Source organism: Eublepharis macularius, chromosome 18 (genome assembly GCF_028583425.1).
Source record: "Eublepharis macularius isolate TG4126 chromosome 18, MPM_Emac_v1.0, whole genome shotgun sequence".
In the NCBI taxonomy this organism is placed as follows: Eukaryota; Metazoa; Chordata; class Lepidosauria; order Squamata; family Eublepharidae; genus Eublepharis; species Eublepharis macularius.
Window position 1 is genome coordinate 29,832,730 of NC_072807.1, and position 72,089 is coordinate 29,904,818.

A 72,089-nucleotide genomic window follows, 5' to 3' on the forward strand; every position below is an offset into this window, starting at 1 on the left:
AGATTTCTCAGATCAAACTGAAAACCCAAGGGAGGTGTGCTGCTTTAGAATTTCTGTCCCAATATCCATTCCCACAGTTGGTATCCAAATATTACCTTTAACATCAAAGCTCTCTTTCATTGGCAGTAGCCAAGTCAGTAAGTGTGGACATCCGGCATTTCCTCCTGAGGAACTGGTATGTCCCATTTTTAAAAAAAAAGTTTGCAGGAAGTTTTATGGTGCGTCACCAACTTTTATGCAGTCACCCTATGCCTGTGATTCAGCTTTGGGATGCCTCGGTAACATTACTTTCTTTAGCAAAATAAGAAGCTGTACCAACGCAGAGCTAGCGTTGGGGGGTAGTGTTTATGTAGCACCTAGCCTGACAAAATTATACCATCGTGAGAGCTGCCCAACATGGCCAGGTTTGCTTTCTTCATCAAACACGCTTACCTATGTTTATCTTCTTCCTGTCAACATTGTTTATTCCCTTTGGCTCAATGCTGATTTTTCCATTCCTTAGTAATGCTGGGCACCGAGGCCCAGAATGAGGAAACATTTTCATAAAGGGGGTCACAGAAAGTTTGATCTCATTGCGCACCCAGCTTTGGCCTAATCAGTGGTCGTTAATATTCTTGAGCAGCGATACCCAACACAGCACCCACAAATGTGTTGCTTGCTTCCTGCCTCTTGGGAATAACATCCAAAAGGTCTTGAATAAAATAGGGGGGGCGGTTTGCAGGGAACTTCAGGTCATTCCCTGCCAATTGGTAGGCTAGCTCAGCTCTGACTCCATCCCCAGCAGGTGCATTATGAAACAAAAGCCCATCAGCACCTTAGAGACTAACAACGTTGGTCCAACACCAGCTTTTGTGAGTCATCATAGCCCTTTTCCTCAGATGTGCCATTAGAATAGCCATGCGCCCTCGGCTTTTGGCCACAGACTGGCAGAATTTCTTACATCTCTGCACCTGGGAACCTTTTCTTGTGGCCATGCAGAGAGCAAACCTTTGGTAGAAACTGAAACCCGCTTCTTGCATAAGCACAGCTCTGCTGGCAGAAGACAGCAATCTCTCTCCTTCCCTGCTCCCCATTACAGCCTCCTGACCCACATGGCTTAGGGGTTCCAACCTCCTGGAATGACAACTGATTTCCAGACTAGAGGGATCAGTTCCCCTGGAGAAATGGCCAGCTTCAAAGGGTGGCCTCTTATGGCATCACATTGCTGTTGAGCTCCCTTCCCAGGCTCCACCCCCCTAATCTCCGAGAATTTCCCAACACGGAGCTAGCAACCCTATGGCTGTTACTCTACGCAGGTAACATGACCCCAGGAATAAACTTTGCTGGGGCCAGAAAGGGTTTCTGGGCGGGAGGAGAATGCAGGGAATATCTGTGACCCGTGCATCCTCAGACCACCGGCTCCAACCCAGTTTGAGTTATTTTTATAAAAACAAGCTTCATTCTTGCTTGTTTGTAAAAAGAAAAATCCTTGTCTGTTCTGTCAGTGGTTCACCATTTGGTTGAGTGAGTTGTATATCCAAACTCTGATTATATCCCAGAAATTTTATTCCCAGTGGAATTCCTCAGTGCAGTGCAGCAGGCAGGAAAGTGACAGAAAATCAGGGGGGTGTCTAGCCCCCAGGAAATGGTGCAGCTACTGCCTCCCCCAACTCCACCTATCACCGGGTAAAACAAATAGGAGTCATCATGAGGCTAATAGATTTATTCCATCCTTGCATTGCATGACAGTAGATCCAGAGGAGTGAGCCGTGTTAGTCTGTAGTAGCAAAATCGAAAAGAGTCCAGTAGCACCTTTAAGCCAACTTCTGCGCAAAAGAACAAATGGACACAAATCTGACATTAAAAATGGCAACATCCAGAAACCAGTGGGAGAACACTTCAGACTACCAGGACACTCCATCAAGGACTTAAAGGACACTGTAGTTCAACAGAAGCCTTTCAAAAACAGAATCCAACGGGAAGCTGCTGAATTGGAATTCATATGTAAATTTGACTCAGTCAGGCTTGGATTGAATAGAGACTATGAATGGTTATCTCATTATCAGAAGTAACTGATTTCATTATCAAAAGCTACTGTTTGCATCTGCTCCCCCCTCCCCTCTCCACCTATATATCTGACCAGTTTCTTTTCCACGCATCTGACGAAGAGAACTGTGATTCTCAAAAGCTTATGCTACAGTAAAGTTGGTTAGCCTTAAAGGTGCTACGGGACTCTCTTCGATTTTGCATGACACTGTTTCTTACTCCCATGTTCTCTTCTCACGCCCTTTCAGAGAGTGGCAGCCCACTCCATGCCATTTGTAGTTGTTGCTTTGATATTCTGAAATGCTGCCAGCCGAAGTAAATTCTGTCCTCTCCTTATTTAATTTCAGAAGAACCTGCCATTTTCTCAGTCTAAATGACACATGTCCCAATGCTCCTGTTTCTTATGTCTGAGTCCAGTAGCACCTTAGAGACCAACAAGATATTCATGGTATTCTTGTTGGTCTCTAAGGATCACTCTAAGCCTTAGTTCCTTTATGAGTTCACCTCGGAGCCAATCCAGGTTCGCACAGAGAGCCCAAATGGGCTTGGAAAGCTGCTTCTGGGAGAGGGGGAGCTTCTGCCTTTCTCCCCAAGATTTTTGTCCATGCAAAAACAGCGTGTGGAGTGTTCCTGTTTCGTCTGCTCCACGTGGAGGTATTTTGTGCACGTGCAGCAGCAAAAATGAGAAAACTGTCCATCCCACCCACCCCTGGATGACACTGTTTTTGCACAGGGAAAATAATCCTGGGAGAAAGGCAGAGCTCTCCCTTCTTCAGCGGCAGCTTTCCAAGCCCCTTTCAGCTCTCCTTTTTTTAGGCAAGCCATTCTCCAGAGCAGCTGTGGGTCTGCACAAGCCTGGGTTGGCTCCTTGGCAAACTCATGAAGGAAGTAACATTTAGAGTGACCCTGAGGTGCCACTGGACTCAAATCATGCTGTTCTACTGCAGACCAACACGGCTACCTATCTGAAACTGGTTTTTGTGTTGTTTCCCGCAGCACATGTAGTAACAGGTTGGGGCGATACTTTAGATCAGGGAAATGGCATCAGGGCCTTTCCACAGCACTGCTTCTCTGATCTATAACTCATTCGTGTGTGTTCTGATTGGAAGCACCTTTCCAGAAACTCGTGCAGAGAAAGGTCTTTTCCAACAACTGTTATCAGAGATCTTTGACCTAGAAATGGCAAGCGTTGAACCTGGGACCTTTTGCACACAAAGCTTGTGTTCTGCCACGGAGCCATGCCTTGCACAATTACTAAAGCAGCAGACCTCTATCTACTATTTAGGGAGTAAGTCCCATAAAACGTATTGGAACTAACTTCCAAGTAAACATGTTTAAGATCACTGTGCATAGGTCCAAAAGCTCTCACTTGCCCCCGCCCCAAACATCCAATCTGATTATCAAATTAAAGCAGCAGCCCTGTGCCTGCTTACTTGGGAATGAGTCCCACACGGAGGACCTGTTTCTGAGATGCCTTGAGCAGAGTTGGGCTGCACAGTTACTAACTGACCAAAAAATATAGGATCAAATTTATTCTTGGCGGTAATATCCTTTAGGCAAAAAAAAAAAAAGTTTTAGCTACAGAGATTTTCTGTTGTAGATCCAACTTCAGTTCATACACAATCATTTCCATTCACTTCCGGGGTTGGTTGAGTTTGCTGTGGCTGAGAGCGGGGAGGGGTCCTAAGCAATCAGGCCCACCTCCTCCTTTAAATATTATCATTGACACTGGAATAGCAGCTGTAGGCAGTGCTCATGTCTCATAGCCCGTATAACTTTCCTCCCCTCTTCACATTGCTTCTATTTTTTGACCACCAAACTTCTGGTCGGGTTGACCTTTTCATTCGTTGGAGGGAGATTATTATTTTAAAATTCAGGTAATGGAGTTCTGTTAATGACAATCAAGAAAATGGAAGGCAATGGCAACAGCGGTAAGTTTAAAATGCTTGTTCTTTCTCTTAAAAAGCCAGTTAGGTTGAAAAGGGGAAATTATTATCATTACGACTTTGAAAGCTAGAGTTTTTAAAAAATCGAGAAGATTCTGAACTTGTTTCAAACTGTGTATGGAAAAGGACATGATACGAAGCCATAGTATTTTGGTTTGTTCAGGATAAACGCTGGGAATAAGAGATTTGGAAATATTATATTAATTTATAGAGTTATAAAAGTCAATGCATTTTAAGCATACAAGATTAACGACTCAAACTCCTATTCTGTTAACTGAGTTACCCTTCCTTGCATGCTTTCATTAATTTTTGCCTGAGTTTATTACATTCTGCCCCCAAGCCTCCACTGCTTTCCCGTTAAAAAACACTTCCATGATCAGTGTAAGGAGTTAGTACTTAACACCAGAACTAATGCAGTATTATGTGTAGGTAATGCAAAGGATTCTAGAACGTGTCCTAGGGTAGTTGAAACTGGACATGAGCTCAGAGACCAATGGTTAGGCTTGCCTGTGGGGTGTGTTTATTTACTTATTTGCAGCCCTGCTGCACAGATGTTTTGAAGCTCATACAAGTGGTGCTTAGAGGAAAGAGGGTATTTTAAACCCTTTTCTCCCATGCTCTTCCCCTGATCTAAATCACCTCCTCTCGGGGCTTTTTTTCAGCGGGAACGCAGTGGAACGGAGTTCTGGAACCTCTTGAAAATGGTCACATGGCTGGTGGCCCCGCCCCCTGATCTCCAGACAGAGGGGAGATTAGATTGCCCTCCGCAGCGGCGCGGAGGGCAATCTCAACTCCCCTCTGTCTGGAGATCAGGGGGCAGGGCCACCAGCCATGTGACCATTTTCTCCGAGGGCAACCCACTGAGTTCCACCACCTCTTTTCCCAGAAAAAAAGCCCTGCCTCCTCTGAGCCACAGCCAGCTCCATGGGGTACAGTTGAGCCAACTGCAGATATAATAGAGCTAATTGCAGGTTGGAAGCGGGGGTATTTAAACTGCTGCTTCTCTGACCTTCAAAGTGGCTGTGTCCCATGTCACCTCTAGCTCTCCCTTACCATTATTTAGGGTCACCAGATGCAAGAGGGAGGCTTCTAGAGGTGGTTAAAAAGGGGAATGTTGGCTGATGAAGCTTTTCTTAACTGTGCACAGAACTGGTGGCACTTGTCAGCGTTCCCTCTTTCCGCCCCACTGCTTTCTTGCTGTACTGAGAGGGGATGTGTCATGGCCCCATCGGTGGCAGAGCATAGGCTTTGCATGCAGAAGGTATCAGGTCCAGTCGCCGGCATATCCAGGAAAAGGCTCTCTGCCTGCAGACTCTGGAGATCTATTTACCTGTCAGAGGTGATGCCACCGAGCTAAGTGGGTCAGTGGTTCATCTGCTTTCTGTAATAATTTTTGCTCAGGGATACATTTTGTCATAAGAGTAACAGGCTGAGCATAATCAGCTGCGCACCCGTAATCCCCACTGCTACAAGCACAAATTGCCTGTGTACTGCGCTAGCATCCAATGTCACAATTGCAAGGAATACAGACAAACATTTGTAGCTCTTTGGTCCTCCAAAAAGGACCTTGGACCATTGTCTGAAATGGCTGTTCCTCTCTCCTGTCAAAAGATAACGTTTAATTACTGCAATGCGGCTTCTGTGAACCAAGGTACCTTGCGTTAAAAAAAAACCACCACCACCACCACCCTGCTTTAAAATGGACTTCAACGCTTAGAGTCTGTATCCTTGAGGACTAGGCTCCCAAATCAGGTCAGGTGATTATCTTCAGAACTTGCAAACAAAGCTTGTCACAACATCTGCCCTTGTGAGCAAAAGAGAAGTTTGCTCTTAGAACTACAAATAAATGTACGTAACCCTGTTTAAAGCTCTCACAAAATGTTCTGCCGCTAAGAGGATTGCTCTACTTAATGTGTGAGATGAAAATACTTATTTTTGAAGGTCAGGAGGAACACTTCACAGAGAGACCTGTAGAAAAGACAAAAATTAGTTTTTTAAGAGAAAGAGTCTGCCTCCCCCAATTTTTTTTTGTTCTGTGCCTCGGTTTTAACTTGGCATTCTTTACAAGGTTGCATAAGCAAAGCTTTATTTCTACCTTGGCTCCATAAAACAGAGAGAGAGAGAGACATGGTGGTGGTTGGGGAACAATAACAAAAATCCCATCAAGCAAATGAGGTTTCATTTTGCTAGAACGAAGCCATGCCACCGATACATTGTGAGATCTTGGCAGTCCCCACTCTGGGAAGTGTCACACTGGAAGACTCCAGGTGTATCTCGAGGTGTTTGAAGGCCAGTGGAGGCATGATGCTGGAAGGGCTACCAACAGAATCCTATGTTTTGTGTAAGATAAAAGCAGCGCAGTGTCCTGCTCAACAAAAGGTACAAGCAAGATCCACAAAAATCAGTGGGACCCTGAATAACTGGAGTCAATGAGGTTTAGTTACTGATAGGCACCACACCTGTGCTTTTAACAGCAGCTTTGATATGCAGTAACACAAAGCAAACAATTTTAGCCTATTTTTATCCCTCCCTTCTTTCAAGAAACTCAGGACAGCATTTATTGTTTCCCCTTCTGTTTTATGTTCACAATAGCCCCTTTAAAAAGGTTAGGCTGGGAAAGAGAGACTGGCCCAAGTTCAACCACCAATTGGGATGTCTTTAAAACCCTTAGTTCACCACTCTAACCACAGTGAAGCGCTGGCTCCTTTGAATCTCTTCCTTTCACTTCTGATCTACACTAGGGATATTTCACATGCTAAATCCCTGTGCTTTTGCACCTGTAAATTTATGGCCAGAGCATTCTATTTCTCCTTTATTTCTTTACTTCATTTATGCCCCGCTTTCTCCCCAATGGGGGCTCAAAATGACTTACAATATTCTCTCCTTCTCTGTTTTTTAAAAGAAATTTTATTTTAAAAGAAAAGATGAAGGAAGTGCATAATAAAAGGTAGAATGAACAGTACGCTAGAGATTAAGTTGAGACTTATTCAATCTTATATAAACAATACTTTTGAAATTAGTTTAAAAGTTGTACAGCACTGCATTTGAAATTACGTTGAACTAATAAAGAATACATTCAAAATTTGCCATAACTAAACAGAGTTATGTAACAGCTCTCCTTCCCTCTTCTTGGTTCATTTTACTTATACAAACTATGAAATCTACTTCTCCCCCCCCCTTTATTCCATGTATTTTATCTTCTTATGTTTATACTAAAATACCTTAATTAATATTAATTTCTACCTAAGTAGTCAAAGAAATCTTTCCATTTTTCTCAAAATTCGGCTATTGGTCTATTATGTAGGTAAGTAGTTACTTTAGCCATTGATACATATTCATAAAGGTAAAGGTAGTCCCCTGAGCAAGCACCGTGGGGGGACGTCGCATCATAACGTTTTCTTGGCAGACTTTTGTTACAGGGTGGTTTGCCATTGCCTTCCCCAGTCATCTACACTTTACCCCCATGAACCTGGGTACTCATTTTACCGACCTCGGAAGGATGGAAGGCTGAGTAACCTTGAGTGGGCTACCTGAACCTGGATTCCGCCAGGATCAAACTCAGGTCGTGTGAGCAGAGCTTGGGCTGCAGTACTGCAACTTACCGCTCTGCACCATGGGGCTCTTATTCATAAATCTTATCTCTCCACTCGAACACATCAAGACAAATATCTGTTTTCCATTTTGCTGCATATAATACTCTTGCTGCTGTCACCATGTAACAAAAAATTATTCTCTCTTTCTCCATTTCATTCTCACAACCATCACTTCTCTTTTTTTAAAGGTACTAGTACTTATATATAAGGTTGCTCCAATTTCCAGCATTACCACCCCATAGATCCCCAGAAGGCTGTTTCTGAGGGTCCAATTTCTCTTTCTCTGGCTGAGTGAGGTGGGCCAGCACATGGGGATCAGGACTTGGGAGAGCCCCAGAAAAAGATGCCAGAGTACCAGTGAGTGCTGTCACACACACACACCCACCCAAAAAAGGCCTACTCAAAGCACTCCTGTGGGGTTGCTTAGGCTGAGAGTGTGTGGTTCAAGGTTATCCATGGCAGAGTGGGATCTGAACCTTTCCACCTGGGAAGGCAGTTTACAGGCTGGCCTTATTTGTTCCAAAGCGGCGTTAGTCCAGCCTCCCCAAATTCTAGAAACTTGCTTCGGCCAACCAACATAAAACTTAAAACTTCTCCACAAACGTTTTAGCTGCTCTCTCTGGCAAAGTCAAGATGGTTAAAAAAGAAAGGAGACTGGATCCTGCAAGTCCTACCCTGAGGGGCGGGTGTGACACAAACACCAGTAGCTTGGAATAGCCATCAGCCTTTAACATCCACCATAAAGCACCAGACTGTGTGAAAGCCTAGAGAGACACTGAGGGCAACAGTGAATTTGCAAGAAAGCTGTCACTTGCCTTTCCAGCATTCAGTGTGGTTAGGTGAAAAAAAGAGCAAAACACGATGAATCATTATATGGGAAACTGCAGTGCGCAATCATGACAGTTCCTGCAGCTGAGCATCAGTTTCGGAAAAGGCTGGCAGGGAACATTTGTTTCCCTGAATGATCAGCCCTGAAGGGGTCCAGCATCCTGCTGCATATCCAAAACCTCAAATCTGCCCCACCATGAGCTTTGGGGCAGAGGTCCTGTAACCAGACCCTCTCAGGGCATCTGAAACACCATCACTGCTCTCTCCACTTTCTCATCTCGTTTGCAGCATTCACGGCCTATCCTGCTCCCTGACAGGCTGCTGTTTCAACACAGCCCCCCCCCCCCATTTAACTTGGTCTTCTTTATCATTCTGGCAACAGCACGACATCACACCTCGCTAATTATATCTGGCTATATAATGATGTCACTGAGGGGAAAGGAAGCCAATTCAGAACGAGGGCAGTGTAATGCTTGAGGCATTACCCTAACTCCAAACACGCCAACACTTTTTTGTTCTGAAGAGCAGAGCTTTGACTCTCAAAAGCTTATACCCTGGAAATCTAATTGATCTTTATGGTGCTACCTCTTCTACAGCAGACCAACACAGCTACCCACCTGAAACTATGCTCTTTTGAGTTTACTCAGAACTGCTGAAAAGCCGGTTTCCTTGGGGTGGGTAAATATCCCGTCCCCACTCTATTTTGGCTCAGGCCCTGTTCTCCCATGCAGAATGAGATAGCTGGACTGACCCAAATAAACTTTTTTTTAACAGTCTCTGTTGCTTTTAACAGCAGCATAGCCTGGTACAAGGAACAAGAATACATACAGAAAGAAACTGGCAGAGGAAAAGCTTGTTTCTGCATGCCGTATTGCTGTTTCTTGACTTCATCATTCAACTGTTCTCAATACTCTGCATAACAAACAAACAAAAAGGAAACTAGTAAATCCCTCTTTGCACAACAAGATCATACTGTGGGGAAGGTTAGCCTAGAACCTTTCTCCCTGGCACGTGGGCAAAGAATTTATGTTAGTGGGCAGGGGAAGTGGTTGGGGGAGAGTGGCATTTAGTGGCTTGAGCACCTATCTACAGCCTGGACTGATACCCACAAAGACGCTCTCATGTTGAATAAGCTGTTTGAGCTTATATGAATTCATCCATCTATATGAATTATATGAATTCATCCTTGGTGCATGTCTTATAGGGAGTCATGCTGCTTTGAAAGCTATCAGCATCTTTCAAAAGCAATATACAGTATTATAAAGAAAAGGAAATGAATGAGAATTCCCTTGTCATAAGAGTAACCTTTGCTTTATAGATACCATCTGATGTATCTGCAATCCCAGGTTTTGGGCTTCATCTCATTCTGTGCTGTTAAAAGCTGTCAGTAAAATGATATTTTCTTCCTTTGCCTGCCTACCTTGAGAAAGAGAATGAAAAATTTCCATTCCCTGCACACTGTCATATCTCATTACAGGTTCTTAATTTAAATCACCCTGCATGATGAGGGATTTCTCAGACACTATCACTGATATACAACTTGGTCTTTGTTTATATGGCAGAGATAAAACTGTTTGAGAGCCCAGTGTAGACTTTGACCTGAAATGATTCCTAGAATTATTTTACACTCAACGAAGTCATAACTAGAGGCTAGTATTTAGATTTAAATGGACCAGGGCGAGGAAGGAGGGGGAATTATCATTTCAATATTGCTAAGGAAAATTACCTTTACTTTTGAGGAAACCAAAGCTCTTTTTATTCATTAAGGAAAGTTTCATTCCACTTCTCCAGGGAACCTTCCTGAGGCAGCTTACAACACAAAATTAATCACGGCCTGTGTGCTAGCAGTGGGCCGTGACCCAACCAAATTTAAGTACTTTTAAGGATTGATCTGTTAATTCAGAAAACCAACTGATAAGCTTTGTTAGGAATGTACCACTTCAGACTGCTAACCTGTATACTAAAAAGTTTCCCACAGAACATTTACAGATAAAGCAGAAAGATTCCAGCCCGGCCTTCTCCCTGATGGAATAATTCTGTGTGTGGTGATGGTGATTTAAATCGTAAATGAGTTCGACGATTGTAAATGTTCGACAGGCTGACAATAAATTCCCTACTTTCCACAGTTGTTGGCAAGCCATCATATTTATCTGTCAAGATAAGGATTTCTTCAGGGCCACTGGCCACCCAGGGAATTGAGCCAAACTGGATCTGACATGAGAGAGTTCCATTGTTTGGATCTCCCTTTCTTGCTCCTTCCCTCGTTCCTCAGCTTCAAAGCAGCTGCATGAGGCTAATTTGTTTTTTAAAGAATCCCACAAAAGATCCTCAATATGGAACTCCTATCCAGTTTGGAAATGTGGACACGGGTTAGGGTTGCCCGCTTCTGGCAGGGGGTTCCCCACCAGCACTTGCCACCCACCTGCCGCTGCTCAATGGAAGGTGGGAATTGGAGGGGAATGGCATTGCATAATGCCCTTGTTGGCTGAAAAATTGAAATGACATCATCATGTCACATGATGCTCTGGGAATTCTCCTGATTTCTGTGGTAAAAACCATAGCGATCAGAGGAATTCCTAAAGCATTATGCAATGCAGTGATGTTACTTCCAGTTTCTTGGCCGGAAATGACATTGCAGCACAACACTATTCCGTCATGCCTCTGTCCCCCTCAATTCCTCCACCAGCTGCCCGCCACAGTCTGATATTCTCAGCATGGCCTCCTTTTCCTCCTGTCCAACAACCCTCTAGTTACAGACTGGATCTCCTTCAAGATAACATAATGACTAAAACCACCATAGCTACAGCAGCAGTGTTTGGCTGCAGTATTTGTTCCTAGTTGTGCATGTGTATGTCCTATTGAATGAGCAACATTTGGGCAGAATCTTTAGTGTGAGAAGAAGTACTTCCTTCTAAAGAAATTTGAGTAGGATGTGGTTACAAGCCTTCAAGATCTTAAGTGTTTCTGATCTGGGCAGAAGATAAAGTCCTCATTAAGTTTTTGGTTTGTGTTGTGTGAGCTCATGGTGCTGAGACCCAATGGGACAACCCCATAAAAACCTGGGAAGTAGCTTCCTGGGTCAGACCAAAGAACTCTCTTCAATGTCATGTTTGTGTCATGTTTGTAGTTAACTGAATTTTTGGTGCTGACTTTTAGATGCAGAACTAGATCTGATTGATGCAGAGATCAACAGTTTGCCAGAGTATGTGGGGGAGGAGGGGATATGGCATGTTTGAATGCCTTCCTGGGTGCACAAAAAAGCCTTCCTGTACACAGACATGCAGCAAATGTATTTATATGTTTACCTCCCACCTTATTTCCTCAGACTAAAAGCAGCTAACAAAGCAAAAAAGCTAAATGGATACAGAAATGTCATAAGCTAGAAACAAATACATCAGACTAGTATGTTAGAACTGCCTGCTAGTTTTCCAGCAGCAGGGAGATTTTGGCGTGAGGAATTGTCCAAGCATGTGATCCTCCTCATGCAACCGGAAGTGGCACATGAATTATGGACTGTGTGATTCATCTGAATGTACAGACAAGGGACCCACAAGGAATTGCAGGGATTATTTAATTTTCCCCTATACCCCCTTCTTCACAGCGTTTCCTCTTTCTCTCCTCCTGGCAGCCTCCATAGGCTCTCCCCTTTCCCTGCTTCCTTCTCTCCTTTGACTCACCAACTAACTTTTCTTTATATCTGCACTACCCCATTCTTCAGTTTTATCTATTATTTACTTACTTAATTTATACCCTGCCTTTCTCACTGATGGAGACCCAAAGCAGCTTACGTTATTCTGCTGTCCTCCATGTTATTCTTACAACAACCCTGTGAGGTAGGTTAGGCTGTGAGAGAGCGTAACTGCCCAATATCAGCCAGCAAACTTCCATGGCAGAATATGCATTTGAACGTGGGTCTCTCAGATCCTAGTCTGACTATACCACATTGGCTCTCAGCTTTTTCTCCAACCCTCCCCATGACAGCCTCTCTCTGGGAAAAGTCTGGCCAAGTTGCAAAAGTTGTATGGTACTAGCAAGTCACTCAGTTGAGTTGTTTGGTAGCCACTGCTGGTCCTGGCCAAGTCATGCAAGTTGTATATAGGCTGCCACTGAGCCCAGACAAGTTGTGTGGCATCAAGTAGTAGCCACCACGGCATCTGAATGAGTTGTGCAAATTGCATGGTAGCAAGTTGCCTGATGCCACAGGGCCTGGCCTGATGAGTTCTCCTTCCAAGGCAGGAGGGAGGGGAGCAGAGGTGCACTTGGAGGCTAAAATAGACTTGGAAAAGGCTCTTCCTTTCCCCTTTACTGACAGAAACCATGTTTTAAAGACTGACAATATTGTTGTGGTTGCCTAGCAACCCCACAGTGGCCTCCAAGATCACAGAGAGCACACATTTCTTAAAGGTATAGGCACTGGTATTAATTTGGGTGCTTTCCACTCATCCATCCATCTACCTATTTGATTTTTCCGCAAACTTGGCGCTTTTCTCGGGCCTGTAGTAAGATCTGTCTTGTTTGCTCATGGCTCTAGTCTTTGGATTTAAGCATCCACAGATGGGGCCATGTGGAGAATTAATATATTGACAGACCCACCATGACAAAAGTTGAAGGGAAAACTGATGCCAGGGTAACTTCAGGGTTGGACTTGGCTGGGATCCTGTGGTTCTAAAAGTCTGCACTTTCTTTTGTAATGGAAAAGCTCAGCAAAGCTGCATTAGTTCTTCTCTGCTTCCTTGGGACAGAATGTTTGCTTTACCTGCTGCAGCGCAAAGCACTGCAGCTTATTGTGGCTCCTGGGCACCAGATCAGGGCTTTACTATTCGGCAAAGTGAAGCATGTTGCTTAAGGCAATGAAACTTGCTACCCGAAGCACAAGCGCCTGGTCTGAGATCTTGACCATTTGGCACCAGCAACTCAATTTCATGTTTTGTTTGGGTAACTAGTAGAGAGTTTATTTCTGTTAACCAGATGCAAAGCCAGAATTTCCTCCTGGGCTTATGCTGGCTTACGTATCTTGTAACTTCAGTGAGAATGTTTGAAAGCGTAATTGATGCTGAAGTTCTTCTGTAATTAGATCCTCTGCTCCCTCCAAGAGAATATAATTCTACAGATACCAACAAGCAAATATGCTTACATAATAAAGAGATAGCACCTGGCTTCAGAAGCAGTCTATTTGGTGGTATGTTTGCATTTGGGATCTTTTTTATTATAGAGACTGAAAGCCCATTTCAGTAGGATTTCAGAGATGCTATCCCCCCCTCCCTTGCCTGCACACAGCAGGGTTTTCACCCAGGTTCTTCAATAATTGCTTCCTGGCTGAGGTTTTAGCTGTGTAACTCCATATAACAGTCATGAAACTGTGCTCGAATTTGCAACCGTTGCGTAGAACAATTGTGTTGTGTTTTGTCAACTATATTGACAAACCTCCAAGCAAGTTGGTAAACAAGTACAATTCAATATGCTTACTGCTAGGAGTAATAGCTTTCTCAGTATCTCTCTCCAGTCGAATATTGAGGTCAGGCATGGCAGGATAAACTTCTATATACTTGTAAGAATAGCTGAGTGATGGTCCACTCAGCTCTATCATTAGCTCAAGGCTTCTGTACTTCTTATGAATGAAACACTACAGAATTGTTGTGAGGTAAGATTTGGGAGGGGTGACCACATACGTCAACGTTGATCTTTCTGGAATTAGGGCGAGATAAAAAGATAACAAAATTCTGCTTGAATGTGACAATACTTCTGACAATTGAGCGAGCGGAGTTTTAACAGTGAGTTCAGTTCAGTTGAAGAATGCACCAGCTTTTGTTTTTCTGGCAAACTTCGTAACTTAAATATTTTCATTTGCTTTCTAAGCAGAACTCCATGTTTCATTCTGTGGTCTTTAAGAAAAGGGATGGGTTTTGTTTTTACAAAACACAGCCTCTGGGACTGCAGTTTGACTCTTTCTTCGAAGTCATTTTCCTACCCTTTTATGCCTTTGGGAGGAGTGGACAGTAGGTACCCATACGTTTCCCCAGCAAACATTAAACAGTTTGGAGGGGTGACAGTTTTGATAAGAAAATAGCCTGGGGGGGAAGTTTGATGAATACTTCTTCCTCTCTCGACCACCTATCAAATTTGCAGTTTTAGAAGCTGTTCTGTAAACAAAAACAAAGTGTTAAGGAACCGCACAATGGTATGTTCAGCCTTTGGTTACTGAATTGTGAGAGATTTGTCTCAAGGGGATAGGATTTAATTGCAGGTATCATACATTGTTTATGATGGATGTTTGAGTCTCACATACAGAGAGAGAATGCACTTCAATGAGCCAGTTTCTCCGTCATAGGTTACAAAGCTATACATCATTTTATAGGCCCGGCAACTTGTATCTGTTACTCTTTTGTACAGTGGCCCTGTAAATATCCATTGGTGTCCTGGTGCATGGAATAGCTTTTGCCAAAATTTGTACTGCCACATATGTGCCAAGTCTCTGCTGCCATGCTTGCCTGTGTTATCACATGGGGCCAAAGCAGGCAAGATGCAGGAGACACAAGTCCAGCTCAGCTATTTTTATTGGTTTTAGCTATAGGCCCTTGCAAGAGAACACGGGGGTTTCACCCATCTAAATTGCCCTCTCGGAACCTGCTAATAATCCCACCATGATTTCCCTTCCCCCCCCCATGGGGCTACTATCTGCCAGTGACAGTAATTGTCTTACCCTTTCTCCAAGAAGCTCAGGGTGGCATGCATAATTCTTCCTTCACCAGTTTATCCTCATGACAATCCTGCAAGGTAGGTAAGGCTAGATAAGCAAAGGAACAGAATTATACCACCCCTGCACCCAAAGAGAATCATGGCCAAGGGCTGCTTCCAATTTTTACTTCTAGATGTGTACAATTCTACTTTTTCCATAGAGTTGCAGGATGGGGCAGTCAGAGTGAATTCAAGTACAGCAGGAATCTGAAAGATCCCATGGGATAACTCAGGGATCTTCGTTCAGAGTCAGCCTGTGATGCAGCATGAGGAACCAGAACTGAAAAAATAAATAAATAGGGAAGCATGCACAGTTTTTGCACAAGGCTCTTTGAACTGTAGCTGCATTGCTCAGATGGGTTCCTATTTTCTAATCTAAAGATGGAGCCCTCACACTGCCTTTATTACTACCCAGCCCTCTCTGAACAAAAATAAAGCACCCAGTTTTCACAATGCATGTCCCTTCAGAAATGCACCACAGTTTACTTTACAATTTACCACCACTTTCTATCAACCCAATCAGCCATTGGTTTTTTTTTATCACCCCCCAGAGCAGTGCCCTGAACATTTGTCCAGGCTGCCCCACAGGTAAGATAGCCCCGCCTATTGTATCTCTGCACAGATTTCTCTTCTCCTCTGCCCTCCTCCCAGCTCTAAGGCCCTGCACATAATGCACAATGACATTTGAAAGATCCTGGGGGGAATAACTATGAAAGCCAAAAGCACCCAAGCAAGTAATAATGGCAATTAAAAGCAAACTATCATCCAGGTCTGATGACATTCCTGTGGGCAGTCTTAAAGAAAGGAAAGAAAAATCCCTAACTATCTAGTGTCACTGATTTAATTCAACCCAACAAGGACAAAGGATAAACAGTATTATAGCCCTGGATTTCAAGAGACAAGGAGACGCTCGGTGCTGTGGAAATTGCCCAAGTATCAAAGTAATGGGCAGTATAATGTTGGGGAAGGATCATAGCCAGGGTTACCAAATCTGGGTTGGCAAATTCCTGGCGATTTGGGGGCAGAGTCTGGAGAGGATAGAGTTTTGGGAAGGGAGTGAGTTCAGCAGGGATGTGATATAGCGTCCATATGCCGAAGCTTTCATTTTCTCCAAGGGAACTGATCTCAGTATTCTTGAGATTAGTTGTAATACCTGGAGGCTGGTAACCCTTAGCATCAACCAAAAGTGGAAATTGTAGTTAATTCTAACGAAGTTGGCTTTTGTCCACACCAGATTAGTGCAACTGAGACTGTCTTTACACTCTCACCCTATTTAAAATGACCCTGGGAACTCAAACCAAACTCTCTTGGTAGTGTCGCAGTGCTAGTGTATGACTCGAGTTGGATTCAACCATACCAAAGGCCACTGTCCCCCCAAAAGGGGTTTACCTCTGAACAAATGGGCTTTGAGTCTCCATAAGCTGATAACCCAAATAGGTGCCCACATAGGTCCGATTCATGAAAACAATGGTGGTGGTGAAAAGTATTGTGTCTGAGACTGTTAGCTCAGTGATTTGGGGAGGTCTCTGGTTCAGACTGTACCTCTGGCTTTTTCCTCTAGCAAGCTTCCACGCCGAGATCAAAAGTAAAGGACATGGTGCCAGTACCGTCAATATTTGCATAGAAGGAGGAATCTTCTCATCTCTGGTGGGTCTTACTGCATTGTTTTCAGGAACATGCTTTATAGCAGTTTTACTGCCCTGTGCATCAGCAGTATGCATGCTGCTTTCAGGGCTAGCCCAAGGCTGCTTTTAAAGGATATAGGAAGAGCCAGGCCTAAAAGACAACCAGGAACAAGATGGGTTTGCTGTTGTTGTTATTTGATGCCACGGGTCGTGTTTTGATCATCGATCTTCCAGATTATTTTTGGTAAATAATTATCCCCTTGTTATGCACAGAGGGGTCTCACGTTGTGTCTGCAGTCTCCATAGCACAACAGTCTTGCTGTGAGGATCCTTATTGTATTGATACTTCCTCCTCTATGCAACAATTAAAGACTGTTTAAATAATATTATTAAATAATTACAGAAGTCCTGTCCCACCCTTTACATCTGATCAATCTCCGATGTCTTTAAAGCGGCTGTTTAGAAAATCCAATTCTGAATGTATTGTCGAAGGCTTTCACGGCCGGAGAACGATGGTTGTTGGGGGTTTTCCGGGCTGTCTTGCCGTGGTCTTGGCATTGTAGTTCCTGACGTTTCGCCAGCAGCTGTGGCTGGCATCTTCAGAGGTGTAGCACCAAAAGACAGAGATCTCTCAGTGTCACAGTGTGGAAAAGATGTAGGTCATTTGTATCTACTCAGGAGGGGTGGGGTTGAGCTGAGTCATTCTGTAAGAGTTTCCCAGGGTGTGGAATGCTAATGGCGGGAGGCTTCACTGTATCCTGAGGCGGTTCTTTTGCATATGGATTGGTGCTTGATGTGCTAATCTTCTCTGCAGGGCTATTGTCGGGTGTGGAGTGTTTTGTTGGCCTGGTGTTTTTCAGAACTGGAGCCCATGCTCTGTTCATTCTTAAGGTTTCTTCTTTCCTGTTGAAGTTTTGCTTATGCTTGTGAATTTCAATGGCTTCCCTGTGCAGTCTGACAAAGTAGTTGGAAGTGTTGTCCAGTATTTTGGTGTCCTGGAATAAGATACTGTGCCCTGTTTGAGTTAGGCTATGTTCAGCCACTGCTGATTTTTCAGGCTGTCCAAGTCTGCAGTGTCTTTCATGTTCTTTTATTCTTGTCTGGATGCTACGCTTTGTGGTCCCGATGTAAACTTGTCCACAGCTGCAGGGTATACGGTATACTCCTGCAGAGGTGAGGGGATCTCTGCTGTCTTTTGCTGATCGTAGCATCTGTTGTATTTTTCGGGTGGGTCTGAATACTGCTTGAAGGTTGTGCTTTTTCATAAGCTTTCCCATCTGATCAGTAATTCCTTTGATATATGGCAAAAACACTTTTTCTGTGGGAGACTGTTTTTCTTTGGTTGTTTGATTCATCCTGGGTTTGATTGCTCTTCGGATTTCATTTCTGGAGTAGCCATTTGCCTGAAGTGCGTGGTTTAGATGATTAATTTCCTCATTGAGAAAGCGCGGCTCACATATCCGTCTTGCACGATCCACTAATGTTTTCATTATGCCTCTTTTCTGTCGGGGGTGGTGATTGGAGTTTTTGTGTAAGTACCGATCAGTGTGAGTTGGTTTCCTGTAGACCTTGTGACCTAACTGAAAGTTTGCTTTGCGGATGACCAAGGTATCCAGGAATGAGAGTTTTCCCTCACTTTCTTTCTCCATTGTGAATTGTATGTTCAGGTGGATGTTGTTGAGATGATTCAAAAACTCCATCAATTCTTCCTCCCCATGGCTCCAAATGATGAATGTATCATCCACAAACCGGAACCATACACTGGGTTTGTGGGGTGCTGATTCTAGAGCTGTTTTTTCAAAATGTTCCATGTAGAAGTTTGCTATAACTGGGCTGAGTGGGCTCCCCATGGCCACCCCATCCATCTGTTCATAGAATTCGTTGTCCCATTGGAAGTAACTGGTTGTCAGACAATGATGGAATAAGGCTGTTACATCCTCTGGGAAAATCTGATTAATCAGTGCAATAGTGTCTTTTACTGGAACCTTGGTAAACAGGGATACAATTCTGAATGCTACCCAGAGGTCAAGAGAACTGAAAGCTCACACCCTGGAAATCTAGTTGGTCTTTATGGTGCTACTGGACCCAAAGCTTGTTGCTTCCTATATTATTCTGCTAATATTTGTAAGGTTCATCCAACCAATGTAGCTACTTCCTAAAAAAGCCTCATAGGCTGGTAAATCTTTGCCTACTTCTGCAACTCCATGGCAAGGGGTGGGGGGAACCATTTATTGAATTTCTGCCTGTCACAAAATTGTTAAAAGCACAGCAACCTTTAATAAGGAAAGATGGAAAATTCAAATTATTGGCTTGAGAAAGGGATGAAACCTACATGCAAATCTCTTCTCTATTTCACAGAGAAAGCATTGCTCGGCATGGAAGAGATGAGGAAAGCTTAATATGAAACATTTATTTATGACAAGCAGCTGTTAAAGGCATTGCTAGCCTTGTCAGAAAAACATTTGGTACCCTAAAACGAGAGCCATCGGTGAAAGATTCCAGCAGGAGAGAAGGCAAACATCGCCATCCCTTGCCAAACTTAAGGTGGCTGACAGGCCAATCACGCGACGTGCAATTACTGTAAAGATAGTCACCGTCAAACTCCACCATTCTCTTATCACAAGCTGGGAGTGTGCAAGGAATTGTGGGCAGAACAGCAATCTAGAAATCCCACTAACCAATATATTCCCCCGCAAGGATTTGCTAAACTTTCAGACAGTTGAACTAATTCCCCTCCCCCTTTCCTTTCTCCTTTAGATCAGCTACTCTACTCCTTCTGGAGCATTTACAGCCAATTCGAAATATTTGAGGATGTTCGTGTTAAGTTATAAAGTCCTATTTCTGCATACCTGAGGTGACCAGGAGAGTCAGTGCCATTCCATGCAGAGTTACACACTTCTAAACCCATTTACTTCAATAGACTTAGAACAGTGTAACTCCGGAGGATGCTGAGAGAGACTCTGGCACTGCCTGCAGTTTGTCACCCCCAGTATGGCTGCTATGCAGAGGAAAGCAACAGCAAACTGTCTCTGCTCATCACTAGCCTTGAAAACCCCGTGACGTGGAACTTCCTGGGATCCCCATAATTCACTTGAAACTTGATGGCGCACTTTACTTTTCAGTTTAAAAGGCCAAGGTCATTTGGGAGGAAATCCAGACAAGTTATGATGATGTACTGTTGATAGCAACAGATAAACTCCTTCTACCAAAGGAAAAGTCTAGTATGCCAGCTTGTCAGCTTCTAAAGAGAGAAAAAAAATAAAGGGGGGGAGAGTAATCCATCAGGTTTTGTTGGGGGATCACACTATAATGTTACTGGGTAGATTGCACTGAAAATATTCCCTTGTTATATTTATAGAACAATATTCTAGTGCTGATTTTAATTGCAAAAGCCCCCTTGGCCCACGGGGTGGTGGTGGCCACTTTAATAATAATGATGATGATGATAACGCCAACAACATTCAATTTATATATCACCCTTCAGGACAACTTAACACCCGCTGAGAGCAGTTTATAAAACCTGTTGTTATTATCCCCACAACAATAATCACCCAGTGAAGTAGGTGGGGCTGAGAGAGGTCCGGGATGCTGTGACTGACCCATGGTCACCCAGTGGCTTCAAGTGAAGGAGTGGGGAATCAAACCTCGTTCTCCATATTAGAGTCCTGCCACTCTTAACCACTACACCAAACTGGCTTTCAGGGGAAGTGAGGAAACTTACCATGTGGAAGCCCTGTTGCTGTTGCATTTTATGTGCAGTCCACCAGCAATGGGAAAACCTCAAAATCCCATCCATATGTGGAAGACACCCACGTGGGATGAATGTGTGTGTGTGAGGGTCACTTCACAGATGTGACTGGTTGCACATAGGTTTGGGGGGGTGCATCCTTGAAAATATGAATTGTCCTAAACAAATGGATCAGTTCCTTGTAGGAAGGGCCACCGAGTGTCAACAGGTACTTTGTGGGGAGAGACGGAAAATGTGAGCTACCTGGAAAAATGGATTCTGAAGAAGTTACTTGTTGTACAAGAAAAGCCTGTGCCAGAACCTGTCGGTTTCCATTCTGATGTCGTTTAATTGCTCGGGTCGCTGCCAGCCATCACAAAACCTCGCTGAACTCTGGACTAGCATAAGAAGGGTTGTATCTCTGTGCAGCTGTGGCTGAACATAGGTTGGAGAGCGACGGGGACCTTTATAGCTGTTTTCTGCCAGTAACATAAAATTTCCATTCCATATAATTTAAATAGGCCTTCGTCACGTATTGGGGAGTGTTGGGAAAAAATACAAGAACTGTTCATATTTTTGCTCCTTGTCAACATGGATTTTGAGAGTCAGCGTGTGATTCATGTCTCGTCTTCTCAGCTTATTGGCACTTACTAGAAACGGTAGCAGGCTTGAGTCTGACATCATTGCCCCCTGCAATCACTATTGATTTTCTACTTCAGTTTTGGATTGATCCTGGTGTTCTTTACATAGGGACGGACTTGTGTGTCTTTTCCATTGCTCCTGCAGCTGCTGATATAGCACAGTGGCAACAGGGTTTCCACGTGGCAGATTCCTCTCATTTCCCTTGTCTTCCCCCCTTACACCACTGAGGGCTTTCCCAAGTTTTTTTTTTAAATCAGCCATTGATATATTGTTATAGTGTTAGAGCAATATAACAATATATCAATATAACATTGATATATTGTTATAGTGTTAGAGCAATATAACAATCTATCGAGTTGTCAGTTTTCATTTTTTTAAGTTAGACTCTAGACCTTTCATTGTAGAGACAAGATGTTATAATGCCATAACAATATGTCGTGTTGCTATTTTAAAAGAAGGTCTCTAGTGGCAGGGGGCAGGTAGGGTTGTTAACCTCCAGGTGGGGCCAGGAGATCTCCCAGAATTCCAACTGAGCTCCAGACTACAGAGACCGGTTCCCCTGGAGAAAATGGCTGCTCTGGAGGGTGGGCTCTGTGGCATTATGCCCCACTGAGGTCCCTCCCCTCCTCAAACCCTCCCCTTCCTAGGTTCTACCACCCAGTCTTCAGGAATTTCCTAATCCAGAGCTGGCAACCCTAGCTGCAGGGGATGTTGTCAAGGGAAATGGTGTCAATGGTGGGACCGGGAAGATCTGCATTTTCCCATCTGCATGGGTACCAGCCTGGCTTTGCTGAAGTCTTTCTTAGGGTTGCTAGGTTCCCTTACTCTCCTGGTGTGTGTGTGCGGGGGGGGGGACACCTGACACCTTTTTGTTTTTCTCTTGCACGCACAGGCGTGGCAACACTTCGAAGGCCAGTGCAATGGTGTCACTCCTAGGAGTGATGTTGCACCACGGGGTGGGGTGGGGGGACATCTGGGAGGCCTGTTCCCTTGCCTTCTCCCCCTGCTGGTCAGGTCAGTGGTAATGGGGGGGGCAGAGGGTGGAAGCTGGGGATCCCCCACCACCGCCAGGGGATCTGGCAGCCCTAGTTTTTCCCCAAACGTGGCAGCAATGCAAGAGAAAAGATTGCAGAAAAGATGCAGAAAATCCAGGAAATGCATGAAAACACCATGATGCCCTGAGGAAGCAGGAAAAAATCCGCTTCCCCAGAGCATCCAAGCAGGGCAAGCAACCCAGGCGTACGTGGCCATCTGCGACCCACATAATATGTCATACATGAATTTAAAATGGCTCCCCATCCTTTTCAATTAAATAGGACTTAACATTTCAAAAGCCCCACCTTGCTGTGAATCCTGAGTTATGTTCCTAGAAGCTGTTTCAACGTCTTTCTCTAGGCAAAGATCCTCTTCCTCATACCTCTTGGAATTTGGAGAATAGGAAGAAGAGGATTGCCCAGCATTTTCAGGAAGCTTGCCATTAGAAACCTCAGAGTTTTATTCCTGCTGCTCTGCTGGTTGCCAGCTCCATTGCAACAGAAGGAATTCCATGTGGGCACATGAAAAAAAAAACCACCCATAAGCTTCAAGCTTATGGTACTCGCACTTCCCTTGCCAGAACCTGGGCCGTCCCAAGAATCAGGGTTAGGGAAAGCTATCAGATTGAATACCCCAGACCTCAAATAAATTTATAGCCAGATCTAGAGTTTGCCAAAAGTAGTTGATCTCATACCATTTTGGAATTATTTTCCTAGTCCACTATCACTATCTCCTCAAACAAAATAGCATTTTCTCTATAATTCAGAACAGGAGAAAATAACTACACATTATAGGTTAAGAAAATAAAAAGCTCCTTCTACCATGATAAAGTTCAGGCAAAATGAATAGGGAAAAGGGATCCATGGCACAAAAACCTTGTAAATACTGCACAACTGAGCCTAGCCACTGCATAGCCTGGCACCAGTCAGCACATATCCTGGCTAGACTTTTCCTAGGGAAAGGCTGCCAAGGGGACAGAAGGAGGGAAAGCTGAAGATATGGGTAGGGGCAGATGAAGGTAGGTTGCCTGGTGGGTGGGAAACAGAGAACAAAGCAGGCCTAGCAGTGGCAAGCATTCACCTAGGGAAACCATATCTCCTACTTCAGCAAAAAACTTCCTGCTCTCTACTTCTATCCTGCCTACCACTGCTCAGCTGGAAGATCGTGGGGGAAATGGGGGTGGTGGTGGTGGTGTTGTGCCAGGACTGTCATCATGGCATTGCCCTGATGCCAAAAAGGTAAGCCCCCCACCAATCTCCTGGTTGTGTTAACCTCTAGGACTACTAGCTTAAACAGGAACAGCTAGAGGGCAGCCCTCAGTGTAAGGTGCAGCTTCTCTGTCTGGCATTTGCATGGGGGAATGGTTTTGTAATGTTTGCAAAAGACACTGAAGTTCAATGTTGAGCAAGGCTTTATGGGAAGGGAGTTCCCCAGAAAACCACTGCAACACATGATTTACTGTCTGGTCATGGCCCAACAATACTGACTGCAAGAGAGCTTTTGATTGATGTAGGGCTGTTTCCATGTGGCAAAGATTCTCTGCTTCGCTTTCATTGTTGCTATGAATGCAGATGCTTGTGTGTTGGAAATTAATCTTCCATGCATGGGAGCTTTCTGTGCACTTTCTCTAGCTTCCCCTTCCCAACCTTTCCTTTTCATACATACTCTGAAACAACACTGCATTGGGCTGCTGTAGCAACTTGCCACCATTTTTGTGTTTTTCTTTCATGCATGTACCATAGTGCTAGAATGATTCTGCTAAACATATGAAATGGAAACAGATTAAGTGAGAATAGATCATTATAGCATACCAATTTAAAATAAGAAGTCCTCAAAAAGCAACTGATTACAACTGATTTCTAGACTATAGAGATAGTCTTGGAGAAAATTACAGCTTCAGAGGGTCACCTCAATGGCAGACAACAGAGTATAGGAGTGATGGAAGCAGGGATGCCTCCTAGCATCCAACCTCATTGGAGGAAATAGGGGTAAGATTGGCAACTCTGGGCTGTGAAATTCCTGGAGATTTTGAGGGTGGAGCCTGGGAAGGATTCAGGGAGAAGAGGGACCTCAGCAGGGTCCCCCTGCCAAAGCAGCCATTTTCTTCAGGGGGACTGATCTCCGTAACCTCGCAATAAGTTATGATTCTGGGAGATCTCCAGCTACCATCTGGAGATTGGTTTAGTTTTAGTTAGTTTATTTGATTTTTAACCCGCCCTCCCCGCAAGCGGGCTCAGGGCGGGGTACAACAGTGATAAAAATACATAGGATAAACAATAAAAACAACAATCTCAAGAAGCGTAACTTGCAGAATTAAAATAAAAAAATAGATTCAAACATCCCAAGATGGGGCCCTCTCACACTTCCCTGCCCGCCAACATAGAGAATAGAGGAGGGAGGTGCAAATTGATATTACTCTGCAACATCGCATGCATGGGGGGCCAATCACTATACAGAGCCCCCCTGCTGGCAGGAGACCAGTAGGAAGGCTCATTGATGGACCTAATGCAGGCCTCAACCAGCATTATGCCTGGTGGAACATCTCTGACTTGCAGACCCACCAAAAGGATGCAAGATCTTGGTGGATCCGAGTATTCGCCGATAGAGAGTTCCACCAGGTTTGGGCCAGGACCAAAAACACCCTGCCCCTGGTTGAGGCCAGATGAGCCTCCCTGGGGCCAGGAACCACCAGCAGATGTTTGCCTGCTGATAGTGCTCTCAGGGGTACATACGGGGAGAGGCGGTCCCTCGGTATGCTAGTCCCACTCCGTTTAGGGTCTCCTGCATGTGCCAGGCTACACATGGGTGAAATCAACAGCAACCCGTACATGGGCTTTCTCTGTGGTGGCCCTGACCCTGTGGAATGACCTGCCTGAGGAGGTTAGGAGAGCCCCCACTCTCCTGGCTTTCTACAAGCGATGCAAAACTGAATTATTCAAAAAGGCTTTTTACTCAAATGGGAGGGCTGTATTGTAGGGATGGGGTCTCAGATGCTTCGCTAATGAGTTAGGGACCATAGACTTCACCATTATGTTGCCTTACATATTATCTGTTGCTTTAAATACGTACTCCTATGTACTACCTGTGCTTTAAGTGGTCTAATGTCAATCCTAGAAGTGATTATGTTCTGTTTTGGTATTTTCTTCTACTTTGTATTGGATTCTTGCTAACACTATGTCTTTTTAAACTTGTATCTATTTATCCTATGGCATTGTTTATAGAAATGTCCTTGGTACTGAATGGAAATGTACTTGATACGGATTGTATTAATCTCATACTGTGTAATCTGCCTTGAGTCTCAGTGAGAAAGGTGGACTATAAATGACATAAATAAATAATGGGTTAAAACCAAAACCTTGAAGCTGATCTGGAATTCCATGGGGAGCCAGTGTAGCTGCTGCAGAATTGGAGTGACATGTGCCCTGTACGGAGTGCCCATTAGGACACGTGCAGCGCCCTAAATTGGGGAAAGGAACATGGCACATTTGCATCTCTTCTAGTAAAAAGCAGAAGTTGACATAGGGATACTCTACCAAGTGTCAAAAATTCTGTCTTAAACCATAGATATTTTGTAAATCCTAGTGTCTAATGACAACACTTTCAGTATTTACTGAAAGCCAAGTCAGCGCACCACACACCGGTTCCCCCACCCCACCCCCCCGTCCCTCCATGGAGATTGCCTGGTGTGGTCTGACAACCCTGAACAGAAGCCCTAGAGTGTAGAATGATATCCCAACTGAGCATCCTCCCCTTGCCAAACTTCGGCCTCCCCGGGTACTGCCCCAAAAGTTCCAGGAATTTTCCAAGCCAGAGTTTGCAACCATGCGGACACACATTGGATGAAGCCAGCTCTTTTTCTCATTGTGGAATAACATTTTATTCTATAAGTTTCCACTGGATATTAGTAGGGTTGCCAACTCTAGCATGGGCAATTTGTGGAGATTTGGGGGCACTACCTGAGGAAAAGGAGTTCTGTTTCTCCTAGGCTTTATGGTATATCACAGAGTCCACCCTCCAAAGCTGCCATTTTCCTCTAGGGTAACTGATCCCTATTGTCTGGAGATCAGTGGCACTTCAGGGAGAACTCCAGCTCCCCATCTGAAGCTTGGCAATCTTTAGGGTTGCCAACTCTGGCTTGGGCAATTTCTGGACATATGGGAGCACTACCTGGGGAGAGAGACTTTTGTTTCTCCTAGACTCTATGGTGTACCATCTAGTATGCTCTCCAAAGCTGCCAGGGGCCCTGTTGTCTGAAGAGCAGTGGTCCTTCAGGGAGAACTCCAGTTCCTTACCTAGGTTATCAACTCTGGCTTGGGCAATTCCTGGAGTTTTGGGGGCGCTACCTGGGGTGAGCAATTTCTCCTAGACTTTATGGTATAGCTGCCATTTTCCTCCAGGGGAATTGATTCCTGTTGTCCAGAGATCAGTGGTAATTCAGGGAGAACTCCAGTCCCGCAACTGGAGACCAACAATCCTTAGGGTTGCAAAATTCCTGGAGATTTGGGAACACTACCTGGGAAGAGGGACTTCTGTTTCTTCTAGACTCTATGGTATACCATTGAGTCTGCAATCCAAAGCTACCAAATGACTCGATCCCTGTTGTCTGGAGATCAGCGGTCCTTCAGGGAGAACTCTAGCCTCTCCCCTTGGAGCTAGACTTCCAATGGCCTGCCCTATGTCCAGTCGGTGGCACCTCATAGACCCACAACAATTTTTTTCTGATGTGTAATTTTTCCCGAGGCAAATCTCACTCCATCACCCTAACATCATTGAATGCAAGAGAGCTTTTGATTTTGGATTTCACGGACAGAACTTCACCTCAGAAAAGCTTGCGCATCAGGGAAAAAAACCGTTGTGGCTTTGTGAGGTGCCACTGACGGTGTAATCCGCCTTGAGTCAGAGTGGGAAAGGCGGGCTACAAATAACGTAGATAAAAATTAATCCATTTAAAACAAGGGGCTGGCCCTCAATCGGGGCTGTAAGTTTAAAAATACACATCGAAACACACACATTTTTGCTTCCCTTGCCTACATTTACGTTTTTAAAAAATCCCCTCAGGCAGAGGGAGGCGAGTCTGAGGCGGGCCGCGCGCCACCGGCTTTTCCCGCCTTCGCTCTCCCAACCGCCACGTCCTCGAGGCGGGGCCGGGCCCAGGCCTGGTCCGCTCCGCCCCAAAGGCGGGCCGGCCTCTCCCCGCCGCCGCCCCCTTCCCCTTGTCCTCGCCGCCGGGTTACATGGCAGTAGCCGCGGCGCCGCTCCTCCTATTGAGGCGAGAGGCGGTCGTCGCCGCCGACACCAGCGCCAGGGCCCGGTCGCGCCGTCCGCCCCGGAGGCTTTTCTCCCCGCTTTGTCGACCCTCATGAGCCTGGGCAGCCCCGTGAGTGGCGGGCGGGAGGGAAGGAAGGAAGGAGGGAGGGAAAGACCGCGGTGCTGGCGGCGGCGGCGGCAGGCGGGCGAGGAGGGCCGCAGTGCTGGTCCGCCTCCCGCGCCTGCTGCACAAAGGCGCTTTGTTCTTCGCCGGCCCGCCGCGACCGGCTCGGCCCGGCCGGGCAGGCCTTCCGCACTGCGGCGGGCGGGCGGAGGAGCGCTCCGGCTGGGGCTGAGCGGTCGGTCAGTTGGAGGGACGGAGGGAGGCTTTCTTTCCCCTCAGGATCCCCGTGCCATGCCACTCCGCTTCAGACAATGGCGGCCTCGGGCAGGGGCGGGTGGTCGCCGCCACCCAGGCCGCCCCCTTCGCTTCTGTGGGGTCTCGACGGGGAAACCTCGGCCAGGCTTGGAGCAGGTCTCTCGGGCTGGGCTGAGGGGGAGAAGGCGTCATTTCGCATCCCCAAACCATCAGCTTCCCAGGTGTCAAAACAATGCATGGACTTGAACAGAAAAGGCAACGAGGATCTCTTAAAAATCCGCTTTTTGGAGGCGAAATCAGATAGTCAGGCGGATTTGAAAAGCGAGGTTAAAAAGATGGTGGGGGGAGGGGAATGTTTTATTCGTTTATTGTGAAGGGCCTGGCCAGGGAGAGTTCAGGAGTAGGAAAAATTAACACACATACACCGTCCAAAACTAAGAAATCCGTATCAGTAGGGAACATTTTTATTCATTTATTGCTAAGTGCTTGGCAGGGAGAATTCAGGAGCCAGTGATTGAAAGGTGGGGTAGAAAAATTAATCCTCCTTTCTACAATTAAGAGATCTGTGTCAGAAGGGGAAATTTTTATTCATTTCTTGTAAAGTGTCTAGCAGGAAGAGTTTAGGAGCCAGTGACTGAAAGGTGAGGTAGAAAATTTTTTTAAAAAACCTCTTCAAAATTGAGAAAACCCCTGTCAGAAGGGGAAATTTTTATTCATTTCTTGCCATGTGCCCAGCAGGGGGAATTCAGAAGCAGTGTCTTCCTGGTTGAAAAGTGGAGTGATTTTGTTTTGTTTTTAATAAAACATGCATATGTAGGAGAAGGGAAGATGTTTGTTTGGTTACTGTAAAGTGCCTGGCAGTTGGAAGTTTCAGTTGCCAGGAAAGGACAAATCTTTTAAACGATGAATTTTTAAAAGAAACCAGATTCTTTAATTTGGAGTTAAAGGATATCATGTGAGGTCTGATGCAGTCTCTTGCAAAATAATGTTCCTGTTCTCCCCCCCCCCCCCCATGAGTGGTCACCAGGCACTGCGGCATTGGCGGCTTCCCTCTTTCCTTGAGGAGACTCTTCATTCATTTCCTGGCCTACATTCTCTTGCATTGCACCCTTAAAAACAGCTGCTGCAGTGCTTCGTGTCGAATTACAGAGGACTCAGAGAGGGAGAGGAGAAAACTTGTGATTCTTTTTCCGCCTCCCTCTTTGGTTTTTCCCCCTTCTCTCCTCCGCTCCTCTCCACCACCATTCAGGAACTGCCTCAGGAAGCTGCTACTTGTGACATGGAAAACAACTGCATTAAAAGGACAGAAGTTTAGGGGCCCTTATGGTTAAAAGACCTGCTGTGCCATTTAAGGTCCTTTATTCCTGGCTCTTCTCCCTTCCTCCGTTTTTTTTAGTATGCTGGCTGAAAGATAGAAAGTAGGTGAATGCTCAGTCTTTTTAAGTAGCATTTGATAACTTGTTAAAGTATCAGGCCTTGTTGGGTATAGAGAATGTTGTTACAGTGTTTAACAATTAACTCCTGCCCTTCCAGTCCATCGTGGCAGAATAGTTGTTGGGAATTGTTTCATGTTGAGGTTGATAAATAATGGTCTGTTTTTTGTTTTGAGTTTTTTAAATGTGTTATGAGCTGTGGGTGAAGAGGACATTAAAATGACATCCTTAGTACGGGGTTATAAAAACTGCAGCTCCCTTAAGGGATTGACTAGTTCTTTGTGTGCCTCTAGGAAGGAAGAAAGGAATACTGACATAACTATGATGCACCAGGATTGTAACATTGCAGTAACAGTAGTAGGCAGAAGTTGACTCTTCAAGCATTGCTGTGGGGGGAGGCAAATTGTGGTTCTTGCTTTGATCCATGCTTATTACGGAAATCAGGATCTAGTCATTGCTAATGTGGTTCAGTCTAAAGGATTCTTGGTCGAGAAAGAGTGCACGGTTTGTGGTTGTCACGATGTTTTCAGGGAGTGATAGAATCTTCATTGGACAGAGCTGCTTTCTCCTTTAAAACCTCTTTTTTGCAGAATGATCTTGGGTATTTTCACTTAGAAGTATACCCTGGAGATCAATGGTACTTTGCAAGCATGCATTGAATTGTAGTCTTAATGTGAGAAAATTAGTTTAAATTGGCTGTTCTAAGCAGCCATTAATCTGTTTGGGAAGATGGATATATAGCTTAGCAGAACTGCAGGCAGTTTGTGGTGCTTAAAATCTTTTTATTTTTGCTCTCAGTCAAAGTTCATCACATCAAAAGGTATTACTGGTGAAAACTGGCATATATATTGTAGTTTTTAATGAGGATACAAGCAAACAAATTCAGAGTACTTTCCATGATCTATTGCTTCTTACTGTCTTTTGTGATCAGTCTTGTTTTGTGGAGTGGGTCTGTTTTTCCTGCCATGAACTCATTCTGGTAAGGAAAGCCATAACTTTGGAACATAACTCTAGACAACATGCATTTGTTCAGACAGTACAGAAAATATTAATGATATTAACAGAAAATCTAATCTTTTGTTTGTGGTGGGGGAAGTGTGCAGTGTTCTTAATCCTAATGAGCTTGTCTGTTGCCAGTACCTTTGCCTCCAGAATGTGTGGGCACTAGGTGGGAGGTTTGAGAAAAAGCTGAGTTTCAGGAGTTCTTCTGATGACTCACTGCCTGCTGCTTGCAACGTGGCTTATATTTCTTTTAAACAATTCACATAAGCACTATTATAGTCACACAGATGGGACTTCAAGTTTATCAGGCTGTATAACAGCTTTCTTTTAGCTCATATACCCTTTTTTAATACTATAAATAAGAATAGCTGTTACCTAATTATCCAGTGATGTGATTATAACTGGCATTACAAAATCTTAATTTTACTGGAAACCCTTGTCCTGAAATTGCCATAAGAGTGTAATATACAGTGCTGACATTTCTTTTCCTGTAAAAAGTAGGCTAGAATTATCTATTACAAAAAGCATAGATGTGTGAAAGAGCTATGTTGCAAAACGTTATTGTGCTAGAAGACTTTTACCAGTAAAAGGAAAATATTCTGTATTCAGAACCTAAGTTATTGTGCAACTATCTTTTTTTGTGATTGGTAGTTCTCGCACAAAATAGGGGCAGTATTGTAGGGCTGAAAGTTGGGGTTCTATGGTGTTTTCACTACTGTTTGTGTAAAATTCATAGATAGCCAGACTGAAAAATAAGGGATGTCAATAAGATACTGCCTGGTGTGTATAATACCAATTTTAAACAAACCCTCCCCAAAACCTGTTACCTTTTGTGCTGTGATATTTCACAGCATGTTAGACTAATAGCCTTGAATACTTATTGCCATTTCAGTGGATCTATCCCCCAAGGAGCAACTATAGATATTTTATTCAGGGGTGGCCTAAAAGAGAAAATATTGGGGCTGGAAGACATACGGTCCAGTGCCTAGGACGACAAGATTTCTGGATGGTGCCCAGGGCAAGTAACAGTCCTTCAACATAAATTCAGGCCTTATTCTAGGCCTGAATTAAGCTAGAAAGTAGAGAACTACAGTGAGGGATGGGAGACCTCCAAGAAAGACCAGGGTTGCAGAGGCAGGCAATGGCAAACCACCTCTGTTAGTCTTGCCATGAAAAACCCCACCAGGGGTTGCCATAAGTCAGCTATGACATGAGGGCACTCTCCACTACCACAGCAGTCATCAATAATGCTCTGAACTGTTTGTAGATTGGCAGTTTTGACAGGCTTTTCAACTTGGAGTTTGTGCTGAAGTCTAGTGACTGGCATAATCCCTTGACAAAATCCAAGTAACTACTTGTGTGGCTGTGCTAGAAGCCATTTTATTAGGCTTTTGGGGAGTGGGAAGTAATATGAACAGGAAAGTGCTTAATGAACAAATTTTGAATAGTGCCTTTTTCTGCTTTTCATAGCATGCAGCTGTGACTGAGGTTTTAATTTTACGCCTATAGTCTTCCTGTCAGAACGCAATCCTGCTTTAAAATGGGAAAGTCAACTAGTTTTGCATCTGGGGTTAATTGCTTAACCAGCACCATAGGGGAAAGATGGGTAGGAAGAGCCTGGTGCCAGTTTGAGGGATAGCTTAGAACTGAAGATAGCACTTGTTGACAATCTATGCAGAATGGAAGGGTGGAAAGTGCCGTTTTCAGCACTGCTATCCAGTGACTTTAGCTAGCTTTTTTAAAAAAGGAGTTGATCAACTTAGCAAAAAGAAAGGAAATCAAGGTACTTTTAATCAGTTATGTGTGAGGCTGGGAGCTTTCTTTTACCATGAAATAAATTAAATATGGTCTTTCCTTCCAACAATGAATAATGGCTTTACTTTTGGTTGAAATAATTAACTGCAATCTGTATGAAACTGCTTGGGGAAATGTTGCTCTTCTGTTGCCAGCAAATTCACCCTCAGTCTTGGAACAACTGAATAACAGAATTAAGATTACATTTTTTCCACTTCTTGTTTTTAACACTACTACACTCAAGTGTGTTTACTCAAAAGTACTCATGCAGTGATGCTGTAAACCTCAAAGAGATTTCAGTGTGACTCTCAGAATGTGCAGTTTAAAGACTATAGCTTGTGTTACTAACAGGAAATTTTTGAAGGAGTAGCCACTAGCTAGTCAGTACTGTGATGAAACTTAAGACTTTCCAAAATTAAAATCATCTTCATAGGATGTGACTTCATCAGCTGAAGTCATAATCTGTTAAGCTACAGGTGGAGGCTGTGTTGAAGAAAGAAGCATCTGAAAACTATGCTGTGTTTTTAATTGGTATGTGGAGGCCCTTCAAAGTGTAATAGCCATAATGAATGGAGTGTTCACTATAACCCTGTCATAAACATTTAGCCTAGAATCCTAAGAGATAAATAATCGGGTCAATGTACCTCCAGGCAGTCTCTCCCCTCCACATACACATCTTTCACAACACTTAGCTATAAAAGTATTGGGTTTATCTGAGTAGTTAAACACTCCTATACTAGTTTAACCTATAATTAGCCACTTGAGCATTTATCCTGATACAGACTCATGCCCCGTACTAAGCTGAGAATATATGGATGAATAGTATCGTGGATAACTGACAGATTGAATAGTTTATGCTTACAGTAGGAATGACTTTGAATTTCTTACTGTCATTGTTTCAAGCTGAAAGTTGCTGTTTTGACTTCTCTAACACAAAACAAATTCTTTGTTGCATCTTTTCTATTCATACCTAGTTTCCCCAGTAATCTTGTATTTTTTAAAGTTTTTTGCGTATAAAGTTCATATCAATTATGTAAAAGAAAATAAATGCCAACCCCAGCAACAAAATGAAGGGGAAAGGAAAGGCTCTTAGATGAAAACTTTATGGCATATTCATACATCCCTAGAGATAGCAAATGTCCTCAAACCTCATATGAAACACTTCTCAGTGAGAAAGCAGTGCTTTGCTTCTGTAGCTGAATATAGTTTCGTTAAATTCACTGTAAATGAAATCCTTGATAATAAACTCACCTTGAGTTTGACCTGTTACCCAGGGTATCATATTTAAATTACATATCAAGATCAAAATTTAAGAGTTTTTTTCAAACTTGCTGCCTTTCTCAAGTAAGAGCATCTCTTTTCTGTGTAGGTAGAATGGGAAAAACAGGGTCAAGCAGGATTTACTTGTTCTGAAGGAGGCCAGTGTCATATTGGAGAGGGCTAGTGTGGTGTAGTGGTTCGAGTGTCAGACTATGATTTGGGACACTCAGGGGTCAAATCTCCACTCTGCCACAGAAGCTCTCTGGGTGCCCTGGGGTCAATCACTTAGGCTCACAGGGTTATTGTGAGGATAAAATGGAGGAGAGGAGAATGATGTAAGCGGCTTTGAAACACAGAGCTGGAAGTATACCAAAGGTCATCTAGTCCACCCCCTCCCAGCCTTCCCCAGTGACCCCTGCTCTATGTGCAGAGGAAGGCAAAAAACCTCCAGGTATATTAAGAACACCCAAATAAAAATCAAGAGTTTGTTTAAGCAGCATATGTGACACGAGTACTAACACATGTCTTTCCCCCACACAGGTTTTTACAGAATAAGATGGATGGCAGCTTTGATTGTGATTGTGGTGAGCTGGAGCCACCTGATCATTAACTAACAGCATCTTTTGTAAATCAAGAGCTGCCACTTCCTTGACAAACTAGGCTGTAGACGAAAAGAAGACATCGGAAAAGTGCTTGCAACACCCTAGAATGAAGCTGCTCAGGACCAGTCCAACACTGAATGTATCTGCACTGTGAGGAGGAGGATGTTAACAGAAGCCTATTACATGCATATTTATTCACATTTTTGTTAAATGTTAGCCAGTTTAGCACAGTAGAGCTGAGTACAAAGTATGTCATTTCATTCCGTTCGTTTTACTTGGGTTTCCTTTTAACGTCTGCGGATATGCTGCATTTTTCTTGAACTATGAATGCTACACCCTTGCTATCTTGGCTCAGTTTGATTTATAGAGTGTGTAGGTGCCAAGTCTAAAGGGGACCCAACAGGCCTGGTTGGCTAGCAATGCGATGAGAGTGTCAAGAAATTATACAGTCAACCTGAAGCTTTTCTTCTCCTTTTCCATAAGATCCTTCCCATACCAGTGGAAGCATCTTTACACTTTCACAAAAAGCCTAATAGCTTAAAGAGGGAAAACAGAACGCAAAGAATTTTCGAAATGGCAGAGAAGTTTGAAAGCCTAATGAACATTCATGGTTTTGATCTGGGTTCTCGGTATATGGACTTAAAACCACTGGGCTGCGGTGGCAATGGCTTAGTTTTTTCTGCTGTCGATAATGACTGTGACAAAAGAGTGGCTGTCAAGAAAATTGTCCTTACAGATCCTCAGAGTGTGAAGCATGCTCTGCGTGAGATCAAAATTATTAGAAGGCTTGACCACGACAACATTGTCAAAGTATTTGAAATCCTTGGTCCCAGCGGGAGTCACTTGACGGATGACGTCGGCTCTCTGACAGAACTGAACTGCGTTTACATTGTTCAAGAGTACATGGAGACAGACCTGGCTAATCTGTTGGAGCAAGGGCCCTTACTGGAAGAACACGCTAGGCTCTTCATGTACCAGCTGCTACGTGGCCTCAAGTATATCCACTCTGCAAATGTTCTGCACAGAGATCTCAAACCAGCTAACCTGTTCATTAATACTGAAGACTTGGTGCTGAAAATTGGTGACTTTGGTCTTGCACGGATCATGGATCCTCACTATTCCCATAAGGTATGTTAAGATGTGTATCCCCCCCCCTTCCGCATTTTTAAGCATATGTAGAGGCAAACTCAGGTCTGCTACAGCAGATTTGCTCTGCAGGGAGCTGTGACCTGTGCACATCCTTGACAAAGTGCTCATCTGATGTTTGTCACACTCACACTTAACATTTTTTTAGATATACTCAAGAGTATGTGAAGTGACCCCAGTGTCCCCAGTTCTTGGTTAACAAAAGGCCATTTCTGTAAAAGGGAAAGCTTCAGACTTTGCAGAGCAGCGTGGTCAAATACAAGCCAGATAGTTAAAATTGTGCTTCAGTAAACTTAAGGTAGCGTCACCATCTTTTAAATGAATGATGAGTGCTTTGAGCATGTCTGTTCTTATGTCTAACTGTTTAGTGTGTCCAGTTGGTATTTAAGCTTCATTAAATATGTCTGAATTAAGAATTAAGCAGCGTAAGAGTCAGCGGGTACAGTGAAGAGAGTGTTGTGCCAAGGTTCAGATTCCTTCTCACACCTAGACCTCATTGGATGACTTTGAGGCAAGTCACTCTCTCAGCCTGGCCCACCTCACAAGATTGTTGGTGATGACCAAGTAGAATAACTCCATACGTGCTGGCTGCCCTGAGCTGGTTGGAGCTTTAAGGCAAGAACCATTGTGATAAATCAAATGCAAGTAAAATTTCTTTCTCTGTAGGGTCATCTTTCTGAAGGATTGGTAACTAAATGGTACAGATCACCTCGCCTTTTGCTGTCTCCCAACAACTATACTAAAGCCATTGATATGTGGGCTGCAGGTTGCATCTTTGCTGAAATGCTGACAGGGAAAACTCTCTTTGCAGGTTGGTGGAGACTGATTGGCGCAAACCTGTCAGTGTCAGTATAAAACCTCTGTGCAGTGTGTGTTAGCATTTACCAGGAAAGCGTTGGTTTGCCTCTTTATCAAGCAGCTTGTCAACAGCGTATTTAGATGCAAGCAGCAAAGACTCTTCCTGAGCAAGACATTTCATATTGATGACTCTGTTTTTGGTAAATTAGGTTATGCAGTGCTAATTTTAAGTACTATTCAAATGTGAAGCAGTGTCTTCGAGCATTTAAGCATGAACTGTTTGGTATCCAGATGTACAGGTAGGTCAGTTGGTATTTTATTCATGAGTAATTGAGAAAGTAGCTATTCAGATGCAGATTCGGTCACACTGCCGCATGCTCATTGAACCAGTGAGCCAGCAGCGTCATACTGGAGAAAGACTGAGATAATACACAGTTTTCTTTCTGTGTGGTGTTCCTTGATAGCTCTTTACTTTCAGCACCCTTCAGTCTGGATGTGAGAACTCGCCACTTAGTGTACCCTAAGGCAGGAGTTAATCTTGATTACTCCTAGGAACTGTAACTAACAAATGGCAGGGTAGTGTATCCTTGATGTTATTGCAGCTGCTTTCCTTGAACCAGTTGCACACACTCAGCCTAACCTACCTTACAGGATGGTTGTGAGGGTAAAACAGAGAACCGCATAAGTTGCTATGGGTCCCCACTGGGGAGAAAGGTGGGGTATAAATGAAGTAAATAAATAAAACGAAAATGGATTTTGCATACAAAAATTCTATTAACTCCTTCTAAGGATAGGAAATGGAACTTTGTGATATCATCTGAACTATGTTTTAAGAATCAGTAGGTTTCTAGAACCGAACTGACTTGGGTGTTTTGCATTTATATTTAGGTGCACATGAACTTGAACAGATGCAGCTGATTTTAGAATCGATTCCGGTTGTTCATGAGGAAGATCGTCAGGAACTTCTGAACGTCATTCCAGTTTACATTAAAAATGACATGACTGAGCCACACAAACCTTTAACTCAGCTCCTCCCAGGCATTAGCCCTGAAGGTAAATTGGCTGTGTCATCCCCTTCCTTGTTACCTGTCTGTGGACTGGTGAAGCTGTGGGCAGGATTTGTCTCTTTTTAAAATTTGTGGGTAATGCTTAGTTTTTAATTCAGAAGCTGAAACTAGCCCTGTGGAGAACTGAACATAACAAAAATCAGCAGTAAGCAAGTTGCTCACATACAAAATGTGTGTGTGAGCAACATGGCTGTGCACATTGAGATTTAGAAACTTAGAGCTGGAGGGGATCCCAAGGGCCATCTAGTCCAGCCTCCTGCATAATGCAGGAAATTCACAGCTATCCCCCCCCTTAATGACCCCTGTTCTATGCCCAGAGGAAGGCAAAAAACCTCCAGGATCCCTAACCAATTTGACCTAAAAGAACATTTCTTCCTGACCCCAAAGTGGTGATCGGCATTACCCTGGGCGTGTAAGAAAAGGCCATGACAACAAGTACCAGCTCTTCACGCATTCCCTCTCTTGATCTATGTACATTCATATTAAGTCCGAGAATCATCATAGTTGTCAGATGATCATTTAGCCTCTTCTTAAATACTTCGAAGGAAGGAGAGCTTATCACCTCTCCTGAGGAAGCCCACTGAAGAACTACTCTGTCAGGAAGTTCTTCCTACTGTTTAGATGAAAACTCTTTTGCTTTAATTTTAACCTGTTGTTTCTGGTTCAACCCACTGGGGCAACACAAAGCAACACTGCTCTATCCTCTATGTGACAGCCCTTCAAATACTTGAAAGGGGCTATCATATCACCTCTCAGTCGCCCCCTCTCCAGGCTAAATATCCCCAGCTCCTTCAACCTTTCCTCAGAGGACTTGGTCTCCAGACCTCTCACCATCTTTGTTGCCCTCCTTTGGACATGTTCCATCTTGTCAACATCCTTCTTAAACTGTGGTGCCCAAAACTGTACATAGTACTCCAAATGAGGTCGAACTAGATCAGATAATAGCATTTGTATGTGCAGGAGGGTCAATGGGGGGCTTTTCCCCTCCTCACTCATTGCGCATCAGTGGAACCAGATTCGAATTCTTCCCAATCCAGGCCCAGTTCATTAAATGTTGCAAGAGTATCCCTTCTTTGCAGAAGCACCACGTGCATGCAATAAATATTCCAGAACAGGGCACCTTCTGTGTACCCACAAAACGCAATGTGCTAGTTGATGTTTCAGAGTTTTGATAATACTTGTTTTGTGGTTTCTCTAGAACGATTGTTTTTTGGAGGAAAAAAACAGGAGTATTGTAGAAAGATTGTTTTTCTTGATAGAACCGAGTTACATGGAATGGTTTTACCTTTGGTGATAGGACCTGCTGATTGTGTATGTTACATCCTTGTAAACAAGTCAACAAAAGTTGCTAGACCCTAAAAGTTACATTCCATATATATCTCACGGCCTAAAACTGTCTTTTAAAAATGTTTTGTAAAACTGACCTGTGTGGAAGCAAGCAGCTGTTAACAGGCCTGGCTAATTTATGAGCTTGATGTACCCTACGCAAGATGTTGTCTTCTGGGTATCTCCCTGAAACACTAAGTGGTAACCTGCCTACTTGGTGGTGAGGATGAAGAGGGACTGTTTTCTGTGAGCTCAGGGCTGCTAACAACATCATGTTCAAACAAATACAGAAATAGCCCAGATCCTGCAGTGTGCCTACAAATATAGAAGAGCAACAGACATACTAGGATGAAGAAAGGTCCCCACTGGGTTATAAATATCTAAATATTTTTGCTCTTAAATATTTGGAACCTGAAACATTTTTCAAGCCCAGTCAAGTAAGCACTGGAGCTACGCTGCATGCTGACGTTAAAATGTAGCTTGCTTTGAAAGTCACTATAAGCTGTCTTGGCCATTTTTGTTCTTTTAGCACTGGACTTCCTGGAACAAATACTGACCTTCAGTCCTATGGATCGATTGACAGCGGAAGAAGCTTTGTCCCATCCTTATATGAGCATTTACTCCTTCCCAACTGATGAGCCCATTTCAAGCCACCCTTTTCATATCGAGGATGAGGTGGATGACATTTTGCTCATGGATGAAAGTCACAGTCAAACCTATAATTGGGAAAGGTAAGCTGCTCTGAAAACCTTTTTATGTTTGAGATGCCAACTGGAACGTGCATTAAACCATAGAGAAATAACGCAAGATGGGAAGATAGATTTCTAAAATGAAGAGAAATGGGATCTCTGTGCTTTGAGGTTAATGGTCTTCCTCATTTAAATTGAGTTAGATTTTTAAACATTCTGTAATTACTCTCTTGGTGCGATGCACTTTCTGATCTCGCTTCTTGATTAGTTATCGGCGCAGTTGCATATTCTGTCCCAACCTCAGAACAGTGTTATCTTTAGCTTCAGTGAAATTATTCTTGCTAAAGGGAAAAAAATGTGTGTATCAGATGTTCTGTAGTCAAGTGGGATGATTAGCATTTTCATGTACTGCCCCAGTTAACAGGTATTCATAGGACAGCATCCCCATTTTGCCAGAATGGAGGGTCATTATGTCAGAAGCTGACCTACTGAGAGTGCTTTGTGGTAAACAAGAAGAAAACGCCACACTAGGGAGTGCTTGCAATGAGTCCTCATAGGAATTAATAGAGCAGTCCATAAACCTGCACAGACTTGGCATTGTTGAAATGTGCACTTCATAACTCAAGTATGACAGCAGCAGCAGTTTGTGAAAAGGGACTGTGTGAGCACTAATTTGAAAACTTAAGTTCTGTAGTTCAAAACTAAATTCATCAATTAAAAAAAATACATACTTAGTTGTGGCTATAGTTGCACATCTGTGCAACTGTGAAATCCTTTCTCCTCTCTTGGGGAGTACGTAACATGTAAGCAAATGGGATGGCTGCAGTTCACTGATACCAATTTAATTAATCATTGCAGATACCACGAAAGTCAGTTTTCAGACCACGACTGGCCTATCCATAACAACTTTGAAGCTGATGAAGTTCAGCGTGATCCAAGAGCTCTTTCTGATGGGACTGATGAGGAGGAAGTGCAAGTAGATCCTCGCAAATATTTGGATGGCGACCGTGAAAAGTATCTGGAGGATCCAGCTTTTGACACCCACTTCTCTACTGAGCCTTGCTGGCCATATCCAGATCACCATGAAAACAAGTATTGTGATCTGGAATGTAGCCACACCTGTAATTACAAAATGAGGTCTACTTCCTACCTAGATAATTTAGTTTGGAGAGAGAGTGAAGTGAATCATTACTATGAGCCTAAGCTTATAATAGATCTTTCAAACTGGAAGGAGCAGAGTAAAGAGAAGTCAGACAAGAAAGGCAAGTCAAAGTGTGAAAGGAATGGCTTAGTGAAAGCTCAGATAGCGCTTGAGGAAGCCTCACAGCAGCTGGCCGAAAAGGAGAGGGAGAAGCATCAGGGGTTTGACTTTGATTCGTTCATAGCAGGAACCATCCAGCTTAGCTTGCAGCATGAGTCGACTGAAGTGGATAAATTAAACGACTTGAATAGTTCAGTGTCCAACCTAGAATCGAGAGGAATATCCAAGTCAGTAAGTAGAGAGAAGCAAGAAAAAGGAATGGCCAACTTGGCCCAGTTGGAAGCTCTGTACCAAAACTCGTGGGATAGTCAGCTTGTGAGCGGGGGGGAGGAGTGTTTTCTTATAGACCAGTTTTGTTGTGAAGTAAGGAAAGATGAGCAGATGGAGAAGGAAAACACTTACACCAGTTACCTGGACAGGTTTTTTAGCAAGAAGGAGGATGCTGAAGTGCTGGAAACTGAGCCAGTTGAAGATGGGAAGCTCGGGGAGAAGGACAGAGAAGGAAGTTTTATTAGTAATAGCGGGGAATTTCTTTTTAACAAGCACCTCGAAGCGATAGGTATTCCCCAGTTTCACAGTCCTGTTGGCTCCCCACTTAAATCAATACAGGCCACATTAACACCTTCTGCTATGAAATCATCTCCTCAGATTCCCCATAAAACATACAGCAGCATTCTGAAACACCTAAATTAAAAAACAGCAGACATTTCTTTTTGTACTCATGAAATGCGTGTTTTTTTTATTGTAATTTTTTTTTACTTGAAATCAGATGATGTAACTTTGGTATGGATTTCTTTAGTTTTCTGTTTACCATTGTTTTTACAAACCAGAATTGCTTTCTTTACATAACAATTTTTTTTAAACTGGCATGTCGTTTGCACACAAAGGTAAAGAACAGAGCAAAACAATGCAAGTTGCAGGAAGAAAAAACATGAAAATGCACTAAACCAAGTAGAAACACTCAGTTTAAAACAGTTGTCCGTGTTTTGCAGAGGAAGAAGAATAAGAATCTTGCCTTGAAAATTATACAGTGAGACTATACATATTTGCATGAAAATATCTATTTTTTCCCTGAAACATTTTTCATTCATATGTATTTTAGAATTTTTCATACTGTACACATTTCTTAGACACATGATACCAGCAGCAACTGAAAACGAATGCAGAATTTGGTACGCATGTGTTATCTACCTCAAGGTAACAGCAGTATGTGGCAAACCATTAACCACCCCTAGTGCTTTTCATAATGCACTTCTATTTAGCCAGCATTATTGTAGTAGGTGGTATTATGGGCAAAAAACATTCAATATTTATAAATATTCTGGTATGCATTCTTTATAGTGGAAATGTTAATATTCAGCGTTTTTAATTTATTTTAGCAAATTATATTTTCTGTAACGATAGAAAGTCAACTTAAATTTTTTTTGAAACTTGCTTTACAGATTTTTTAAAAAGTTCTTGTTAGCACTATGGTTTATTGCCTACATAGCTGAAATAGAGATGAAATAACATCCCCTTATTCTGAGGTGATCCATGTGAGGGTTTTTCTTTAAAAAAAAAAAAAAGATTTCACTTCAAGTAAGGCACTCACTGTGTATAGGAATTTGCAATTTGGAGGTGCTTGATCTCTACGAAGAAATTAGGAATTGTTTTACTATAAAATGCTCCTAGAAGTCTTAATTGTGTTTAATTTTTTTAAAACAATTTTTGTAATGTTAGTTGTGTGCATGGAAAAAAATTAAGGTACAACATTACTGTAGGTTAAAAATTCTGTATGGTCAGGCATTTTGTTTTTACTGTCTGTTTATAACTGAATGATGCCCACGCCCCCATTTCCAATGCACGCATGAGTATGATTAGTTTTAAATGTAGCATGTAGCATCTCGGTCTTCTGACAGTTTGTTTTTACCTTTTGGTTTTCTGTTTTTGTTTTGTTTTTTGTTTTTCATTTTGGGAAATATCATTGGCTCCCCTGTTTAAAGAAAGAAACAAATAAAACATGGCCAGCAACAATGACTCTTGTGTGTGCCTTCTCTAGCCTTGAACATCCCAGCATATGCTTCCTGCCTCTTCCCAAATTTCTTCAAGAACAACTCTGGTGACTAGCAGGGAGAAAAACGGAAAAAGTGCCTTTTGTGTTTGCTGGTTTGGTGACCACATCAGGGGTGGTGATAATTCAAGGTTTACTATCACTGAATGCACACTACCTAGACATGAATATTGGTTTAGATCTGAAATCAGTGGGATGGATTTCCAAGCAGTATGTTCAGGATTAAAGTTTTTGAAGTATAACAGCCCCAAACCAACGTTTTCACTAAGAAGGCCAGATCAGTCCACGTTTTGTTATTTTCAGTGCTCCTATTTAGACAAAAATGCTGCAAATCTAATGTTTAAGAGCTTCAGTGCTAGGGGAGAGAGAGCCTTATTCTAATACAGAGGATTGCTGACCCAAGTACAGTAGTCTATAAATTCTTTGAATGGTCATGTAAGGTATTTATGCAATGCTTCATTTCTAATTTGTCTTGGCTATGGACAGGTTTCTTTATGTTTGTACAATGCCATGTGTTACACAGTTTTCTCTCCATTTACTACTAAAATACTTTGCCCGCTCAAGGAGTGACTGATGTTTCCCTGCGTTTGATCATGAATAGTTATACAGAAAAGAGTAATCAGAAACCACTGAAAGCTGTATTTAGTTGTTAGGGATTTAGCCAGTGGCTTAATTCAATTGAAAATAGTATGAAAGTGTTCTTGATCAAGGTTAGGTAGATGGATTTTTGTCTGTCTTAGAATATGATGGCTTAATATTTTTTGGGGAGGAGGTCCATTTTTTATATAGCTTTGTACACTTGGACCTTGGTCATGCTCTTTTGAGATATGGCTTGCTACAACTAGTTAGAAATGCAACAGAAAATACCAGAGGTTGCTGTGGAGCTAACCAGAATGCATGTTTTGTCCAGTTGCACTTGACAAATGAGCTGTATCCTGTGTGTGCCTCTTTCTTGCCACCCACCACAAATTCTTTGGTAATCTGTAAGGTACGCATTGCATATATCCTTGCCTCACTTTTTAATGGTTGATGACGGCTTCTAAGCTTTTCCTCGATGGGGTGCAAAATGCAACTGCTGAAGTTTAGTTAATGTGTTGGCAAGTCCTGTGTTCTGCTTAATGCCAGCCATCAAGTAGTAATAGTCCTTATATTCTTGAAAAGAAAGTATATAAACTTGTGATCGTGTGAAGCAGGACTGCTTATGTAACAGCATGTCTACTGTGACCCAAATGAGCAAACTTTCTTCCGTCTCTTGCAGTTTGGAAGGATGAGTTTTTTTAAAAAAGTGACTAGGAACAGAAGGGAAAACATCACAGAACACTCTTTCAAAAAGGGAGTAAAAAGCAGTTAAATGTTAATTTCATACAACAGATGTGACTGTGAAATAGTTTTGAGCTATTCTCTGCATGTTCCTCCTCCAAACTATTAATTTTGGGCTGTTTCAAAGCACCAGGCTGCTGAGCATCACTGCACAAGGCAGCACAGGCCCCTGTTGTAATATATTCTTAGATGATGCTCGACTCTTGCTGTAGTTTCTCAATGAGTATTGATTATAGCTGGATTTCAGAAAGCCCCATACAACTGTAACATTTCTTTGCTGCATTCAAGGGAGGTGTGACTTCACATGACCTACGGGATCTAGTAGCTAGACTTGAAATGTATGACATTCCTGGTAATAGTTCCTACTAAAAAATCTTAAGCTGGGCAAATGTGACTTAGGAAAAAAATACCGAATGCACAACCCTTCCTCGTTTCAGAGCACTTCCAACACACTGTGATAATTTGTTTTTAAGCCATGAAAGTGAAAAATTGCTGCTGTAGTAATGGACTCATGTTGTCAAAGATTTATGAGTGCTGTACCTTCTTTCAAAGCAAAAACAAGCCTAGCTGAGACAAAGGAAATGATTGAACATGGTTTCAACTACATAAAGGTTATGGCTGGCTGAAACAAGCAAATGAATCCTAATTGAGTAATTCTTGGACAGGAGGAAATACTTTCCCAAACTTTCTGATGAAACAGGCTTTAGCAATGTGTTGAAGGTAGGGACACGCATTTGCAATCTTACGTGGGTGAAGAGAAATTCAAAATTTAACACTGAATTCTTTCTAACATCAAAGCCAGTACTCAAATATTGTCAACCTCTTATTGCTGAAAAATCAACATACAGTGTTGTCTTAGCTTGTTTCAGTTGTTAGATTTGACCATATGTATGAGTAGAATGTGCTACATGCAACCCGCCCAAAATGCAAAGTTGCCATTTTGTCTAAAAATGGGTGTATATTCCAGCTTCAAAATGTGTAGCAGAACCCTAATTGTTTTAGAGCTTGGGTACACATGAACAGAGGTTGAATATACAAGTGTTGGCCCTGCAGTATTCTCCCCACTAAGTGTGGTCAAATGTAATGACTGGAAAGGACTCCTGTCTGGTCTGCACTGTATCCCTTATTCTGGGGATGCACATTTCAAACAGGTGGGCCATCTCGACTGGACTTAAAGTGTGCTGAACTGAGACGCAGTGTTCTGACCCCTGGCACTACCTGGGGAAACCACACCCAAGGGCTTGTGATTAGAAGCTTCTGGGATACAATGGAGATGTTCCTTGTGTTTGTGTGAGTGCTTTTGCATACAAGAAATTCGTCCAAATGCCTGGAATACTTTGGGGAAGCCTTCCAGGAGGGGAGGGAACAATCTTCCTCAATGTTCTTGCGTCTCTTATGCAGGAAGAAGTTGGGGAGATTAAAGTCTCTTAGTGAGGTAGTACATGGATCTTTTCAGGAGACTTCGGGGAAGTTTTCTGGGGGCAGCTCAGCCTTAGTTAAGTTGCGCAATATGGCTCAGCATGCAGCCCTCAGGCTGTATGGTGTGTACACCAACTATAAAGTACAGTAATAATACACAATGGAGTAGTAATGGCTGTTTAGCTCCACATGTTTCTAACTGATGCTACACAGCAACATATGAATGACTCCCATCTGACCCCATTAATAACTTAGAAAACATATGCTATATCTTGCTGACCTTGGCTGACCTTTATTATTTAGAAATGTTATGGGCTCTATTCAACAATCTGGACTAACCATACCAATCTAGAACCATTTCTGAACTAACAAGAAATTTTGAAGAATGGCTTCAAGTAACCTCAATGACCTAGCATAACCCCAAATCTAATTTGGAAATTGTGGAGAATGACCTCAAGTAACCCCAAATTACCTATAGTACCCCCTGGCCTAATTGGAAATGTCAGAGAATGACCTCAAGTAACCCCAGTGGCCTATAGTACCCCCTGGTCTAATTGGAAATGTCAGAGAATGACCTCAAGTGACCCCAATGACCTCAAGTACCTCTGGCCTAATTGAAAATTTCAGAGAATGACCTCAAGTAACCCCAAATATTTGGAAATTTGGGAGAATGACCTCAAGTAACCCCAGTGACCTACAGTAACCCCTGGCCTAATTGGAAATGTCAGAGAATGACCTCAAGTAACCCCAGTGACCTATAGTAACCCCTGGCTTAATTGGAAATATCAGAAAATGACCTCACGTAACCCTAGTGACCTATAGTAACCCCTGGCCTAATTGGAAATTTCAGAGAATGACCTCAAGTAACCCCAGTGACCTATAGTAACCCCAAATCTCATTTGGAAATTTGGGAGAATGACCTCAAGTAACCTCAGTGACCTACAGTAACCCCTGACCTAATTGGAAATTTCAGAGAATGACCTCAAGTAACCCCAGTGACCTATAGTAACCCCTGATCTAATTGGAAATGTCAGAGAATGGCCTCAAGTAACCCCAGTAACCTATAGTAACCCTTGGCCTAATTGGAAATTTCAGAGAATGACCTCAAGTAACCCCAATGACCTCAAGTAACCTCCGGCCTAATTGAAAATTTCAGAGAATGACCTCAAGTAACCCCAGTGACCTATAGTAACCCCTGGCTTAATTGGAAATTTCAGAGAATGACCTCAAGTCACCCCAGTGACCTATAGTAATCTCAAAGCTAATTAGAAATGTCAGATAATGCCCTCAGATTATCCTTTCTAATCAGAGACTTCCGTTTGACCCTGTCATAAATAGTAAATTGATATGCTTCTTCTCCAGTAACCCTATTTGATCAATATTACTTTAAAAATGTATATGCTGCATCTTTAGGGCTCTTTTTTGATCTGTTATTTAGAGAATCTTTATGTTCCCTTCCCAGTGACACTGTTTGCCCCCTACTTACTATAATGGTAGTTACAGTTAGGTAGCCATATCAGACTGCAGTAGAACAGCGGGAGCTAAGTCCAGTGGCACCTTAAAGACCAACAAGATTTTTAGGGTATAAGCTTTCAAGAGTCAAAACTCCCTTTTTTTGAATAGAGATTTCCATAAAATTGGCAACTTCAGATTAGAGACTACTCCAGGGGTCCTCAACCCTTTCGAGCCTGCAGGTACATTTGGAACTCAGGCACAGTGTGGAGGGCACAGCAACAAAATGGCTGCCGCAGGAGGCAGTGCCAGACATAAAATGGCTGCTACAGTTTATCTTCAGTCACACAGTGAAGATCCTTGTGCTGTGGAAAGAGCTTCTGTCAAAGCAATGTTTTTAAAAATCTGCACAGCCAATCTGCTTGGCAAAAATCCCATCTGACCATGCCCACTTTATAAAAACACTTGGCAGGCAACAGGAACGATAATAATAATAACAACAACATTCGATTTATATATCACCCTTCAGGACAACTTAACACCCACTCAGAGCGGTTTACAAAGTATGTCATTATCCCCACAACAAAACACCCTGTGAGGTGGGTGGGGCTGAGAGAGCTCCTAGAAGCTGTGACTGACCCAAGGTCACCCAGCTGGCTTCAAGTGGAGGAATGGGGAATCAAACCTGGCTCTCCAGATTAGAGTCCTGTGCTCTTAACCACTACACCAAACTGGCTCTCAGCAGGAGCAATGGTGTCTATGGGCACCATGTTGGTAAATGCTGCTATACTCTAATCCTACTTGCTATAATGTACTTTAGAGCAAGTCATGTCTGTTTATCTCAGGTTTTTTGGCATCCCTCCTCCAAGGTCTCTTCCTTATACCTATACCTATGCCCCCCAAACTTCACCTTTCCTCTTTCCCTTCTCCAGCAGGCTCTCTCAGTTGCATGGACTTCACTTTTCCCTGTATCCCTTCCCCCACATTATTTCCTCCTTCCATGCTCCTGGCAACCTCCATATGCTCACCTTTCCCTATGTCCTTCTCTCCTTCAAACCCACTAAACAACTTATCTTTTTCTATCCCCTCAACCTTCATCTATATTTATTATTTTATTTCATTTATATACTGCTATTCTTCACAAAGGGGACCCAAAGCAGCTTACATTATTCTGCTTGACTCCATATTATCTTCACAACAACCGAGAGGTAGATTAGGCTGAGCATGTGTGATTGGATCAAAATCACCACAGCTTCCACAGCAGAATGGTGATTCGAACCTGAAATTCTAACTATTACCCTACTCTGGCTTTTGTTGGGGAGGGGGTGCTGTAGAACAGTAGCAAGCAGCCAGGCCTGTGTGAGTCATGAGAATCATGTGGGATCAAGTTGTCTGGTGGTTGCTTCTGGACCTGGCCCCAGTGAGTCCTCCCTCAAAGGCCAAAACTGCCCTAGAAAGGGCCCTGCCTCCTCCCCATGCCTTTTGCTGACAGAAACCAAGCCTGAAATACTGGCTGAACTGTTATGGTTGCCTAGCAACATAACAGTGCCTGGTGTTTTTCAGGACTGGAAACCATGCTCTATTCATTCTTAAAGTCTCTTCTTTCCTGTTGAAATTGTGCTTATGCTTATGAATTGAAGCCATTGAAATTCATAAGCATAAGCACAATTTCAACAGGAAAGAAGAGACTTTAAGATTGAATAGAGCATGGTTTCCAGTCCTGAAAAACACCAGGCTAACAAAATACTCTACATCCTACAATAGCCCTGCAGAGAAGATTAGCATATCAAGCACCAATCCATATGCAAAAGAACCTCCTCAGGATACAGTGAAGCCTCCCTCCATTAGCATTCCACACCCTGGGAAACTCTTACAGGATGACTCAGCCCAAACCCTCCTTCCTGAGTAGATATAAATTACCTGCCAACATCTTCTCCACACTGTGACACTGAGAGATCTCTGTCTTTTGGTGCTACACCTCTGAAGGTGCCAGTCACAGGTGCTGGCAAAACGTCAGGAACTACAATGCCAAGACCACGGCTCTACAGCCTGGAAAATCCACAACAATCAAAACAACAGTAACTTCACCACTGGCAAATAACAACAATAGGGGGAGATAGACGAATCTCCCTTGGGAAGGAATTTCCAAAGTTTTACCGCCGCAATCAAGAAGGCTTTTCTTGGGTTGCCAGACTCAGATGGCAGGAGCGCTCGAAGCAAGGCCTCTGAAGATAAACACAGTGGAGAAGGTTCCTACGAGAGAGGCAGGGCTCCAGCTTATCAGCCCTCATCTATCCCACACAGAATAGTTTCTCTGCATTTGAAGTGAGCATGTTTTTAAAAACCAAATACAGATTCTATGGCCTGGTAAAATAACCTTGATCCAATGAACCAACCCTCTTTTTTTTTTTAAATAGTCCTTTTATTTTGATCTCTCCACTATCTTGGGCTGCAGCCTGGAAATGAACACCACTGAATAAAAACTGACATTTGATTGTTAGAAGTTCAGTATAGATAACAATGACCAATTATAAAAGTCACTGGGCCAAGCTAGAAGTGACGAATTACACTTGAATGGCAAGTGAACAGACTCACATGTATTCCTCCCTGTTCACTTGTGCTCCACTTGCGCTCCACTCGATCGTGGAGCACAAGTGAACAGAGAGGAATACATGTGAGTCTGTTCACTTGCCATTCAAGTGTAATTCGTCACTTCTAGCTTGGCCCACTGTTGTAAAAAAAGCATTCCTTAGTTATCAAAGACCATCTTCCACAAAAGCAATTTCTTTCACAACTTCTTGGATAAAATCCATTGCAGGAAATGGTTACCATGGGCTGACAGCAGTACATGAGAACGTGACAGAGTACTTCAACTGTGTTTTCCCTTGCACTTCAGTAATTATCGTTTTGGTGTGACCAAAATTGTATGAAAAGACTAACAGATTTATTATGACTCATGCGATGATTTGGGCAAAAGATTTAAACAGGGCGTGCTTTGCAATGGTTTTGCAAACTGGCACGGGAGCATTTCTCAGGAATGATTCAGAGACAGATGGGTTTGTTTGCTTAAGTCACTCTGTCAGTCTGTCACTCTCATCTAGGAACACACATACGGTTTGAGTGGATCTCGTTTTTCTTACTGAAAGAGTTTTGTTAATAAATTTACTCGTGCTAATACAGGAGACACTGTCATGTCCTGCTTTCATATATACTATTTTGTCAGGATCCCCAAACCAGGCCAAAAGACTCCAGCCCCAAAAGAAGAGAAGCAGGCTAAGCTTTTGTGTGTCTGTTCAAAACAGGAAAATCTCCCTCCATATCTGCATATTTTAATAGTGTTTACTGAGACGGAATGTCTCAAGGGAAAATCTAACTCTATATTCTGGTCTGTGAATATTATGTATATTTAGCTTTCTATACAGTGCCCACCCAACTTTAGGTCCAGAGAAGTCTGTACATAGGACAAACCAGCCAACCTCTGTGCAAAAGAGTAAACGGACACAAATCTGACATCAAAAATGGCAATATCCAGGAACCAGTAGGAGAACACTTCAATCTACCAGGACACTCCATCAAGGACTTAAAGGTCACCATAGTTCAACAGAAACATTTCAAAACCAGAATCCAATGAGAAGCTGCTGAATTGCAATTCATATGTAAATTTGACTCAATCAATTTGACTCAATATATATATATAAAAAGAGGAGATACGTGCTGACACAAGAAGGGCTTCTGAGTAAACTGAACATAGGGACTCCAGAACTCCTGTTACAGACCTCTTGGCAATTCCCCCTCTTTCCTGCCATGTCTTCAAAGGCTGGTAGAATGGGAAGGACAAGCCCACGGGGAATACAGTAAAACAATACTTGTGCTATATAATTCATACATTCATACATATTTGTGTAACTCTCTAGAATAAATACATAATACAAAAAGTGCATTCATGAGTATTGCAACATGTCCAGGTGTAATAAAGTCAGTTAGAATTCAAATCCTTGCGTTGGTCTCTTTCCTTCTTTCTTATAACTTTTCCATGCACAGAGTAAACACAGAGGTGGGATGGATGTAGAAATCCTCCTCAGGCCTGATGAAGTTACTGTTGTTTTGGTTGTTGTGGATTTTCCAGGCTGTAGAGCCGTGGGCTTGTCCTTCCCATTCTACCAGGTTATAACGGGGTCTGCCACACACACCCCTTTATGTCTTCAAAGGCTGGCAGAGTGGGGAATAGAGAGAGGGCATGCTGGCACTGTCCCAGCACATGATGTCACTTCCAGAACAAAAACAGAAGTGACATTTTGATGTTGAGGGCAGTGCTATAGGATGCACCCATCATCCTGACATCTCATGACATCACTTCCAGTTTTTCACTGGAAGTGAGGTCAAGCCTTGTTGTGCTGCCAGCATGTCTATTCCTGCTCCAAAATCTTCCTTTTAATACTCTGATTCTACCAGTAACAGTGACAGAAATTAATCTGAAATTCAGAAATTTAACCTGACTTAAATGATCGGGTGTCTTTTAGACTGGCCACTGTCAGTTTTAAAGCAGAATTTTATCAAATGACCCAATAATAATACAAACTGAACAACTAATAGTACCAATTGAATCGTAACTGAACACAAGGGAGAGAACAAGCACTGAGCCCCAAAAAAATGGAATTAATTGGATGCGCTATGGAATTTGGAACAGTCCAGGAAGGCACTTTATAATGGATTAGGATTGTAGTGCACGGCAATGAATGCAGTATTCCTGCTTTTACCGCATTGTCCTAGTAATGGTAATAACATTCGATTTATATACTTCCCTTCAGGACAACTTAATGCCTACTCAGTGTGTTATTATTATCTTCACAATCACTCTGTGATGTTGGTGGGGCTGAGAGAGCTCTGAGAAGCTGTGACTGATCCAAGGTCACCCAGCTGGCTTCAAGCGGAGGAGTGGGGAATCAAACCCAGTTCTCCAGATTAGAGTCCCGCCGCTCTTAACCACTACACCAAACTAGCTGTCCTATACCTTTTCATCCACTTCTTGCATTGTATTTAGTATACCTTGCTTTAATTTGTTTGTTGTTCACATTGTTCTCTAAATCTGTAATCCTAGTTCTACTGCCTTATGCTGTCTGACTGCACTGTTTTATATCCTATAATCTGTCTTGAGTCTCAGTGAGAAAGCAAACTATAAGTAAAATAAATAAAATGAAATAAAATAAACCTTTTGTGAAGCACTGGTGTGTCTCTCTACTGCCATTTAAGACTTTGGTATTCCACGAGATGCCAGGCTTGACAGAGAGATGGCAAGCAGAATAGCAGGGAACATCAAAATGAGATAAGCAATAATGTTCATTAATTACCAGCTTGTCACATTTGTTAGGAAATCACACTGCTTGCTGAGTAAACATTTCATTCACAGAAGAGCTGCGAGAAGAGAACTTTGTTCTCATCCAAGGTTCTCCCTCTTCACTTCTGCTGTAGTACTGGTCAAAGACTGTTGATTATTTTGATATTCTGACAAACTGGACTGTTATTCTGCTCTCTTCATGGCTGATACATGGAACACTAGAAGTTGACTCGGGAGAATTTTTTTAAAGAATGCTTTTTCAGAAGCAAATCTCACAACACACCAGTAGACCAAATTATCGAACCTCGTTTGCAGTACCCATCCATGCACGGATGTTCCCACTCCGCCCTCTCTTAGGGCTCACTTACCTATCAAAGCTACTTCTGTCTAACTGTAGAGAGAATCATGGCTCTCTTGAGAAGTAGGGCAGACCTGTGGCTATTCACTTATTAAAATATTTATAAACCTGCCTTTCTCTCAAACACTGGGACCCAAGATGGGTAACGACAGGAGTTAAAGCATCATTAGATGCAAAACCTCTAAAAGATAATCATAAAAGATACGCCAGCAATACAGGCAGCAACGCGACCAATATCCATCAAAAATTCCATATCAAAGCCTTCCTTATAAAAAAATACATGGCTGGACTTATTTTGATTTTTCTGCAGAGATTCACAGTAGAACTTCATTGACTATGTTTCTCTTGAGGAGAAAGGCAATCTTGTATACAAAGAATCACTGGTGCAGTGTAGTTAACGGTTGCTTTCATGTCACACTGGTAACATATGGATAGATATACCTTGTGCAATAGGGCTAGATCACAATCTCTGCTGACGCAAGCATGTGATCTAACTGACCTCTTACAATGCAAACATCAATACTTGCTCGTGTGGCATAGAAGCTCACCACAACAGAGAGTAAAGAGTCCAGGGGTACCTTTAAGACTAATCAACTTTATTGCATCTGACGACGAGAGCTGTGTTTCTCGAAAACTTACGTTACGATAAAGTTGGTTAGTCTTAAAGGTGCTACTGGACTCTTTACTATTTTGCAACTACAGACTAACACGGCTAACTCCTCTGGATCTACAACAGAGAGATTTCAGTGCTGTAATTATCCTGCAAAAGTAATGTTTAAGTGAACCCACACCGTTGGGATGGACAGAAGAGTCCCTCTTATTTGAAACCCCTGCCCAAAAGCCTTTCACAGATCAGCCTCCATAATCTACACTTTGCTGCCAACAATTTTTTATGGAGGGACCTAATCCTGCTTGCTGTGGTCTATGCCAAAACAGTCTAGCTCAGTTTCATGGTTGCTGACAATGGGCAGAAATCTAATACAACTTTAGGCTGATTATATTCCAGTTCTTTACAAAAATATGCTTTACATTCAAGCTTTTCCAAAGGCAGGAAACTGATACAAAAGTAGGAGTAAACAGAGGGGGGGAACATTCTCCAAATTAATTTCTGACCTGACTGGTTTTATTTACCCCAATTAAATGCTGTTATGTTATATACCATGTTCGTTATTCTGAAGTTCCATCACTATTCTAAGCCATCTGTGTTCCTCAGCTTTGCTTCTTGACCTTTTCATCCACAGGTCACTGTGACCTCCATCGTCAGAAATAAACTGATTTTGTTTTGGCTAACAATAATCCATTAAAAGTCAAGCATCAACCACATGTTCCCAATTACCATGCCGCACACACCACACAGTCCATTGTCTACAGCCAAACCCAAACCCTATATCATTCATTCATTCATTCATATCCCACCTTTCACCCCTAGGGGGACCCAAAGTGACATGCACCATTCTCCTCTCCTCAATTTTATCCTCACAACAACCCTGTGGGATAGAATAGTCTGAGAGGGTGTGACTGGCCCCAGGTTGCCCAACGAGCTTCATCACTACTGCATATGTTTCAGTTCCTTGAACAAAGACTCATACTTGGACAATTCACAGCAGGCACATAAGGATTACAACATCCACTCCATAAAGCAAAGAAATAGACTGAGGATGCCATACTGGTACCTAGAAATAGCCGGGGAAAAGACAGCTGGGGGAAAAAAATGAAAACTCCAAGACAGCTGGGGGAAAAAATGAAAACTCCAGATTCCCCAGGCAACTTCTCATGTTGGGGACATGGAAAGCTTGCAACATTAATATTTAACATGGTCCACTGGATCACCTCAGGTTATATGATAAATGCAATATTATTTTAGCATTCTCGCTTTGAATAGGAGGATTTATTAAGCACCTGTTTCCTACGCCCTTAATTCTCCTCAGGCCCAACGGTCCCATGTTAAACATTAACAGCTGTTAAATGAAATTCAGTGAGCAGCCAGAGGAAGGATGAATCAGCATTTAACACATGCACACAAAGAGGACAAAGTCCCTTAGTAGGAGGTTTTGGAAAGGAAAGACTGGGGTAGCTTGCCAAAAGAGTTTATGGACCAACCGCCGGCTCTCAAGGAGAAGTTTACGCATGTAGGTTTTGGCCACATAGTAGCGGCACAATCCTAGTTCATAAAACAACTGGAGCAGTACAGCCGGAGGGCAGATCTGTAAATAAGAACTGAATCTCTTGTGCCAGTTTGCCGAACTGCCTGGCAATCAGGGTCACCCACACCTCTTAATTCTTACAGATGAACAGATGAGGCTGTCTTATTCCGAGTCAGACCTTCAGTATTGGCTACTCTGATTGGCTGTCCAGGTACAGAAAGATCAACACCTGCTACGGAGGTTGCCCACTTCCAGGTGGGGTGTAGAGTTCTCCCAGAATTACAGCCGATTTTCATACTACAGAGATCCATTCTCCTAAAGGAAATGGCAGCATTAGAGGGCATCGCATGATGCCTCTTTATGGCATCCCATCCGTGCTGAGTTCTCTTCACTCCCTAAGTTCTGCCCTCTCTGGACAACCCCTCCCCCCAAATCTGCAGGAATTTCCCAATCTGGAATTGGAAACTCTTCCCAGGAGGGGCTTAGAACATCTGCTTGGCAATTCCGACACCTCCAGTTCAGGCAAAAGGTGATCTGAAAGAGCTCTTCTTGAGAAGACCCCCTGGAGAGCCACCAAGAGTCGGACTACACAATATTGACATTAATGGACTGATGGTGTTAATATAAGGCAGGGCTTTTGTGTGTGCGCGTGCGTGCGCGCTTGCATGCTGAGAGCCAGTTTGGTGTAGTGGTTAAGAGCGGCAGGACTCTAATCTGGAGAGCCGGGTTTGATTCCCCACTCCTCCACTTGAAGCCAGCTGGGTGACCCTGGGTCAGTCACAGCTCTCTCGGAGCTTTCTCAGCCCCACCCACCTCATAGGGTGTTTTGTTGTGGGGATAATAACAACATACTTTGTAAACCGCTCTGAGTGGGAGTTAAGTCATCCATGTTGTTGTTGTTGTTGTTGTTGTTGTTGTTGTTGTTGTTGTTGTTGTTATGCGTGCATGTGTGTAACTTCTACCTAAAATATTTGAACTGGACGCACGAGGGATTGTACATGGGAACTTCCACCTCTAAACTATGGTCTCATGTGGTGTGTGGGAATAAGACCCACATTCTTATGCAAAGCGGATACACACAACACAGCCTGAGGTGACTTGTTCAGCAGGGGGGTGTGATAGTGTTGAATGCCTTTTGTGAAGGCATGTTCTTCTTTGTGAACTTTACAGTCTTTCTTGGTCTCTCTTCAGGTATCTGCACCGGGGCAGAAGTAAACTTCGGAACATTCTAGAACATTAGACAAGGAGCTGGTCTTTCCCTATCGAGCGTACCTTTAATTCCACCCTCCAAGGAACTCAGCGTGGAATACGTGTTTTCCCCTTTCCCCCATTTTATTCTCACAACAACCACTTGGTGAGGCAGGTTAGGAATCGGATGAAAGAGAGTGTCTTAGCTTGGTGGGAGTCGTGGGATTTGAACGTAGGGATCCTAGTTCAACGTTCTAACCACACAAGTTACTAATTTCTCCATACACACACCCAAAAAGGGGATTCCTTAGTATATACAAATGTTCTTAGAGGTAGTTTGTTTCCTCTTAGCCCTCTAACTACAGCATCAGCAGCCGTTAGGACAACATTCTCTCTGCCATCATTTACTCTTCGACCACTTCTGCATATCTCTCTGGGGACCTTAAGTGGTTTTCTTTTCTATATGTTTTGGAAGATCATTCCGTTTTTATTTCTCTAGCCCACTGCAACCTTCCTCCCCTGTCCTAAGGAACAGTCAAATGATACTGACAACTATATATGAGCTGTTCACCATGAATAAATCTTCTGAAATGCTGCCACCAAACAGAAACTCACATATAGTTCTGTGTAATAAAGGTTGGAAAGCTTTTCCAACTTTTAGAAGGGCAGATGTGGTTCAGAGACTGTACTGGCCTTTACTTAAATGTAAGGTTGGAGTAACATGAAGGCTCTATTTTCTGAGTCAAAACAACTTGAATTCTTACACAAACATGCCATAATTGAAGCTGGTCTGATCTACGCATTCAGAATAATCGTGCAGTACAGCCTTGTGTGGGACTTAAAATTGTAATGCTCCTCTAAAACTCACCCTAAGCTAGTACATCAAGAAGTCAGTTGGGCTAGGACCTTTGTCACTGATGAGCTAGCTTTCTAAATGCGGGAAGTTTTTATATGGGGGAGGTTTGAGAATTTGAACAATACAATTTAAGACCTGCAGTCTCAAGTTATTCAGTCCCTCCCAACATGCTTATTCTTAACAGGCAAGATCTCAGAAACAGTCCCAGACATTTTGCTAGTACAGTAAGAAATGGCACATGCAAATCTAACAACTAAAACTAGCCATTTCAGATCTGTGTCCCCAGTGCCCCATTCTTCCAAAGCTACCCTTTCGGACTTAATTATCAAGGCCGTACTTGTAATAATCATAACAGTAGTAAACTAGTAATAACTGTGCTTATATACCACTCTTCTGGACATATTAGTGCTCCACTCAGAGTGGTGAACAAAGTCAGTTTTATTATTACCTCCAAACTACAGCTGGGGAGCTGGGGCTGAGAGGATTGGCTTATCCAAGGCCACCTGCCGAGCTCACGGCAGTAATGGGATTCGAACCAGCAGAGTGCTGACTCGCAACCCAACCAGTCTGCTAAAGCAGCTCTCTGTAATAATAACTGTACTTACATACTGTTCATCTAGGCAGATTAGTGTCCCGTTCAGAGTGGTGAACAGTCAGTTTTATTAGTATCCCCACAATACAGCTGGGCTGAGAGGAGTGGCTCACTTGCTGAGTTCATGCTGAGTTCATGGCAGTAATGGGATTCGAACCAGCAGAGTGCTGATTTGCAACTCATCCACTTAACCACTGTGCTACAGCCATTTTGTAAGGGAAAACACCCAACTTTGATTATGTAGTGGTATTTAACAGTGGTTTAATTAGGACAGTAATTAGTTGGGGCACCAGCTCCCAGCCATGAATAATACTTTATGCCACTTGCATTACATTTCAGAGTGGAGACACACAGCACTCACTGTGCAGAAGTATCCTAGCTCTTTTGTCCCCATTTCACTTCTATTTCAGCCAAGGCTTTATGAAGCTTTTCACTTTCACCTTCCCAGAAATGCTCACGCTTATTTTAATCCTGCACCTTAATGGTGCGCAATCACCACCTTTTCTCCAACTCCTGATTTCCAAGAAGTGGCCTTTTATAGTCAAAAGACGAGTACATTGGCTTGAAGTGATTCCGTAATGGCAACATCTACTGCTTAGTAATGGTCACCTAGCGTCCTAGTTCTAGCTACTAATAATTCACCATAAGCCCTCAAAGCATTTCTACATTTCTTGCTTCACAGTTATATTTTGTGCATGAGCCACAGCTGAGCTTGGAAGGGGACACATGGGAGCAGAGATTGTGCGTGCTCTGCAGGAAAAGACACAGCATTCCCAGGTATACTATCAGACGAAGCTGTGCTCTCAGCACGAAGGTGCTGCAATTTTGCTAGCGCTAAGCAGCAAAAGACACCTTGACCCAATTGATCCTAGAACTAGAAATAACAAATGGAATGGAATGGAATTACCCATTGCACTGTCCATTAAAGAGAGCTGATAAAGCACACACACACACAGAGAATGAGAACCAAGAGCCAGTTTCTATATTTCAGGATCTGCAATGCAGTTAATACAATACCACTGTGTATAATTAAGCAGCTCAGGTCACAGATACTCAGATCCAATTTTATTCCAGAGCTACTCTTGTATTTGTATCACTCCTCAGCTGCTTCCATGTGGTGATGATTAGAGATGGGCACGAAATGGGGAAAAACTGAACCATGCAGTTCGTGGTTCGTCAGATTTCACAAACCACGAACTTTCACGAACCCGCCCCTGGTTCGCAAACCAGTTCATTTGGTTTGTGAAAACGTCACGTCCGGGTAAGAAAAACACCACTTCCGGGCCAGCAGAAGGTCACTTCTGGGTCAGCAGAACGTCTGTAGGAAGTCCATCCCCTGTTGGCTAGGAAACTGATTGATTGGCACCAGGCTGTCTCCAGTCATGAACCAAAAAATGAACCAAACAAATCAGCCTAAAGTTCATGGCGGTTCATCAGAAATGGGATCTGATGAACCACGGTTCATGAATCACGAATCACAAACCAGCCTGGTTTGTGTTTAATTTTGGTTCGTATTTCGGTTCGTGCCCATCTCTAGTGATGATTCTTCATTGGATATTCATTGCCGCTGCAAATGTAGAGGCATTCACAACAACCATGGAGCATCCAAGTGAGATTTTCCACTATACTCTCCCCAGTCATCTGCCATTCCCCGCATACACACTACTATGGTGGTGGGAGCTTCTTGCAGACTTTTAAAAAACTGGTACTGCTATGGCATTGTAACATTTTTTTAAAAAAATCTGGCAAACACTGGTGGCAAGGGGCGGGATGGCAGCTACAAGGAAAGATAGCTGTAAAATGGTGACAATTTGGTGGGAGGTTCAAAAACCTGCACCTTCCCATCCACACGGCGTGCAAAACTACTTTGACTGTGATCTTTCCAGAAAGATGGCATCAAGCTGTTGGAAAGCGGGAAATGGATGCGAATGCTCCAAAGAAAGAAAGAAAGAAAGAAAGAAAGAAAGAAAGAAAGAAAGAAAGAAAGAAAGAAAGAAAGAAAGAAAGAAAGAAAGAAAGAAAGAAAAAGAAAGGACTGCTCCAGTTTAGAAGCCCACGAATAGCAATGTAGCTGTACCACAGCAACCCTATCCTCAGGTCAAGGAACACTCCTTGAACATCCAACTAGTATATATTTCTGTAGTCTCTTTGCCAGCTGTCCCTCGTCTTCTGAAGCAGGCTGTGGTCATGAAATGACCATAATGGGTCCTTCCCCCCCCCAAAAAATCTAAGATAATGGTTTTATTTCCAATGCTGTAGAATAATTGCAACCCAAATGCACTCAGCACCATTCGCTGGATAGGCCATTCGTGAGAAAGGGATGAGAAAGAGACTCATGGATTCTTGAGCACACACCAATATTGGGCTGCATCCTGCGGCCATGCAAGATCACGGCGTTCTTTGTGACGGCACTCTCCATCAGCCCTACAGTAGCTCTCTGAGACCACCAAATGGGCAGAAGCAACCGTGGTTTGCAAGACCCCCATGGACAACATATCACCCAGCATAGGGAGGTTGTGGCAAGAATGGAGATCTGGGATGAAATGGCTTCAGTTTCACCTGGGGCTAAAGGAGCTCTCACCTTGCCTCCCTTCCTCCCCCAAACTTTCCAGCAAGAGCACAGAGGGGCAGCTATGTTGTTCAATATTCCTTCTTCAGTGCAATGACCAGTGGCTCTTGGCCAGGGTTGTATGTTGCAGAGGACTAGTGGGGGACGGCGCAGGCAAAGAAAGAACCACCACCTTGAATGCGTAACCACCATGCGTAACCACCACCTTCCACTTGCATAACTGTAGGATTCAACTCAATATTTCTAAGACGGCATGCCCAAACTCTTCTCCCTCCCACCCCAAAGAAACACAGAAGCTAAATTAGAGACCAGAAAAGAAGGACAATTACTAATAAAGAGAGCCACTGGGAGCATATATTCATCACTCTCTCAAGATCAAGAGATATTTCTCAACAAGAAGGAACTGGGATAGCTGCAAAAAAATTAAGACTATCTGATTTTCTACTAGCTTCAATATGAAAAGACATCAATAATACAAATGGTTTAGACAAGAAGAAGAGCAACAACAACAACAACAACAGGCAACACCATTATGAAACAGCAGCAAACCTTTACACCTGTAGTCTTCAAACAGTTTCAAATACTAGTAGAAGAGCCAGGGCTTTTTTTCTGGGAAAAGAGGTGGTGGAATTCAGTAGGTTGCCTTCGGAGAAAATGGTCACATGGCTGGTGGCCCCGCCCCCTGATCTCCAGACAGAGGGGAGTTGAGATTGCCCTCCGCACCGCTGGAGCAGCGTGGAGGGCAATCTCAACTCCCCTCTGTCTGGAGATCAGGGGGCGGGGCCACCCAGCCATGTGACCATTTTCAAGAGGTTCTGGAACTCCATTCCACTGCGTTCCAGCTGAAAAAAAGCCCTGAGAAGAGCAGAGGTCTTCCTGAAAAAAAAAACCTGTAATCCATTTTCATTCCAGAAGTAATTCCACACATTTCTACACGACAGAAATTTAACAGGCACAACCATACCCAGCAAAGAAACTGTGGGAGCTGTGCCTGTTGTATTTCTGCCTATTACATATTGTTCACGGCGCTGAGTCTCTCAGGGAGAAAAAAAAAGGAGGAGGGGTGAAATCAGACTGTCCCCTCAGCCCATGAATGTGAACTGCGGCCTTCTACACACAGTGAACACAATTCAGAGTGCCACAGAAGAGTGCCACAGTAGAGAGAGGACTGCAGAATGTAGATCACAGGAAAAAAGAGTTCTTCCTTCAGTTAGCCTACTTTTGCATAAAGCAGACATGGCAGCTTATACTTTATTTACGTGCACGCAAGAAATATCTTCTGCAGGCTGGATTATTTATCACCACCACAGATTCCTGAAGCTAATTCAGAAGACATCCACAAAAATCCACATCCCCTCTCACGCACAATTAATTGGTGGGGGAAAGAGAGTTTATTGCACCACATTTTTGTTCTCCCTTACCTGCAAGTAGCTCAGGATAACATAACCTCCTCCCCCTATTTTATCCTCAAACAACCTTGAAAGGTTAGCATGAGAGAAAAGCTGTCTCACGGACACTTAACCCAACCTATATTGGGCAGCAAACCCTCTTAGTACAGCTGACTCGGGTGTGCAGGTGTTTTGTGTCTCCACTCCTCTTTCAGATGCAGTTGTGAACTGGCGGGCAGATTCCTTCTCCTCAGCCAAATTTTTACACCCCTGGGTCATGTTTTCCCATTTCCTTTCCTATTTGGTATGCTCACTATTCGCATCCAGATACTTACTACATGTGCACTTCAAAAGTCTTTTAAAAAAAAATAACCAAGCCTTCCCCACAAGCCATTTTTGCCAAACCCCATTCCAGCGGATTTCTGAGGATAACATTTAGGGATGTGTGCATATGTGTGTGAATGGAAACAACATTAGCAAATCATTCACAGCTATCCGAACATCTACGATGAATACAGAACTGGCACTGCTAGATTAGCTTTGCCTTTATGGCCACTGCAAAGAACCCTTTCAAAAGTAGGCTTTTTTTATACGTTGCAGGCAAAAAAAATAACAACTACTGCTGGATATTTTTGATTCTGTGTCCACCATGAACGCACAGAATGGCAGCAGGGTGTTCATTTTATTTCAATGCCTGAAAACAATATATTTATGCAGCGGAGAATGTGCAGGTGTATAACTGATTGCAGGAAGAAACCCCACCTGTGTATTTCAGCAATATAAAATGGCAGTTTAGCATTGAACTGCAGGTTGGTTTAAGACGTTGGTGGCTGTTTTAGGCAAAAAATATTTTTGGAAGCCTTGGGAGAGGAAGAAACAAAATACAGGTGAGCTATTTGAATTTTTTTTTAAAAAAAGATTTTAGTGTCATGCTAGGCAACAATAGTGGCAGGTCCATGTGTTGTAATGGAGCCAGATAATGAAACTATTAAAAGTAGAACTGGGACCAATCAAGTCTCAGTATGGCTGTGGCTCAGAGCCAAGCTACAAGTGACGCCTGACACAGGCTGGACGCTTGTCAACTTCCCTCAAGTTTTGATGGGAAATGTAGGCGTCCTGGTCTTGCAGCTTGGCTCTCCATTTAATTGAAGTTTACAGAGAGGCAGTCTATGGAAGGGAGAACATGCGGTCGGGAGGGGAGTGCAGGCATCGGGCTCTCGCCGGGCGCCCTCCTTCCCCTCCGCTGGGTGTGGGGGGGTTCTGTAACTTGTAGCTTGGCTCTTATTTCACATAAGGGCCGATTCCAGATGGCCCTCCCCATCCCGAAATGTCGCGCAAGAAAACGCGATATTTCGCATTTTCCGCGCGATGTTTCGGGATGGGGAGGGCCGTCTGGAATCGGCCCAGGTAACATATTTTTCAGAACACCTTTGCAGGACTCCAAAATCTACAATCTGAGATGCTGAGACACTACAACCAACCGACATATCCCAAGTTATTTTTGTGTTAGGAAAACATTTAGGAAATGTTAGGAAACATGTTAGGAAAACATTTTTGTGTTAGGAGACCCATTTAGTCTCAAGTAGTAAAGGTTTCCTGGACTATCAGTGCAATCCTAATCAAAGTTACACCCACCCAAGCCAACAGACTTAGAATGGCATCGCTCTGTTTAGGACTGCTCTGCAAACTACTTCACATTGCAGGTGAGGGTGTTGCATGTTTGAATTCTCCCCCACAAAAATTCTCTTTGAACACAGAAAAAGAGCAAATCAAAATAACACCATGCTGAATCCCCACCCCCACCCCCAACATACTCATTTTCTATGTGTGGGAAATTTTAAAAAAAATCTTGTAGAGAACGTTCAAAATAAAGCCCTCGTGCAAAAAGATGAAGTCTAGGAAAAGCTTTACCACTTGACACTTTGGAATGTACAAATGTTGATCGACATGAACTTCAAAGCACAATACATTTCTGCAAAAGGAAATGGTAAGACAAAAATACTATGCAAATGAACAACTTGGAAATTTCTAGTTAGCCAGTCTGACAGGAAAACTGGGAGGTGACCTGGTTTTCATTAAACAGGTCAGGGAATATGTTACAGCTGCATTTTACAGGCCAGGGAATATGTTACAGCTGCATTTTAAATATATCAGACATGATAACTAGGTTAGAGGCAAGATCCCTTTCCACCAACCCAGTTTTTCAACCCTGGTTGTGAGCAGGGAGTATGGGGGAGTCAGGGACATGGTGGGCAAAATCATAGTTTTTGATTATTCCTAGACTGGGGGAAACCAAGAAGTGATGTCACAGCACTCTAGGAATCATCAAAAACTATGGCCGTTTCCATACTACCTTAAAATAGCGGCAGGCTCCTGGAACGCTGGTGGCTTCTTCGCGTGATATGAGCTGAAAAAACGCCCCGCATCCGTTTTAAAGAAAACATTGCGCAAAGCAGCAGCCAGCATTTCGGGAGCCTGCCACTTTTTTAAGGTGGTATAGAAACGGCCTATATCACAACCTCCCTTCGTGTGGCAACTAGGGGTGCCAGGTGCCCACCAGTGGCAGGCAATCTCCCAGCAAGTGATGAGCAGGAAGAGGGAAGCCCAAGAAATGGGGGGCATGACTTCACTTCCTGTGTGACCCAGACACCAATGCACTTTTCAAAAATGTTTATTATATTATTAGTCCGCTCTCCCTGCTAGCGGGCTCCTAAAGAATCAGCCGTGGTGCAACGCCGTTGCTTCCAGGTTGCACCATCACCCTGCGCTCCTCAGAGGAAAGATGGGATAAAAATGTAATAAATAAATAATAAACCAAAATACCACAGAAATCATAGGAGAGCACCTTCTTGGAAATATCTTAATCAGCCTAACTAGAAAATTAGGAGTTGACCTGGCTTTCATTGGGCTAAAAGGGGTCTCTCCTAAGGGAGGTCAGCTGCTGAAATGCACTTCCAGAACAGAACTCCCCCCCCCCTCGTTGGAAGTCATCAGCAGCCAACAGTGGGAAGGTAAGAATTCAAAGTGGTACATTATCATCTTACCCAGTTATCTCTACCAGCTAATCATTTCAGCTTCTATCGGGTTCCAGAAGATGCCACAGTTTTTGGTGAACCTTCTTCTATTGTGTACAAAAAACCAAAAACATAAGTGTACGCTGTGGCCTTTAATTTTAAAATGTGATGGGTTTTAATTGTAAACTGGGAGCCACTTTGACTCATAGTAAATAAAAATAATAAAATTATTTGCCCGCTCGGGTCTAAGACAATGCTTTGTACCCTCGCTCTGAATTGGCTTTATGGCATTATATGGGTGGAAGGTAAGCAAAGAATGTCAGTAATGCTCCCACACAGCCTCTTTAACACAGTACAAAACTATGACTCATATTGGATTCTGGTTTGTATTGACTGCACCTAACCTGAAAGGTGAATTGCAAAGTTTGTGTTAATTTTGCACATTTTTTAAAAGAAATGTCATCATTCCCAGCCCTGAGCACTATTAATCATGTAATTGGTGTGGTTAAACAATTAGTGACACCCTTGAAGATGAAATTTAGATCTCCAATTAAACAGAGAAGGGCATCTTGGCTCTGACCTATGGAACTCGCTGCCCAGGTTCTCCATTTACATTTCACTTCATCCCAGCTTGCAAATGAAACAGGCTACCAGAGAGGGTTTTCAGAGACTGCCTTCAAGGTGAGCAGAGAGGTCAGAGGAATTGTGTGTCAAGGAAAGAAGCCAAGAATCAGGGTAATAATATTCCCACCTCCAGATGTTCTCTTCCATAGCATGGCTGAAAAGAACAACAGAACCAAGGACGGCCTCTGTCAGTCACATCAAGTTCAGCCAGGGTTAATCGTCTAGGCTGTCTAGCGAGCACACAAAACCCTGGACTCCATCTCAAGAGGTGGCTCCAAATGTTTGATTCTCACTCACTTAGGTCTCAATATCTATGTATAACTATATCTGCATTCTTGTATCTTTTTGCTGTTTTTTAATGAATGATTTTAGATTGTGAAGGCCTATGGCCACATACAATAAATTCACACTGATCACTTAAATCTCACACATCTACCAAGCACTAGAGAGGCCAACTCCAGCTTGGGAAATGCCTGGAGACTTGGAGCAGGGAAGGAACACGGCTGGGATGTGATAGTAACATCTGTAGAAAGCAAACACGTACATCGGGCTTCCCTTATGGAGTCAACAATCATGCCACTGTACCATCCTAAGCAGAATTACACCCTTCAAAGCCCTTCGAGTTCAATGAATGGTGCAACTCTGCTTCGGACTGCACCGTTCGTTCCCCAACCTGTATGGCTGCACAGTCAAGGAAATACCCGAATCAAGGCCTGCGTCAGCAGAGACAGAGCTGAGACATGTATTTCACTCTGAACCAAAGGAATTTCATAAATTGCTGAGAAACGTCAATGAGAAGGGAAAGTTACTCTGTTCCCAGAAAGATTAAGTGTGAAATTCCTTTCTCAACTATTCTCTCCTATTCTCAGAAGGCACCATCAAGGTCTGAAAGCACTTTCAATAGTTCTTTTTTGAAGTTAAGCCGATCTAGGGCGTTGTCTGGTTGGGAGATAGATCGTGCTGAGTACATGGCTCAGAGCACTTTAGAGAACCGGCGGAAGATATGTGTGTCCAGGCTTATAAATTAAGGGGTTCCATCCCTTTTACTTGTTTTATGGTTTGTTTCCAGCCTAGACTGTTTTACCAATTCCATTTTAGACTGCTCTATTTCATTTGCTTTTATGCTCTAACTTTCTTTTATTGGCTGTTCTTTAATGGCATGTCTTAACTGACTTTGTCCAGTTTATTATCTTTTACTTGGATTGTTTTTATTTTCATTGATCTGATCTTTTTTTTAATTGATGTTTCCTTCATTTTGTTTTATTGTTTTTTTTTGTTGTGAGCTGCCTTCAGAAGTTCTGGAAGAGGCAGCATACAAATTTTCGAAATAAATCTAGCCATGCCTGCTAGCCTAGACTTCTTCATTTACTATATTGCTGGGGGAAGTTTCCCACGCCACAGGTAAACCCATGGGGGGGACGTTGCATCATGATGTTTTCTTGGCAGACTTTTTACAGGGTGGTTTGCCATTGCTTTCCCCAGTCATCTACACTTTACCCCCAGGAAACTGGGTATTCATTTTACCAACCTCGGAAGGATGGAAGGCTGAGTCAACCTTGAGCCAGCTACCTGAACCCGGCTTCCGCCAGGATTGTACTCAGGTCGTGAGCAGAGCTTGGGCTCCAGTACTGCAGCTTACCACTCTGCGCCACGGGGCTTTTTCTGGGGTACAACTCTGCAAATATACTTAGAAATCTATTTTAATGCCCATGTGGCTGTAGTAAATCCAGGATGACATAAGCAATAGTTTCAATAGGGGAAAGAGTGTTGAAAGAGAGAGCTAAAGCCCTCTTTCCCCCAACCATGACTTTCATGGGTGCTTTTTAAGGCTGAACTACACACCAGGGAAGCCCAGCATACTTCTTTAATGCAACATTTAGTTTGGCTCCTAGTGTTCTCCGGGGTGGTAACGTGGAATCTGGGCATTACCAATTCAAACTGCATATGGGAGCTCACGCTATTGAATGTCTTCAGAAATATTCACTGCTAGGAAACCTAACCAGGCAGGCAGAAAGCTACACAATAAGGCCTCTCCTCGGTATCTAGCATTCTATGAGAAGGGGATGTTTCTGCATAAAGGAGCCTTTAATAATGAGCGCTCCCACCTACAGACTGCAATAGGGTAACTCAGACACAGATATGCCACCTCCTGTAAACCAGGCCTGTGTCCCAAACAGAAGCAAAAAGTGCAGAGTTTCTCAAGATTTTGAATCTTTCTGACTTAAATTAATAAAATCCCATTTCAGGGGGAAAGACTTAAAATGTTAAGAAACAAAACTGGGGAGTTTTCCTCCTCAAGAATCCTACTCCAGCTTTTGTTCTGAGTCAGCTACGTATATCACATTTCAAAACACTGTAATTTAATTTGCAAAAAAATATTAAACAGTCGAGCTGGATGCTCTCCCAGTTTGCTTTTCGCCTTCAAAGTAGCAATTTTGGAACAGAAACTCTTTTTATGTTTTTGTTTTGGTAGCTGTTTGCAACTGTTCATTGTTCTCGTCTCCCTTTGGCATCGTTTTTTCCTATTTCATTCCTCTTTGAATGTGCCCATCCAAGCATCGGCAGTCTATTACAATGCCATCACAGTACATAGCCAATCAGATCTGGATTTGCGATGACATTAAGAACAAAGGAAGGCCCATTAAGTGTGTGAGCAAGACTTCGTATATTTCTGGTCACATGGGCAATCACAGACAATCAGGGATCACTTTAATAAACAAACACTTTCTCAGCCCTCAGCCCTTGTCTATCAGCATCTGAAAAGTTGCTGGTGGCCCTGACACTGTCCCCCCTCCCCCAGCCTCATGACCATTTTGACCAAATGGGAAGTGGATGCTTTTGAAAATCCCACTGATTTCCCCCCCCACCACCACCCGTTACCTATCATGAGCTTTAATTTGTGTCCTTCCTATGTAGGTAAAGGTAGTCCCCTGTGCAAGCACTGAGTCATTACTGACCCATGGGGGGACGTTGCATCACAATGTTTTCTTGGCAGACTTTTTACGGGGTGGTTTGCCATTGCCTTCCCCAGTCATCTACACTTTACGCCCAGAAAACTGGGTACTCATTTTATCGACCTCGGAAGGATGGAAGGCTGAGTCAACCTTGAGCTGGCTACCTGAACCTAGCTTCCGCCAGGATCGAACTCAGGTCATAAGCAGAGCTTGGGCTGCAGTACTGCAGCTTACCACTCTGCGCCACAGGGCTGCTCTCTCTCTCTCTCTCTCTCTCTCTCTCTCTCTCTCTCTCTCTCTCTCTCTCCCCCTCTCTGTGAAAACTGCAAAATGTTTTCAACACTTATGCTGGACAACAGTGCCACCTAGTGGTGACCTGCTTAGTTCCACATGCAAACTTTGCCTCCTCCTGTAACTGCTTTCCATTTGAAACTGAAATATTTAATTGTTGACATGTGAGCCTCAGAAAACAAGCAATGAGGTAATGCAAATAACTTAAATCATAAACCCAGCCAAAGTTAAACACTTTGCAGTGCAGTCCTAAGTGGAGTCACAACCCTCTAAGCCTATTGACTTCAACTAACTTAGAAGGGTATAAACTATGCTTAGGAAGGCGTTGTCTAAGGCTCTAATTATTTCTTTGAGAGAAGCATTGGCTTGAAAATGCTGGCCTTTGGTGGGGCCATTTCTTTATACTACAAGGCCATCAGCTAGTGAAGGTTTCCAAGTTAAAAACAGAAATCACCAGACAGAATGGAAAGGTATGCAAAATTGCTTACCTTATATAAAGCATTCCTTCCACTATCTCTCTGTATTCTAATAGCATAAATACCAAATAGTATAGCGTACACAACATTGTGCATTGCACTTTGGAAAAGAAACCCTGCTGTTTTCTGCTAATTAAGCATGGTCAAGCTATGATCTGCCGGTCACAAGCTGTATGCAAAAGAATATCGTCAAATGAAAAATTCAGCACTGTTTGCTCACTCAACCTAGTTATTGATCAAGGGTTATGAAAATCAACTTAATTAGTTATTTGGATGGCACTGGCTGCAATCCTAAGAACACCTTCTGGGCAATAAGACCCACTGAATAAAATAGGACTTTGTTACACTGAGGATTGTTGAAAGAAAGAAAGAAAGAAAGAAAGAAAGAAAGAAAGAAAGAAAGAAAGAAAGAAAGAAAGAAAGAAAGAAAGAAAGAAAGAAAGAAAGAAAGAAAGAAAGAAAGAAAGAAAGAAAGAAAGAATCCAGAGGACAAACTAGACATAATAATAATAATAACATTCAATTTATATACCATCCTTCAGGACAACTTAATGCCCACTCAGAGCCATTTACAACGAATGTCATTATTATCCCCACAACAAAACACCCTGTGAGGTAGGTGGGGCTGAGAGAGCTAGAAGCTCTAACTGAATGGTTCAGGAAGGCACTCGATAAGGGAAAGGGACAGTGCGGACTACACCCCTGTGTTTTAGGTTCTATGTCTGGCTAGATGCATGTATTACCCTATTGATGTTGCATTCTTTTCTACTAGTGTAATACCATTTTTCTGCACATCTCTTCATATTGCACATATCTGCACATCTCTTCATTCTTCATGGTGCATCCGCTTGCACTGTGCAATCCACTTTGAGTCTCAGAAAGGCAGACTATAAACGTAGCAAATAAATAATGGCAAGCCCAAAAGTAGCCAGTCATTTTTTACAACTTATGATGCCGTGGCTTTTTCTGTGTCTTGCCACAAGAGGGCAAAAGCGGACAGTGAAAGAAGGCTTCCTTTTCCTAAAAAAAACCCCTGGTCACCTAGAAACTGCTGGGGGCTTTAATGCAATGCCGGCATACTAGTTTTTCCAAAAGGTTTATCACCATATCAAGAGCATTTTTAGAACTTACTTCCCAGTTGTAGAATAGAGAACAAGAGGAGGAAGAAGAAACCAGCCAGTACCCCAAAGACCAGGCAAAAAGAGCAATATACTCAACCAGGGCTTTTTTTCTGGGGAAAGAGGTGGTGGGCTGCCCTCAGTGGGTTGCCCTCGGAGAAAATGGTCACATGGCTGGTGGCCCCGCCCCCTGATCTCCAGAAAGAGGGGAGTTTAGATTGCCCTCCGCACCGGTGGAGTGGCGTGGAGGGCAATTTAAATTCCCCTCCTTCTGGAGATCAGGGGGTGGGGCCACCAGCCATGTGACCATTTTCAAGAGGTGCTGAAATGCCGTTCCAGGGTGTTCCAGCTGAAAAAAAAACCTGTACTCAACACTGGCATTTCCCCCACATTGCATCAATATGCTTATAAAGTTGATGCAGCAGCCACAACAATGATATGGACTACAAGAAACACAACAGAAATCCAGTTCCATGCAGTTCCTAGGGAACTAAATACAAAATCATGACCAAAACTGAGTGTGAATATGAGTATAATCCAGGTTTCAGTTGTGGGTTTGCATTCACATATCCCAAAGCTTGAAAGTCACATGTTGCCCTATTCACACAAAATGGCAATTGTGTGTATCAGGAGGACTGCCAGTACCATGCTTACCTGGTACACAAGACAGGAGTCGCAAAACTGTAACAACTGAAGGAGGCTAACAATGACAATGCAATCCTAAGCAGACTTGTGGCTGTCTAAGCCCAGTGGCTTAGACCGGAGTAACTCTGCAAAGTATTGCCCTATTTGGCAGAGGGTAATTAAACTGCATTTTGACCAAGTTTCTAAACAGAGATGTTTGCAAATGAAGTTTTCCGCTGCCCCAAAGAATGCCAGTCTAATAACTTAAATGTAATAAAAGGCAGTGCTTTTTTTTCTTTAAAAAAAGTACAGGTGTCAGTACTTATGATGTTCACCACCTGGGGGTGGGAGGGGGAGCTTCTGCCAGCCAAAAGAGGTGCTGGTACTGTGTACCAGTGTGAGCCACCCAAAAAAGGCCCTGATCAAACATCTGTGTGTTACGTGCTGTCAAGTGGCCTCTGACCTATGGCGACTCTATGAATGAAAGACCTCCAAAACATCCTATCATTAACAGACTTGCTCAGAGTATTAAAAATATCACATGGATTTTGTTTGTGCATTTTGCTGTCAGCTGATATGACTATCGACTCTTGTAGTTCAATACCTATTTCAGTTAAAGCATTATTCATGAACTTCCATTTACGTTATGGATTAACGAGGCAGTAGAACTCATCCATACTATCAAAAGCTTTCTTGCGGCCATCTTGCAAAACGTACTAAAATGCATTTCAAGTCCAGGGGTATGTTGTGGGTAAAACAATAAACTCATAAAGATCACCGGTGCCATGAAGAACGATCAAAACATGATTAAGTGATAGGGTTGCCAGCCTCCAGGTAGTGGCTGGAGATCCCCCAGAATTACAACTGGTCTCCAGGATACACAGATCAGTTCACCTGGAGAAAATGGCTACTTTGGGGGGGGGGGTTTCTATGGAATTATGCCATGCCAAGGTCCTTTCCCTCCCCAAACCCCACTTTCTCCAGGTTTCACTCCCCAGGTCTCCAGGAATTTCCCAACTTGGAGCTGGCAACCCTATTAAGTGAACTATTTTCAGGTGATCATGTGCTCCGTGTTGCATTTGATATGAGAGAGAGGGGGGGGGGAGAGAGATCCAATCTAAAGGAAAACTTCCAAATGCATCTTGGATCACCTTTTCTTAGAACATGGTGCCCACCTATGGGTTTCCCGGTGCCCGTCTGCTTCTTTGGCAAACCATCTCTTATTGAAAGCAGAGTCAATCCAGGCTTTCCTTGACCTCATTGGAACCAAGGACACTTAAGGAAAACCTAAGAGGCATCAGATTTGTGTCTGCAGGGAGCACCTATTCAGAAAGTACCGGCTCCATCATACTATAAGGACGGGCTTAGAACCTCCCAACATTTTTGACGAGCCTCAGGACAGCCACTTTGGAGGTGCTGCCTTTCCCCCCAAAATTGCAAAAGAGACCACAAGATCAACAAGACAGGGGACCCCAGTCTTAAAAGATTTGTCTCATTCCATAATACTACTGATAAGAATACATATTTTTGATGGTGTAGAAAAGGGGCGGAATCTATTCTTTTACTACTCTGACCGTGAGCATAAGATAAGGGTTGAAGAGTGCTAAACACCGCCAGTTTACGTCAGATCACATTGCTCCCATACTCGGTATCCTCCAATGTGAAGAAGCAAAATTCAACCCCTTCAGGCATTCCAGAGATCTATATGTGAATGCATGACCAATGAGCAGAGCTGCGCGGCAGCAACATGACTTGCTTTAATCCCGTGCAAAGCCTGTCACTGGGAAAGCAATCTCAAGCTACCCTTTGAAGTGAAATATACGGATCTTTTCTTTGGCCTCCAACTTAAACAGATAAGTACCATGAAACACTCCAATGATGGGAAACACAGTAAGACTTGTTTTAGTTCCATAATTACGGTTGATTCTGGAACACTGGGCATGTTTACATTGTGTGTAATGTATGTATCCGCACGTCTAGCCTAGAAGTTCAAACACTTGGCCTATTGAAAACAAACGCGCAGACAGCATGGTGAACGAGCAGCTTTAGCAAGATCAGCATCAAAGGGAGCTTACTACCCAATGGCATCTGTTGGAAAAAATGAATTCACACTGCACTAACCGGCAAAATATGGAGCAGGTGACTGGTATGGAGAAT

The 72,089-nt window shown here is 43.2% G+C and overlaps 1 protein-coding gene across 2 annotated transcripts; it reads left to right on the forward strand.

The window, feature by feature from the left end:
- Positions 1-3,881: 3,881 nt before the first annotated feature.
- Positions 3,882-42,176, forward strand: MAPK6 (mitogen-activated protein kinase 6). Of its 2 annotated transcripts, none has more exons than XM_055002223.1 (6): positions 3,882-3,956; positions 33,812-35,001; positions 35,686-35,830; positions 36,706-36,870; positions 38,740-38,941; positions 39,758-42,176. In XM_055002223.1, the coding sequence occupies exons 2-6, from the start codon at positions 34,447-34,449 to the stop codon at positions 40,851-40,853; spliced, it is 2,163 nt and encodes a 720-aa protein (XP_054858198.1). In that variant the 5' UTR covers positions 3,882-3,956; positions 33,812-34,446; the 3' UTR covers positions 40,854-42,176. The 2 variants fall into 2 exon arrangements, with proteins under 2 accessions (XP_054858198.1, XP_054858197.1); XM_055002222.1 differs by lacking the exon at positions 3,882-3,956 and adding an exon at positions 27,378-27,533.
- Positions 42,177-72,089: the final 29,913 nt, after the last annotated feature.

Excerpts from the sequence above, each read along its gene's own strand:
- MAPK6 (XM_055002223.1), top strand. The coding sequence starts at position 34,447 with ATGGCAGAGAAGTTTGAAAGCCTAATGAACATTCATGGTTTTGATCTG. Across the intron at positions 35,002-35,685 it reads ATCCTCACTATTCCCATAAG|GGTCATCTTTCTGAAGGATT; the intron begins GTATGTTAAGAT and ends CTTTCTCTGTAG. Across the intron at positions 35,831-36,705 it reads AGGGAAAACTCTCTTTGCAG|GTGCACATGAACTTGAACAG; the intron begins GTTGGTGGAGAC and ends ATTTATATTTAG.